We start from the raw sequence: 72,089 nt of genomic DNA, 5'->3' as shown, positions 1-72,089 counted from the left end.
ATGCATCCATTTCTTCCAGGTTGTCAAATTTGTTGGCATAGAGTTGCTCATAGTATGTTCTTATAATTGTCTGTACTTCTTTGGTGTTCGTTGTGATCTCTCCTCTTTCATTCATGATTTTATTTATTTGGGTCCTTTCTCTTTTCTTTTTGATAATTCTGGCCAGGGGTTTATCAATCTTATTAATGAAGAATTTTCAATTAACTTTACATTTACTACTCAAAGGTCATTTCAGTGATTTATTTTTATTGAAAAATCTTAAACGAAAATGCTTAAGTAACCCTAAAACAAAACAGTTTCATTTCCTACTTACTTTTTCTTAATCCCTGGGAAGATTTATTTTTCTTTTTTTTTTAATTAAAAAAATTTTTTTTATTAACATATAATGTATTATTAGCCCCAGGGTTACAGGTCTGTGAATTGCCAGGTTTACACATTTCACAGCACTCACCATAGCACATACCTTCCCCAATGTCCATAACGCAACCACCCTCTCTCTACCCCCCTCCCCCCATCAACCCTCAGTTTGTTTTGTGAGATTAAGAGTCTCTTATGGTTTGTCTCCCTCCCGATTCCATCTTGTTTCATTTATTCCTTTCCTACCCCCCAAACCCCCCACGTTGCCTCTCAAATTCCTCATATCAGGGAGATCATATGATAATTGTCTTTCTCTGATTTACTTGTTTCGCTCAGCATACTACCCTCTAGTTCCATCCACGTCATCGCAAATGGCAAGATTTCATTTCTTTTGATGGCTGCTTATTATTCCATTGTATATATATACCACATCTTCTTTATCCAAGATTTAGTTTTCTTATATGTTGTCTTGATCCAGAAGATTTGGAAAGTATTCATTAAGGAGTGAAATTCATTAAGTAGGTCAGTGGCACTCAGTGGGGGTGAAGGACCATTCCATGGAGTACTCCCTTTGTCTACAGCTATAATCAAAAAGCAGAAAGTTGGGGCGCCTGGGTGGCTCAGTGGGTTAAGCCGCTGCCTTCGGCTCAGGTCATGATCTCAGGGTCCTGGGATCGAGTCCCGCATCGGGCTCTCTGCTCAGCAGGGAGCCTGCTTCTCTCTCTCTCTCTCTCTGCCTGCCTCTCTGTCTACTTGTGATCTCTCTGTCAAATAAACAAATAAAATCTTTAAAAAAAAAAAAAAAAAAAAAAAAAAAAAAAAGCAGAAAGTAAGGACCTCATCATGAAACAATTTGAATTACAAGGAACCTTAAAACATACCTAATGTAACTACCATATCTGAAACCTGAACATGAGAAAGAACTTTTAACAGCAACATCATATTGGGAGGTGAAAAATTAGAGCCTTCCCGTTAGCAAAACAGTAACTCCTGTTAGCACTATAGCTTTGCTCTAGAGTTATCTAGCCAATGCTAGAAATGTAGCAATGTAGAAAGACTACAAAAGGAAATAACTGGTATAAATATATTGGAAAGTTAGAACAAAATGATCTTTTGTTTGTATATTTGTCCACATAGAAATAATAGATGCAATTAAAATATAGTATTAGAGGGACGCCTGGGTGGCTCAGTTGGTTAAGCAGCTGCCTTCGGCTCAGGTCATGATCCCAGCGTCCTGGGATCGAGTCCCACATCGGGCTCCTTGCTCATCAGGGAGCCTGCTTCTCCCTCTGCTTCTGCCTGCCATTCTGTCTGCCTGTGCTTCCTCTCTCTCTCTCTGACAAATAAATAAATAAATAAAATCTTAAAAAATATATAGTATTAAAAAAATCTGTACCTTCAATAGGAAAAATGCCTCTGAGCAACAGGGAGATGTAAAAATCTATAAAATACTTAAGATTTAACTTACCAAAACTTGACCCACTGATGCTCGCATTCTAAATGAACAGTAAATACATGAAAAGAACCAAGATATTTTTGAAAAAGAAGAGGTTAACTAAAGTGAATTTAAATAAAACATTTTTAAAAAGAAAAAGTAAATGTAATTGTGGAGAAGAGAGATTGTTTGCCTTAGCAATAATTAAAGTATTATCTAAAGTCACAGTTAATACAAACAATGTGATTCTGGATCAGGGCTATACAAATGGATCAATGGAATGAAATAGTCAAGAAGGAGACTCCACAGACTCATATGTTTATGAATTTATTGTATGCTAAATTTAGCATTTCAAATCCAGAGCTTCAAAATTTATGAAGCAAAAACTGATAGAACTGATAAAACTGGAAAGATAGACAAGTCCACTATTGTGTTTGGAGATTTCACCATTCCTCTCTTAGTAGTTGGTAGAATAAGTAGACAGACAAATCAGTAAGGATATAAAAGATTTGAATAACATTATAAACCATTTTGACCCAATAGACATTTCTAGAACACTGCACCAAAGTACAGCAGAATACAAATTTTTCACGTGTATATGGGACATTCACCAAGAGTGATTATACTTTGGGTCATAAAATAAGTCTCAATATAATTCATAGGAATGGAACTATATAAGTATGTTTATGGAATTAACTAGAACTCAATAATATAAAGATATTTCTAAAATCCCCAAATATTTAGAAATTAAACAGCATACTTCTAAATAACTTGTAGCCAAAGGAAAAAAATCACAAGAGAAATTAGAAAATATTTTGAAATAAATGAAGATAAAAACATAATTCCTGGGATGCAGTGACAAAATATTTGGAAAGAGTCATGGGCTTAGTTGGGACTGTGCTGAATTTGTCATGCTTATGGGACCTCCAAGTGCCTCTATAAGCCTGGGATGAAGACCTAGATCTGGAGGAATATTTGCCTTGAAGTCAGTGCTTGAAAATATGGAGTGGATAAGCTCCCCCACAAAGAAGGTGAGATGGAGGCCAAGGGCAGAGTCCCGGAGAATGTCAACATTCATTCCTACCTTGACTGCCCTTCATGGGTCAGCCTAAAAGCCACCTCTTTCATGAAGCCCATGCAGCCTCCTAATACTTATCTTTCCTTCCTCTGACTCCTTCATCAGCACTTCTCAAACTCTTTGGTGAAGGACCCATTTTATTTACAAACAGATGGATCCCAAAACCCAAAACACCCATCAGATATTTATTGGAAAATGTGGTGGGCTAATTTGAGGACAGCAGCTGAAGTTAGCTGACTGTCCACTTAAAAAGTGAGTAAGTCCAAGGAGGTAAAGCCTTGGTAAAGCCTACAAGGGTTGGAACAATCTAGCTTTTATCTACTCTACTTTCATCTACTTTAAAAGCTGATGAGCTCAGACTCCTTTCTGGAACGATGTTCCACACTGAGGAGAAACTGCAGAATCAAAATTGAGCAAAACAGGTGAAGAAAGGAGAAGGTCCATGTAGAAGTGAACAAGGGAAGCAGAAGCAGAAAACTTTGGAAGGTGAGTTTGGTGAAGTTACCAGAGCTACCTGAACAAACTGCTTAAAAGTTCAGGGAAATTAAATTCGCATAAAAATAACTAAAAGAAAAGTATCATGATTAAACCCCATATGAGCTACTACAAGGGGGAAGAAAATGCTAGCAAACTCAATAGTATCCCTACAGACAATGAAGTTACACCAGACATGATCAAAAAACAGATCAAAACTGTAACCTAATATTTCAAGATTATTTAAAGACATTAGGAAAATCACATAAGATACGCAAGCTACAAAAGTCAGTATGGGAAGAATTCAAAGTGCTATGACAAATTGAGAATTAGAGACAAAAGTTTTGAAAATGGAGACTAAGTTAGAAAGAACCCAGTAAATAAATACAATAACTAATGCCTTGGTAAGAAATAGGTTTCAGAGAAGGAACATTTTCAATACAAAATGAAGAAAGGAAACAGCTTCAGAGCATGACAAATATCAATGATAGACAAAAAAGACTACCATACAGATAACAGAACTTTTAAAGAAGAAAACCAAAGAAAGGGTACAGGGCAAACACAATATAATTTAAGAAAATACTCTTAAAATTTAAAAAAAATTAAAATTATGTATTGGAATACTACAGTACATACCTGAGACTATCAGATGAGCTTGACCAATACCAAGGAATGTTTTAGTAAAATTAGTGGAGTTTGAAGAAAAGAAAATCCTTTGGGCGTCTATGCAAAAAAAATATGAAGAAAATGAAATTAGGTTACCATCCATCTTTTTGACAGTAACATTTTATGACAGGAAAAATAGAGTAATTTAAGATTTTCAAGGAAAAAAATGTAAGCCAAGGATTTTATAGCTAATAAAACCTTGATGTATAAAGGGTGTAAATTAATGTCAACATGGAAGAAAGAATTGTTTCCAAGTGAGCTTTCTGGAGACCCTACTAAAAAACACACTTTAAATACCCAAAATACTTAGAGAGTCATATATATATATATATATATATATATATATATATATATATTTATATTACATATATAATTATTCATATTACATATATAATTAGCATATATGTATATATGTAATATGAATTATATACATTTAATGCTAACAAATGTATGGATATATGTGTTTTAAAATATAAAAGTTAAAAAAAGGAGAAATTATAGTATACAAATGTCTACTTTACCTAAGAATATAGAATATAATCTTTTAAAATTGGGAGAGAATAGTATAATATAGGTGTAAAAAGGCAAAATATGCTTAAATGTTTTTGGTAATAATTGGTAGAGTAGTATTGAATTGTTATTTTGAAACTATTATAATGTTGGGTAAAGCAAATGAGTAATTATGGAATATTTGAATTCAATCATCCTTTGCATCCTTGTGAATGAGGACTCTCATTGTGGAAGAAAAAAGATACAGGTGTAATACTGGCTACATACTGTAATTATATGGTTTAGTAAAAACAATATAATTCTCACTTGGAAATGACAATATGATCTAAGAAACTGTTTAGATAATGGATAGATAGATGATTCATTGGTAGATAGATAGGGATTGGTAGGTAGACAGATGATAGGTACATAGATAGATAGATAGATAGAGATGATGGATAGATGCTCTGTCAACTTAAATGGCCTACAAACAGTGACCAACAAGTAAAAATGAACATCACTAGTGCCCAGATTTCATTTTCTAAATCTTGCAGGAATTTGAAAGTGACATAAAGACATTTTCAAACACAATAAAACTGAGAGAGTTTGCCTCAAGCAGAATACCCTAAAGGAAATTCTAAAAGTGAAAATGGCAGAAAATGATCTCAGATTAATGATGGCATGAAGAGCAGAGAATGGGTTAAATATTTTGTTGAGTTTAAAATACATATACTGAATTTAAATACATTATAACACAAACATATTGTTCAGGAGTGGTGTAGATAAATTTAATATGTTCTAAGGTCTTTACATTATTCAAGATAAGGGTAAATTTACTAGTCAATGTTAGATTTTGATAACTTTAAAATGCTTTTTATAATTTCTATTATAGCTACTAAAAGAATAGGTAAAGAGTATGTAATCTCCAAACTAAGAAAAACTAACAATGGGAAAGACAGAAAGAAAAAAAAAGAATAAAGAAAGTTGCAAGAAAGAGAAAGAAGGAAAGAAAAAGGAAGGAAGGAAGAAAAAAGGAAAGAAATGCAGAGGGTGGTGCAAATAAAAAGCATGTAAGAGAATAGTTTGAAGCCCAAAGATATCAGTTATTACAATAAGTGGTAAGTCAATCAAATGCTTAAGATCAATGATGGAAAACATCGAGAGACAAATCTAAAACACAAGGATATGAAAAGGTTGAAAACAAAGGGCTTAAAAGATGATGCAGGGGCGCCTGGGTGGCCCAGTGGTTAAAGCCTCTGCCTTCAGCTCAGGTCATGATCTTAGGGTCCTGGGATCGAGTCCCGCATCGGGCTCTCTGCTCAGCAGGGAGCCTGCCTCCTCTTCCTCTCTCTCTCTCTGCCTGCCTCTCTGCCTACTCATGATCTGTCTGTCAAAAAAAAAAAAAAAAAAAAAATCTTAAAAAAAAAAAAAAAAAAAAAAGATGAGGGGCGCCTGGGTGGCTCAGTGAGTTAAGCCGCTGCCTTCGGCTCGGGTCATGATCTCGGAGTCCTGGGATCGAGCCCCGCATCGGGTTCTCTGCTCTCTCGGGGAGCCTGCTTCCTCCTCTCTCTCTGCCTGCCTCTCTGCCTGCTTGTGATCTCTCTGTCAAATTAAAAAAAAAAAAAAAAAAAGATGATGCAAACACCAGTCAAAAGAAAGTTGGTGTAGTATATTACTTTTAGACAGCATGGAATTCCGGTAAAAGGCATTACTAGAGAGGTTCACTGGTAGTATATGACCATTCTAAATTTGCATACACCTAATAGCAGGACCTTAAAATATATAAAGCATAAATACAAAACAAAGCATATATGTAAATTAAAAATTCTACTTGTAGACTTGTAGTTTTTGTTCTCTCAGACTTCTGATCAATTTCTTGGGGGTTCAGAATGATTTGATAACTATTTAGCTGTGTTTGAGGGATGAGACACGCTCAGGGTCCCCCCTACTCCTCTGCCATTTTAACTCCTCTCTCTAAAAATTGAAAATTCTATATTACATCTATATTACAAATAATAGATGGAGATTTTAACCAATCTCTCTTAGTAATTAATAGACCAAGTGAACAAGAATCATTCAAACTGTAAGGAGAAAACAGCCCTCTAATCCAAAGAGAGAGGCCTCAGAAGAAATTGACACTCCCAGCACCTTGTTCTTGGACTTTAGCCTCAGGAATTGTGAGAAAATAGATTTCTGTTGTTTAAGCAAAAACAAAAACAAAAAAAAACAGATTATAGAAGAACATGACATAGCCAACTGACCAAAGAACATATACAGTAGCTGCATATAACTACTGCAGAATATAATTTTTTTCAAGCCCTTATGACCCATATAATATGCTCCCACCATACCTTGGAACATAACATAAGTTCCAATTTATTCCAAAATGCATATTGAAATCATATGCATTTTCTAAACCAAGTGCAATTATGCTAGAAATTAGTAACAGAATGAGGACTGGAAAAGTCCCATTTACTTGAATTTTAAATGTATTTTCAAATAAAAGAACAAAAGAATAATCATAATCAAAATTAACTTTTAAATTGATAATGAAAATATTATGTTGAGAAACTTTTGTGAGACATCTAAATCAGTATTTAGAGGAGAATTTATAGCCTTAAATACATATAAAGAAAAGACAAGACATCATTTTTATTAATAACCAAGACGTGAAAACAACCGAGTGGATGAATACATAACGAAGATGAGATACACACACACACGTGAGCACACGCGCGTACACACACACATGCACACACACACACACACACACACAAATACTATACAAACACAAAAAATGACATCTTGCTATTTGTGGCAACATGGATGGACATTCAGGGCATTATGCTAAGTGAAATAAATCAGACTGGAAAGATTAATATTGTATGATCTCATCTGTATGTGGAACTTAAACAAATCCAAACGCATAGATCTAGAAAACAGATTGGTGGCTGTTAGGGGAAGGGTTAGGGGTGGGCTAAATAGGTAAAGGATGTCAAAAGGTACAATCTTTCCATTATAAAATAAGTTTGGGGGATGTAATGTACAGCATGGTGACTGGAGTTAAAAATACTGTGTTACATATTTGAAAATTGCTAAAGCAGTAGACCTTAAAAGTCCTAATCACAAGAAAAAAAATTTTGTAACTATGTGTGATGATGGACATTAACTGAACTTATTGTGATCATTCGGCAGTGCATACGATTCCTGAATCATTATACTGTATATCTGAAACTACTACACTCTTTTATATCAGTTATATACCTCACTTTAAAAAAAAACTGAAAAAAAGAGAGCAAGAGAATATTATGAATAACTTTATGCCAATAAATTTGAAATGGACAGATTCCTGGAACAGCATTAAAACCAACACAATTGAAATGGAAAACTTGCAATAGGTCTAAAATTTCAAGGAAACAAATTCATAATTAAAAACATTCCACAATAAAAAGTTCAAGCCTAGGTGGCCTCACTGTCAAGTTCTCCAAAATAATGAAGTAGAAATGATTTCAGTCTTATACAATTATATGAGAGAAAAAGAATTAGGTTGGCATAATAACATTCATACCAAAACCCCAAAAGGAAACTGAGAACATGACAGGTCAATTTCATTTATGAGTATGTAGGCATGTAACATTAAAGCTGTAACAACTTGAATCCAGAGATAAAATGTAACTTTGGTAAACTGTAATTATTACTCTCGTGATATTTTTTTAAAGATTTTATTTATTTATTTATTTGACAGAGATAGCACAAGCAGGAGGAGTGGCAGAGGAAGGGGAGAAGCAGGCTCCCCTCAGAGCAGGGAGCCTGATGTGGGGCTTGATCCCAGAACCCTGGGATCATGATCTGAGCTGAAGGCGGACACTTAACTGACTGAGACACCTAGGCGCCCCAGTCATAATATTAAACATACACAACTCAAAGATTTTACTTAACTCATCAATCAGTGAGGGAACCCATAGCTGTTTTACAGGAAACCTCCAAAGAGCAACACATCAATGCTGAAATTTACAAACAGTTAATAAACTGACTTTTACTTGGAAGAAGGACCAATTGCATCTCCACTTGGCAGAATTAACTTGTATGTCTACAAGTTAGAATTATTTGCATTGCTGTTAGTTAGGTACAGAGTTGTAAAATATCTCAAAGACTATAAAAAGTATAGTTCCCATAAAAACAGAATACCTAAAATTAGAAATTTTCCAGTTTTCCTTTGAGAACATCAAGTAATCCTTTTGATTCATTTCAGGGCCTTTCACAATTTTTCCTGGCAATATAAAAATGGTAATATATCATAATCAAGTGGGGTTTACTCTAGGAATGCCATATTGATTTAACATTGTAAAACCAATAAATCTAATTCATCACACTAATGGATTAAAGAAAATCCTATGGACAGCTCAATAGATGCAGAAGAAAAATTCTGATGAAATCTGATATCCATTCTTGATTTTGAAAAAGAAAAGAAAATACTTAGCCAGTTAGGAATAGAGGAGAATTGCCGTAATCTGGGAGCAGATGGCTACAGCAAACTTAGGTCATTCATTTATTTAATAGTAAATATGATTCCCCCCTATAAATCAAGTATTGTCTTGGACTCATCTTCTTTAAAGCATGGGGGAGTGGAACTGGGGTCCACCACACAACAAGGCTTGGATATTCACCCCAAGGAAGTGACAGTATCTTCTTACGCAAAAGATCATGACTTCCTCATTGCCTATGGTCCTTAAAGTTCTTTTTCAGATACGGCGGGGAGAGGGTTTGGTTCATTACAGCCCATAGAGTACCTTTAAAATTCTCTGCCTGTGTCCTTTCTCCTCTCAATCACCACTAAGACGTTAGCAACCCAGAACAAGTCCTCTGAAAAACCCAACTATGAAGATACTTCAGGCCAAACAGAAGAGCTTGTGTTAGCAGTATTTTGTTCTCCAGGAAAATACATCTCCCCAAGAACACAGTATTCTAGTGTTAAAGTGCTTATTCCCAGGGAATTCTGCCTATACAGAGCAGGAAACGAAGTGGAACATGAAAGCCATTTGCAACCAAGGGCCAAATCGAAGAGGCAGGCACAATATTCCAGAGTCAGAGGGTTACCAGTCCCACAAAACAAAATGGTGTGTGCCTCCCTTAGCGACTGCGCAAGCTGGAGGGCCAGTGAGAATGGGGGCATGGTGGGGCCTACCTAGGATGCTGGGACTGGCGTGCTTTGGGGAGCCATTTATTTTTATGAGAGTTCTAATGACCTCTTGGGGGAGATAATGTTTGTGCCCTGGCACTGAACGCTGCCTCTAGGGAGAAGTCATACTCTTCCTGCCAGGGCATTTGGGCACAATGGCCAACCCCTGACTTCTCGGGTCAGGTTCTGTGGGGGGAGAGTCGTCCAGGAGGTAAAGACGCTGCCAAGGCTCTTGACAGAGCCAAGGACCATGAATAAGGGATTTGTTAGTGAGGCCTGGTTCTGAGCAGAGGGTGGGGGCTTCTGTTTCCTCTGGCTCTGGTCCGTCAGGGAAAGGATGTCAAGTTGAGAGCAGGTAGATGGAACGATGCACTGGAAAGGGGAGTCAGAATTGTGTGGTAAGAACAGTCTGGGAATACACTATTGTTGGGGTTCACTGTGATGATGAGGCCTGGATGGGACTGTACCTACCTGTAGCCAGGTGGATGTCCTCCCCAGGAACCAGGATGTGGGGAGCCAGGGCCTGGGTGGGAGGGAGGGGAAGGAGGAACTTCCAGAACACCTGGTGGCTGCTGGGAGGCAGGCTGGGATGCCCTAAAACACTCTGTGGGCAGAGGGGCTGGGGAGGCCGGTTTCACTGAGGCCTTTGCTCCCGGGACTACACAAAAAGAGACTTCCAGCATTTTCTCATCTCTCTGCTCACACGCTCCCTGGGGGCCAGCACCCTGATACACAGCCATCCCTGCCAGTGTGCCTCTCCTGGCTTTTCCAGCCCTTCCTGGCCTCACACTGTGCTGGGGGCGGGGAACCATGTCCTGTTAGTCACAGTCTTCTCCAGCCAAATGTGGGGACAGTTAGGAGCACCAGGTGCAGGTGCAGGAAGCGTCATTATGGGCTCTTGTCACTCTTGTCACTTTGGACACACACTCATGGCGAGTGTGTCGCCATGACAGCAAACTTCTCCTTGGGCAGTTAGGGACCGAGGGCTTTCCTGGGAGCTCTTCCAAGGCTTGCTTGGGTTCGCTTCTGTTCTGAGACATGATTAACCAGCAAGAAGCCTAAGTGTCCTCAGGAAAAGTTAGATGAATGGAGAGTGAGGGAACAGGGAAGTTGTGAGCAAAGAAATATGGGAGGGGCGCCTGCATGGCTCAGTGTGTTAAGCATCTGCCTTTGGCTCAGGTCACCATCCCAGGCTCTTGGGATCGATCCCTGCGTTGGGCTCCCCACTCTGCGGAGAGTTTGCTTGTTCCTCTACCAAACCCTCTTCCCAGATAAATAAAACCTTTAAAAAAAAAATAAAAGAAGTTTGAGAAGCCCTGCATTCCACAGGCCCCTTCTGGAGTTCCGTAGAGCATATCAGCACGCTCTCATCTGCGGCCCGGAGGGAAGTTTGGATGTAAACATGCCCTCTCTCTATCTCAGCCTCTGGTAAGAAATTATGGCTGGAGGACAAAGGATGGGGGAATTAAGTATCTGAACACAGTAACAAACTTGGTGTTGTCTCTTTAGTGGATCAATAGAAATTCCATTAGGTTGATGAGACTTCATCCTCAACAACAAGGTGAGCTCCTGAGTTCCATATTCCTGGATTGCTGGCATATCTGACAATGTTTTTTAGCCGTGTGTGACATTTTGGCTCCGTATAAAATGCATGTGCCGCTCTTCTCTCACTCGGAGGGCTTTTTTTTTTTTTTAATTTAATTTTATTTTTTCAGTGTTCCAAGAGTCATTGTTTATGTACCACACCCAGTGCTCCATGCAGTCCGTGCCCTCCTTAATACTCACCACCAGGCTCACCCAATCCCACACCCCCTCCCCCTCCCCCTCTAAACCCTCAGTTTGTTTCTCAGAGTCCACATTCTCTCATGGTTCATCTCCCCTGTTGATTTCCCCCAATTCACTTTTCCCTTCCTTCTCCCAGTATCCTCTGTGTTACTCCTTATGTTCCACAAGTAAGTGAAACCATATAATAGTTGACTCTCTGCTTGACTTATTTCACTCAGCATAATCTCTTCCAGTCCCATCCATGTTGATACAAAAGTTAGGTATTCATTGTTTCTGATAGAGGCATAATACTCCATAGTGTATATGGACCACATCTGCTTTATCCATTCGTCCGTTGAAGGGCATTTCGATTCTCTCCACAGTTTGGCGACTGTGGCCATTGCTGCTATGAACATTGGGGTGCAGATGGCTCCTCTTTTTGCTAGGGTTTTGTAGACATCACTTCACTCACTTAGCATTGGATGTTGTTAGGGACTAATCATACTGTTTTGAAAGCCCTGATTCTCACAGGAGTACTGAGCACATGTCATTGTTTGGTTTAACTTCTTCATGGCCAAAACAGCAGGAAGAAGATGAGGGAACAAGAATGTTTCCCCCAGCACTGCCAACTCACTTTTAAACTTTTCTTGCCCCATTAACTTTTTGTGGGGCTCCTCTTTCTCCTTCAGTTCCTGTTCTGTGAAGCAATAGTTGTCCTCTAGTGACTATTAGCTTCCTGCTCTTTGTTTCCTGCCTTCTGGTATTTTTGACCAGCTTCCCTGGTCATTCCTCTCCCCTTGGAGAGGGTGTGGTGCTGGTGCTGAGTCAGGGCTGAGGGCTGAGGGCTGGGTCAGCTGGCATCTGGGACTTTGCTCTGTCATCTCTAAAGGCTCTAAAGGTTTTCTCAGCGACGCTGTCCTCTACACATGTCCCTGCTGCTCAGCTCCAAGTGCTTTGTAGGTTTGGGTGAGTGAAGGAAGGCAAATACCTTGTTTTTCTCATTTTCCTCATGTTTTGGTGAAGCAACCTGCCACCCATGCTCTTTTGCTCTTAGAGAAACCAAGTGCCACTGTAGGGCCAAGAATAAACAGCTTAAGTCTTGTCACAGAGGGCCCTCAGGACTTTTCCTTTTTGGGGTAATGAAAAGCGACACATTGAATTTTCATTCTGCTGTGCCCGCTGGAGTTGCTAAGTTAACATCTGACAGGCCAAATGGCACCTTCCGCTGTGTTCTCTCCCAGGCCACTTTTCAAGAGAGGCAACCCAGTCATAAAGTACGATCACCGTTTGGACTCCTGTTGTTTGTGTAAGGCATTGGGGGAAATCTCGGTGAAGCTAATTCCTCTGAATGTTGGCATTCCTGTTCTGCCTAGGAGCTTCAGCTGAGATCAGATAAACCAAGATTACTGGTTAAAAATAAGCCACTGTGGATGTCAGCCTCAGGATTCTGTTTGCCATGTGTGGAACGGCGCAAATATTCACAGCCCCTTGGCCCGTGTGTCTCAGGCGCTCATGATAAAAGGCGGGTCTGTTCATTCTGGAACCTGACCGCTGACAACTCACGCACTGAGAACAATCTGGAACAAGAAACCAAAGGGACCAGGGAGAACAGAGAGAGAAAGTGATAATCCTTGAGTCAAAATAGGAGCTCACCTGTGCATGTGGGTCCCCATGACAACACTGTCGTTGGGTGTGAGGGGCTTGCCACATGTGGCCCGGCTTGTGTGTACCTTGGCCTCACTGTTGTAGCCTTGTACGCCGGGCCCTCTTCCGTGGGTGCGGTTAGTACGTGGGACCTCCTGCAGAGGAAGTGGGATCATGGCATTCCCTTAAGAAGCAGTGGCTGCTCATCCTTTCACAGACATTAAGAATCTGAGGTGCCTTCAGGGTGATGACTTGCCCTGGGCCTGAAACATCTCCACCCACGGAGGACGCATGCCAAGCTTGTGTTCCAGGCTGCAGAGAAGGAAGGTTGTGGGCTACAGGCTGGGCATGACCAAAAGCAGGGCTTGCTTTTGGCTGTCTCTTTCTTGGTCATACACTAGTTATCCCCTTACCCGACTACCTTCTCGGGCGCAGAGCCCAGCCCCGGGCTGGGTCCAGAGCCGCCACACCTCTGATCACCCCGGTGAATTTCACCTTACAGAAATCCACCCTCCCAAGAAAGAAAAAGAAAAACAGACCACAGTTTTGAAAGGTTAGGGTTGGGGTGATGATTTCACTACTTACCTCTAGATTACCTTGGTATAATATATCTCTAACTTTGCCATAGTCTGCTTGTGTTGTCAATGCTTGATGTATTTTCTGGCCTCCAGAAACATTAGAGAAGTCAACGAGTCAAGTAAATAAATGTTAGAAGAATGGGCAGCGGAGCGAGTTCGTCCTGACTCTCAGTATTAGTCGAATGCTAATTCTTTATGTGACCTTCAGGGAGAGTGGCGCCAGCCTCCTTGGAGTGTGAGGTCTGTGCTTTCCTGCACAACAAGTCACTGCACAGCACAGAGACTCCCCCCATCACCCCATCTGAAACTCAGGTCACAGTGACTCCTCAGAGAGACAGAGACAGAGACATTGAGAGAGGAGAGGAGAGAGAGAGACAGGAGAGGTGGAGAAAGAGAGACAGAGATAGAGACAGACATAGGGGAGGGGAGAGAGAGAGACAGAGGAGGGGAGAGAGACAGAGACAGAGAGCGAGAGAGGGAGAGACAGAGAGGGAGCGAGAGATGGGGTGGGAGAGGGAGGTTCCCTGGTCCTTGTTTGGAGCTGGGGACTCCTATGCAGCTGGTCACTCCTTCTCTCCACCTGGCGCTCCCCAGGGCCTCCCCTGGTGGGGCCAAGTGCTCCCCCAGGAACCGGGATGACAGAGGCTGAGGGCAACACAGGTGTGTGTGTGTATGAGAATTAAAATTCTCTTGCTGGAGCCATTTCCTGCTTGGCTTCAGGACTGAAAGTGAGCCTTGCACTGGGGAGAAACCCTGGACTCCTGCGCTTCCCATGCCCCTGTCATTCACCTGCCCACGGAGCCCGGAGCCCAGCACCTGTGCTTTGGCTCAGGGGGCTTCTATGGCCCTGACACAGGCAGTGGGACTGGGCCCCCGTTCTCATCCTGCAGGCCACTCCTCCCTCTCTCTAGTCAGGACTGACCCACAGCCGCAGGCAGCTGCCCAAGGCAGGGAAGCATGCAGGGGAGCTCTGAGAGAGCGGAATGGGCACTACTAAGGAGGGAGGGAAGTCACTGGCTCAGGCCTCATGAGATCCTTTCTAGCCACCTTTAAATGGGCTTCCTGACACTAAGCCCTGTCCCACCTCTGTCATGCCCCATGACCCTCCCCCCCCACCAGCATGTCCACACACAATAGCCATTGTGCGTGTCCCTCCTGGAGAGTCCGTCTCTAAAGGACACCTCTGATAAGGTTACTCGGCTCAAAAGCCAGGCATGGCTCTCTGACCGGTCCCCAGGAAGTAGAAACCAGGAAGCTGAGAAGTCTTCTCCACCGGCACCTCCTGAGGAAGGAAACCGATGGAGAGCAGCCCTCACAGCTAGGTCTGGAAGGGAGGGGAGCCGGTGAACAAAGTCTCCTTTGAGGGCAATGGGTTGGCCGCCAGCACAGACAGGCCCCACTCGCCCTGGGTCCAGGCACAGAGTCGGGGCGAGGCTGCAGAGTTTCAGGCCAGGAATAGCTGCCCACGGGCCTTCCAGCTTCGGAGGCCATCGCTGAAGCCAAAGAATCTCCAGAAACCAAGGCCTGAGCTCTCCTAATGGATCGTTAACTTCGCACTGCGACAGCTGCAGCAGGCCAATAGCTCCAAGGGCTTGGAGAAAGTTCCAGCCTGTGGGGAGTCGTGAACTCACGAGGGAGGCCTCTCAACCCGGAGGGTCTCAATGGAGGTTGTTCCTGCATTTCAGGGGTCAGGGTGGGACGTCCCCTCCCAGGCCCCCTCGTGGAGCCGAGCACACTGCTGGCACTCAGCAGATCATAAATCACCCCTCCTTCAGGTGCCTGCAGCTGGGCTAACTCCACAGCTGGAAGAATTTTCTGTTTTCCCCCAAAACTTAACACATCATAAAACACAGCCATTTGGGGAATGAGAACAACCAGGAGGCAGTTTCACCTCCAAGGCTGGGTTCTGGGAAAGGTTGGACGGTGAGGTTTGGAGTCTGGTACATCTCCACACCCGACCAGCCACACTGACAAGCACCGAGCATGGCCATTTCTTCGGGTCCCCAAGCCACTCCTGGCCGGGTGGCCTAGTGGCTGTGGCCCTGCGCTAGCAGGACTGAGTCAGGCCAATGCTGGAAAAGGCCATGGTCCCTTCCCCAGGGCCACCTAGGATCTGTGGCATGTGGGCTTAGAGTGAGCAAGGGTCAGTTTGTCCTAGAAGTCAGCACAGAATCTTCTCATCCCTTTCTGAGTCTGTCTGCACCTGCATCCATCTAGGCCAGGTGTGCCTAGTCCACATCTTGTCCAGGACCCTGCAGGTGTCTGATACCTGCTCCTGAGCCTAAGTGAGAACACCTACCAGCGGCTTCTTCCCCAGGCAGAACCTCCACGTTCAGGGCGGCCAGTAAGTGGCCTCCAAGGACAGCCCCCTCTAACCCTCCTCTCCCTATAAAGTGCTCTATTATGAGAGTGCTGTCAATCCTTGGCACCTTGCCTTGGGGCCGGATCTGTCACTTGCGTTGACCAACAAGATGCAGACAAAGGGATCCTTTTAAGGCAGTTCTGAGTCTTGTCCTTAAGAAGATTGGTGGTTTCTGCTGCTGCTGGGGAGGGCTGCGCCATGCTATGATGATGCTGGGGCTAGACTTCTTGCTGACAGTTCATGCAAAGAGCAGGGCCATGCGGAGGAGCTCCCAGTGGGCAAACCCCTTGAGAATATCTAGCTAAGGAGGCTGCTGTCAAGATGGATAGAGTGCTTAGCCTAGAGCCAGGCACCTGGTAGCTTCGAGGCCAGTGCCCACTCCCTGCCTCTGAGCGCCCATCTCCTTCCCCATCTGCTTCCAGAGGTGCCATCTTGATTCTGGTGGCCTGAGGGCCAAGAGGATAAATACGGATGAGTAACATTTTGTCGCTGCGGGAAATGTCACTCTGGCATGATGAACAACACAATTGTTGGCTCGGAGCCAACCGCTTCCAATCCAGGTTGCCTTGGTGGCACACATGACATTGTGACTGTCACCTTCTGACTCTTCAACAAAAGCCCTTCCTCAGCTATCCAACTGTAAGCATGTCCAAGAAGGTGACCTGGAAGGCTTGAGGAAGACTTGTCCAAGGCAGCTGAGGGAAACCCAGACTGGGGTCTGCGAAAGAGAGATCGCACCAGACATTTGTTAAAAACGAGACAGATTTTATTTGAATACCTATAGTAGGGATGATAAACTTCACTGCAGACCGGAGCCCAACTCCAAACAGAGCCAAGGAAGCAAGGAATGTGTCTGTCACCAAAGGGCAGAGTGAGAGGTCATGAGAGGTCAGTGGATGGGAAATTTCTGAGAGGAATTGGTTAGACATCAAAAGTGGGGTGGGATGAGTCTCGGTGAACTGGGCCCAGCACACAGAAGTCTGCTCAGGGACGATCTTTGCCAAGCCACAACTTCTGTTCTCCTATATTGGTTTTATAAACTTTGCTTTCACTCATGCATTCATCCATTCAATTAGTCTCTTTTTTTTTTCCTTTCGGTCCTTATTTGGTAAGTGTTGTTGAGCCTATCCTAAGCATCAGGGACAACCTCCTAAGCAGAAGTAGATATGGTGCTGTTCACATGGTTCTTTAAGACTCGTCTGGAAGATTAAAATGTACACATTTAGGGCACCTGGGTGGCTCCGTCGGCTAAGCGCCTGCCTTCCGCTCAGGTCATGATTCCAGGGTCCTGGGATCGAGTCCCATGTCGGGCTCCCTGCTTGGCGGGGACCTGCTTCTCCCTCTCCCTCTGCCTGCTGCTCCCCCTTGTGCGCTCTCTCTCTCTCTGTGTCAAATGAATAAATAAAATCTTTTTAAAAAAATGTACACGTTTACAAAATCTCACAGTGACTGTTGAGAGAGGAGAAGCACGAAAGCGACAATGCTGTCAGGACATAACGCAGAGGAAGCTCCCTGTGCTCAGAGGTTCAGGGTCAGGGCTGGACGGCAGGATCCGGAGGGCTCCTTCTCTCGTGGCACATAGGCCCCCGACAGGGGAGGCGGCGCCCCCTGCAGGCAGCCCGGGGTACGGAACTGGCCCGCGGGACTGAAGGAAGCCCAGGAGAGATCCCCCAGGAAGTGGGGCAGGGTCATCGCCTGCCTGGGGCCCAGGGGTGTGGACAGTGGGAGATTTCAGGAGGACAGAAGTTCGAAGCAGTCATTTTGGAGGGCAGGACTGCAAACTGAAAAGAAAAACGCGGTGGGTATGACAGGTAAGACATTTGAGATGTTTCATAATGGCTCCGTAGGCAAATCCACGTGACCTGTTGTGCTCTCTTTGTCCACTTTGGTTCTTTTTCCCCTGTAAGTATATACGCCTACACATATATAACCTAATACAGATGGGTCTCAAGCCCATGGATATCTGGCTTATGTTTCTATGCACATATATGGTTATATATGTGAGGCTTTGCGTGGACTAGAGATATACTTGACTGTGACCTTCGGCTGCAGTCAGTAGTGTGGGAACAGGCATGTCCCCCAGCAGCATGTGCTTTCAGGAAACCACAAGCTCATTCGCTTGCCTGGAGCCAGTGTAAGGGGACAGAGCTGGCTTAGCCTCTGTGCCTGAGGGTGGCCAAGGAAAAGGAGCAGATGGGACATATTAGCTTTTCTGGACAAAGGTCACCTTAATTGGGGCCCAGGGATAATTGCATACCATGAAACAGGTGACAGTGCAGCTGATGTGACCTGTGGGGGACCCGTCCGCACGTGCATGGCCCCAAGCCTCCTGAGAGCATCTCTCTTAGACTAAAGTGGTGTTTTTCAAAACCACCAGTCCCATGAGCCCGAGAGAAAAAATAAAGGAAGTTGAGAAAGTAAAAAAAGCTGCAAACTCCCCCTTTGCTTTTATTAGAGTCTCCTTAGTATGGAGAGTGGTGAGAAGCATTGCAGTTCAACAAAACCGGAGCTCTGCTTCACCCGGAGTCAAGCTTGCTTGTTTTTTATAACACCCTCCAGGGAAGATTGTGTTCCCTGGAGCATAGTATGAGAAACACTCGCTAAAGATACCCTTTCTGCTCTCCTTTAAATGTTGCCAGGGAGTGACACACTGGCACATTAACACACACACATTTCTCGGGACGGATGCAACAGAGTTCAATCTCAGAGCACCTGTGTGTAGCAGAGAGCCCACTCCCCCGATCCCATGCCCATGGTCCTGGGAGGAGGCTCACACACTGTCGGGGCTGGGGGCCAGGGTGCACATGACCTACAGCTGGCCGAGGCGGGGGTGGCAGTCCCTGTAAAGGGCAGCTGGGCCCAGCCTGGGAGAGGGTGACCAAGATAGTTTCCAGGACACAGCATGTTCATGGGAGCCTTGAACGAGAGTGGCCTTCTGGCAGGTGCAACTGGGGGAGACAGGGCTCTGGGGCAGGGCGGGGGCCAGCAGAAGGGTAGAACTCCAGGGGCACAGGGGGCGTGAGCCTAGGGATACCGGTTTGGAAGGGAGGTGTGAGGTTTGTGAAGTCAGCCTAAGCGGACGAGGTGGGGTGGCAGTTCTCAAGTTTCCTTTCCCCACACACCTGGGGCTGTGGCACACGCATCAGCAATGTGCTCACTGAGGCAGTCCTTCGTACCTGGGGCACTAGGAAGAGGGTGAGGGTGGAGTGTTATGTACTTTTTGGAAGTCTCTTCAGGGACTCTGACAGACTGCATCATGTTTTTGTTTTCGGTGTTCTGATGCTTTGACATCGGGGGCCCTGCTGCCCCTCCCAGGGCTAGCCCAAATTCCTGAAGGTAGTCAGCCACTCCCTTAAGAGTGCACTTTTCAAACGTAAACCTACCCATCCAGAGCCCACTCCCCAAGACACATCCTTCATTGTCTCTCTGGGTCTCTGTTCATCTTCCCCCATTACCTCAGGTCCAGGTACCACACAACGTGGACATCCCTGCCCCAGAACCTGCTGAAATTATTCAAACTAGCCAAACCTGAGCCAGCTTACCCTGCCTCATCTAATCTTTCCCATGGAAAGCACAATAAACTTTCCTGCTGCCATTCTCCCCTCTCCATCTGCCTCCTGACCCTGGTCCTTTCTCGTGTGGTCCAGCATGGTGGGCTCTGCCCCTGTTGCTGGGCACTGCGAGGGGAACAAACTTCTTCCTTCATGACCATCCTTTCTGGGTCCGTATGCCTCTGATCATTTTCTTTTTCTTTTTTTTAAAGATTTTATTTATTTGATAGAACAAGTGGGCAGAGTGGCAGACAGAGGGCAGGCAGAGGGAGAGGAGGAAGCAGGCTCCCCGCTGAGCAGAGAGCCCGATGTGGGGCTCTATCCCAGGACCCTGGGATCATGACCCCAGCTAGAGGCAGAGGCTTTAACCCACTGAGCCACCCAGGCACCCCGGATGATAAACTTTAAAGAGCTTTGCCTCCGAGTTGAGAATCACAGGTGAAATGTAGCAAGAGGGCTGGGTTAAAGGCAGAATTCCAGATGGTCCCAGGAAGCAGATGGAGGATTGATGTGAGGGAGGGGGAGAGAGCCCGGGCTCGTCACATCAGAGAAACTGCAATGGTCGGTCATAAGTTACATGGGGAAGACAGAGGGAAGGAGAAGCAGGACGGCACCACGCTGACTGGTCTGCAGTGGGTGTGGGCGGCTGGGACCCTGCCTGTGGGCAGAGGGTGAAGGGAGGGCAAGGTGGGACGTGGTGATCAGGGTGATCTCACGGTGAGCTATTCAGCTTCATGTCATGCATGGAATCAGCTGGGGGGGGGCGGGGATCAGAGAGGCATCAAGGCTGAGGGAGTTTCATTTTCAGTGAGTAAACTGAGTTTTCAGAGTTATGTGGAGAAGAGAATTTACAAGACAGAAGACTCTGAGAAAGGACAGTCTCTTCAACAAATGGTGCTGGGAAAGCTGGACAGCACCTGCGGGAGAGTGAAACCGGACTCCTACCTTACCCCATACACAGAAATTAACTCAAAATGGATTAAAGACTTGAATGTAAGACCTGAAACTCCTCAAAGAGAACATGGTGGGGAGGCGGGGTGGGGACAACGTCTTCACATTGTTCCTGGCAATGATTTACTGGGTTTGACACCAGTAGTACAGGCAACAAAACCAAAGGCAGACAACTGGAACTGTATCAAATTAAAAAGGAAAGGAAAGAGCAAACCATAAATTGGGTGAAAGGCATCCTATGGAGGGGGAGGAAATATTTGCAAACCATTTATATGATATGGGATTAATATCTAAAACATTAAAAAATACAAGATCTACAACACAATAGCCAAAAAAAAAAAAAAATAGCCCAATTAGAAAATGGGCAAAAGAGGGGAGAGGAGTCAAGATGGCGGAGAAGTAGCAGGCTGAGACTACTTCGGGTAGTGGGAGATCAGCTAAATAGCTTATCTAAAGATTGCAAACACCTACAAATCCAACGGGAGATTGAAGAGAAGAAGAACAGCAATTCTAGAAACAGAAAATCAACCACTATCTGAAAGGTAGGACTGGCGGAGAAGTGAATCCAAAGCGATAGGAAGATAGATCGCGGGGGGAGGGGCCGGCTCCCGGCGAGCGGCGGAGCAAGGGAGCACAAAATCGGGACTTTTAAAAGTCTGTTCCACTGAGGGACATCGCTCCAGAGGCTTAACTGGGGTGAAGCCCAGGCGGGGACAGCGCGGCCTCAGGTCCCGAAGGGTCGCAGAAGGATCGGGGTTATCTGAGTGTCGCAGAACTTTCCGGTATTAGAACGGGGAAGCCGGCTACAGAGACAGAGCCGAGGAGTGACTCTCAGCTCGGGGTTGCCTTGAACCGGTCGCAGGCTTGGTCAGCTCGGAGCGCGGCCAGAGGCCAGGGTGACGGGAGTCATTGGGCGCTGTTCTCTGAGGGCACACTGAGGAGTGGGGCCCCGGGCTCTCGGCTCCTCCGGGCCGGAGACCGGGAGGCCGCCATCTTCATTCCCGTCCTCCGGACTCTACGGAAAGCGCTCAGGGAACAAAAGCTCCCGAAAGCAAACCCAGCAAACCCGAGCGGATTACTCAGCCCGGCCCCGGGTAAGGGCGGTGCAACTCCGCCTGGGGCAAAGACGCTTGAGAATCACTACAATAGGCCCCTCCCCCAGAAGATCAACGGGAAACCCAGCCAGGACCAAGTTCACCTACCAAGGAGTGCAGTTTCAATACCAAGGAGAGCGACGGAATTCCAGAGGAGAAGAAAGCAAAGCACGGAACTCATGCCTTTCTCCCCATGATTTTTTAGCCTTGCAGTTAATTTAATTATTTTTCTTTTTCAATTTTTTTTCTTTTTCTTTTCTTCTGCTAAATTTTTTTAACTTTTACCGTTTTCTTTTTTAACGTTTTTTAAATAGTTTATCTAATATATATATATATTTTTCCTCTTTTTATATTTTTTCTTTATCGGCTTTCTTTTTTTAATAGTTTCTTTTTCTTTTTCTTTCTGAACCCCTTTTTATCCCCTTTCTCCCCCCTCACAATTTGGGATCTCTTCTGATCTGGCTAAAGCATATTTTCCTGGGGTTGTTGCCACCCTTTTAGTATTTTACTTGCTCCTTCATAAACTCTTATCTGGACAAAATGACAAGGTGGAAAAATTCACAACAAAAAAAAAGAACAAGAGGCAGTACCAAAGGCTAGGGACCTAATCAATACAGACATTGGTAATATGTCAGATCTAGAGTTCAGAATGACGATTCTCAAGGTTCTAGCCGGGCTTGAAAAAGGCATGGAAGATATTAAAGCAACCATCTCGGGAGATATAAAAGCCCTTTCTGGAGAAATAAAAGAACTAAAATCTAACCAAGTTGAAATCAAAAAAGCTATTAATGAGGTGCAATAAAAAATGGAGGCTCTCACTGCTAGGATAAATGAGGCAGAAGAAAGAATTAGCGATATAGAAGACGAAATGACAGAGAATAAAGAAGCTGAGCAAAAGAGGGACAAACAGCTACTGGACCACGAGGGGAGAATTCGAGAGATAAGTGACACCATAAGACGAAACAACATTAGAATAATTGGGATTCCAGAAGAAGAGGAAACAGGGGAGCAGAAGGTATATTGGAGAGAATTATTGGAGAGAATTTCCCCAATATGGCAAAGGGAACAAGCATCAAAGTCCAGGAGGTTCAGAGAACCCCCCTCAAAATCAATAAGAATAGGTCCACACCCCATCACCTAATAGTAAAATTGACAAGTCTTAGTGACAAAGAAAAGATCCTGAAAGCAGCCCGGGAAAAGAAGTCTGTAACGTACAATGGTAAAAATATTCGATTGGCAGCAGACTTATCCACAGAGACCTGGCAGGCCAGAAAGAGCTGGCATGATATATTCAGAGTACTAAATGAGAAAAACATGCAGCCAAGAATACTATATCCAGCTAGGCTATCATTGAAAATAGACGGAGAGATTAAAAGCTTCCAGGACAAACAAAAACTGAAAGAATTTGCAAATACCAAACCAGCTCTACAGGAAATATTGAAAGGGGTCCTCTAAGCAAAGAGAGACCCTAAAAGTAGTAGATCAGAAAGAAACAGAGACAATATACAATAACAGTCACCTTACAGGCAATACAATGGCACTAAATTCATACCTCTCAATAGTTACCCTGAATGTTAATGGGCTAAATGCCCCAATCAAAAGACACAGGGTATCAGAATGGATAAAAAAACAAAACCCATCTATATGTTGCCTACAAGAAACTCATCTTAAACCCGAAGACAACTCCAGGTTTAAAGTGAGGGGGTGGAAAAGAATTTACCATGCTAATGGACATCAGAAGAAAGCAGGAGTGGCAATCCTTATATCAGATCAAGTAGATTTTAAGCCAAAGACTATAATAAGAGATGAGGAAGGACACTCTATCATACTCAAAGGAACTGTCCAACAAGAAGATCTAACAATTTTAAATATCTATGCCCCTAACGTGGGAGCAGCCAACTATATAAACCAATTAATAACAAAATCAAAGAAACACATCGACAAGAATACAATAATAGTAGAGGATTTTAACACTCCCCTCACTGAAATGGACAGATCATCCAAGCAAAAGATCAACAAGGAGATCAAGGCCTTAAATGACACACTGGACCAGATGGACATCACAGATATATTCAGACCATTTCATCCCAAAGCAACAGAATACACATTCTTCTCTAGTGCACATGGAACATTCTCCAGAATAGATCACATTCTTGGTCCTAAATCAAGTCTCAACTGGTATCAAAAGATTGGGATCATTCCCTGCATATTTTCAGACCACAATGCTCTGAAGCTAGAACTCAATCACAAGAGGAAATTTGGAAAGAACCCAAATACATGGAGACTAAACAGCATCCTTCTAAAGAATGAATGGGTCAACCAGGAAATTAAAGAAGAATTGAAAAAATTCATGGAAACAAAAGATAATGAAAACACAACGGTTCAGAATCTGTGGGACACAACAAAGGCAGTCCTGAGAGGAAAATATATAGCGGTACAAGCCTTTCTCAAGAAACAAGAAAGGTCTCAGGTACACAACCTAACCCTACACCTAAAGGAGCTGGAGAAAGAACAAGAAAGAAACCCTAAACCCAGCAGGAGAAGAGAAATCATAAAGATCAGAGCAGAAATCAATGAAATAGAAACCAAAAAAACAATAGAACAAATCAACGAAACTAGGAGCTGGTTCTTTGAAAGAATTAATAAGATTGATAAACCCCTGGCCAGACTTATCAAAAAGAAAAGAGAAAGGACCCAAATAAATAAAATCATGAATGAAAGAGGAGAGATCACAACTAACACCAAAGAAATACAGACAATTATAAGAACATACTATGAGCAACTCTATGCCAACAAATTTGACAATCTGGAAGAAATGGATGCATTCCTAGAGACATATAAACTACCACAACTGAACCAGGAAGAAATAGAAAGCCTGAACAGACCCATAACCAGTAAGGAGATTGAAACAATCATCGAAAATCTCCAAACAAACAAAAGCCCAGGGCCAGATGGCTTCCCGGGGGAATTCTACCAAACATTTAAAGAAGAACTAATTCCTATTCTCCTGAAACTGTTCCAAAAAATAGCAATAGAAGGAAAACTTCCAAACTCATTTTATGAGGCCAGCATCACCTTGATCCCAAAACCAGACAAGGATCCCATCAAAAAAGAGAACTACAGACCAATATCCTTGATGAACACAGATGCAAAAATTCTCGCCAAAATACTAGCCAATAGGATTCAACAGTACATTAAAAGGATTATTCACCACGACCAAGTGGGATTTATTCCAGGGCTGCAAGGTTGGTTCAACATCTGCAAATCAATCAATGTGATACAACACATTAATAAAAGAAAGAACAAGAACCATATGATACTCTCCATAGATGCTGAAAAAGCATTTGACAAAGTACAGCATCCCTTCCTGATCAAAACTCTTCAAAGTGTAGGGATAGAGGGCACATACCTCAATATTATCAAAGCCATCTATGAAAAACCCACCGCAAATATCATTCTCAATGGAGAAAAACTGAAAGCTTTTCCGCTAAGGTCAGGAACATGGCAGGGATGTCCATTATCACCACTGCTATTCAACATAGTACTAGAAGTCCTAGCCTCTGCAATCAGACAACAAAAGGAAATTAAAGGCATCCAAATCGGCCAAGAAGAAGTCAAACTATCACTCTTTGCAGATGATATGATACTATATGTGGAAAACCCAAAAGACTCCACTCCAAAACTGCTAGAACTTGTACAGGAATTCAGTAAAGTGTCAGGATATAAAATCAATGCACAGAAATCAGTTGCATTTCTCTACACCAACAACAAGACAGAAGAAAGAGAAATTAAGGAGTCCATCCCATTTACAATTGCACCCAAAACTATATGGGGCGCCTGGGTGGCTCAGTGGGTTAAGCCACTGCCTTCGGCTCAGGTCATGATCTCAGGGTCCTGGGATCGAGCCCCGCATCGGGCTCTCTGCTCAGCAGGGAGCCTGCTTCCTCCTCTCTCTCTGCCTGCCTCTCTGCCTGCTTGTGATCTCTCTCTGTCAAATAAATGAATAAAAAAAAAAAACTATAAGATACCTAGGAATAAACCTAACCAAAGAGACTAAGAATCTATACTCAGAAAAGTATAAAGTACTCATGAAAGAAATTGAGGAAGACACAAAGAAATGGAAAAATGTTCCATGCTCCTGGATTGGAAGAATAAATATTGTGAAAATGTCTATGCTACCTAAAGCATCTACACATTTAATGCAATTCCTATCAAAGTACCATCCATTTTTTTCAAAGAAATGGAACAAAGAATCCTAAAATTTATATGGAACCAGAAAAGACCTCGAATAGCCAAAGCAATATTGAAAAAGAAAGCCAAAGTTGGTGGCATCACAATTCCGGACTTCAAGCTCTATTACAAAGCTGTCATCATCCAGACAGCATGGTACTGGCACAAAAACAGACACATAGATCAATGGAACAGAATAGAGAGCCCAGAAATAGACCCTCAACTCTATGGTCAACTCATCTTCGACAAAGCAGGAAAGAATGTCCAATGGAACAAAGACAGCCTCTTCAATAAATGGTGTTGGGAAAATTGGACAGCCACATGCAGAAAAATGAAATTGGATCATTTCCTTACACCACACACGAAAATAGACTCAAAATGGATGAAGGATCTCAATGTGAGAAAGGAACCCATCAAAATCCTTGAGGAGAACACAGGCAGCAACCTCTTTGACCTCAGCCGCAGCAACATCTTCCTGGGAACATCGCCAAAGGCAAGGGAAGCAAGGGCAAAAATGAACTTTTGGGATTTTATCAAGATCAAAAGCTTTTGTACAGCAAAGGAAACAGTTAACAAAAGCAAAAGACAACTGACAGAATGGGAGAAGATATTTGCAAATGACATATCAGATAAAGGGCTAGTGTCCAAAATCTATAAAGAACTTAGCAATCTCAACACCCAAAGAACAAATAATCCAATCAAGAAATGGGCAGAGGACATGAACAGACATTTCTGCAAAGAAGACATCCAGATAGCCAACAGACACATGAAAAAGTGCTCCATATCACTCGGCATCAGGGAAATACAAATCAAAACCACCATGAGATATCACCTCACACCAGTCAGAATGGCTAAAATTAACAAGTCAGGAAATGACAGATGCTGGCGAGGATGCGGAGAAAGGGGAACCCTCCTACACTGTTGGTGGGAATGCAAGTTGGTGCAACCACTCTGGAAAACAGCATGGAGGTTCCTCAAAATGTTGAAAATAGAACTACCCTATGACCCTGCAATTGCACTGCTGGGTATTTACCCTAAAGATACAAACGTAGTGATCCGAAGGGGCACGTGCACCCGAATGTTTATAGCAGCCATGTCTACAATAGCCAAACTATGGAAAGAACCTAGATGTCCATCTACAGACGAATGGATAAAGAAGATGTGGTATATATACACAATGGAATACTATGCAGCCATCAAAAGAAATGAAATCTTGCCATTTGCGACGACGTGGATGGAACTAGAGGGTATCATGCTTAGCGAAATAAGTCAATCGGAGAAAGACAACTATCATATGATCTCCCTGATATGAGGGAGAGGAGATGCAACATGGGGGGTTGAGGGGGTAGGAGAAGAGTAAATGAAACAAGATGGGATTGGGAGGGAGACAAACCATAAGTGACTCTTAATCTCACAAAACAAACTGAGGTTTGATGGGGGGAGGGGGTTGGGAGAGGGGGGTGGGGTTATGGATATTGGGGAGAGTATGTGCTATGGTGAGTGCTGTGAAGTGTGTAAACCTGGCGATTCACGACCCGTACCCCTGGGGATAAAAATATATGTTTATAAAAAAAATAAAAAAATTATTAAAAAAAGGAAAATGGGCAAAAGACTTAAATAGACATTTTCTCAAGGACGATAAATACATAGTCACCAGGTATATGAAACTGTGGTCAACATCACTAAGTATCAGGGAAATGAAAATCTACATCACAGTGAGTTATCCCCTCACACTTGTTGGGTTGGCTATTATAGAGGAAACAAAGGAAAATGCACCTTGGCAATGATGTGGAGAGATTGGAACTCTTATACACTGTTGGTGGGAAGGTAGAAAGGGCAGCTGTATGAAACACAGCATGGAGGTTCCTCAAAAAACTAAAAATGTGACTACCATGTGATCTGGCAATTCCACTTCTGAATATGTATTCAAAAGGGTTGAAATCAGGATCTCAAAGAAATATCTGCACCCTAGTGTTCATTGTAACACTATTTACAACAGCCAAGATGTGGAAACCATCCAAATGTCCATCAGAGTTGAGTGGGTAGAGAAATGTGGTGTATATACACAGTGGAATATTATTCAGTCTTACAGAAGAAGAAAATCCTGCCATTTGTGACAACATGGATGGACTTAGAGGACATTGTGCTAAGTGGAAAAAGCCAGTCACAGGACAAATACTGTATGATTCCCACTTACATGAGCTGTCTAAGATAGTCAGACTCATAGAAGTAGAGAATAGGGGCACCTGGGAGGCTCAGTTTGTTAGATGTTTGCCTCCATTCAGGTCATGATCCTGGAGTTCTGGGATTGAGCCCCACATCAGGCTCCCTGCTCTGAGGGGGGCCTGCTTCTCCCTCTCCCTCTGCCTGCAGCTCCCTTTGCTTGTGCTCTCTCTCTCTCTCAAAAAGAAGAAGACGAAGAAGAAGAAGAAGAAGAAGAAGAAGAAGAAGAAGAAGAAGAAGAAGAAGAAGAAGAAGAAGCAGAGAATAGAATAGTTGTTGCCAGGGGTTGGGGTGGTGGTGTGGAGAGTTGTTTTTCAATGGGTACAGTGTCCATTAGGCAAGACGAATAAGTTCTAGAAATTTGTTATACAACAAAATATGTACAAGTTCACAGTCTGGTCTTTTACTCCTTGAAATACATTGAGAGGATAGATCTCATGTTAAGTGTTCTTACCAAAAAATGAACATTAAAAAATAACACAAGGAAAATGTTTTGGAATTGATGCCTATTTTTAGTGCCTTGGTGACTTGGTAGTGGTTATGGTAACCCAGGTGTGCACCTATGCCCAAATGCATCAAGGTATTTAAATGTGTGCATGATTTACCAATTATTTCTTAATAGAGCTAAAAAAATTTAAAAAGAAGCTCTAAGAAAAATGGAAAAAAATCGGGAAGAAATCAGGAAGGCGAGGGATCCAGAATCCAGTGGGAAAAGTTTGTCTTGAAAAGAGGAAGGCTATTTCTCAAGCGAGACCCACTGGGGAAAGACAGAGACACTCTGAGGAAAGGGGGAGAGAAGGTGAGAATGTCATTATCAGATGAAATTCTCAATAAATTATGAAGCGCATTCATCTCATATGAGTTCAGGAAATGGGGGTGGGTCTATGGACATGGGGATGGGGGAAGATTGGGAACAGCTGCTAGGGGAATCTGTTGGAACATCAGCAAGGGATGCAGGATGGGGTCGTGTAGCAGCCTTGAGGGGCCGGTGGAGTTAGCAAGGACCGGCTTGTCAAGGAGCCAAGGCACACACCTACATGGCTCTCCTCCACCTCAGGCTGCATGGGCCTGGAGGGGAGAGAGGAACCCAGGTGGTGGCTTATCACAGTGCTAGTGCCTGTCAAGGCAGCAGTGGAAAAATGTAGGCAGGCCAGGGATTTGGAGCTGTATGTGAGGATAGAGTTCGAAATGATTTCAAGAGGCCCTTATGGGCTGAAAAAAATGGGTGGTATTTATGCAGATAAAAAAACAGGTGAACAAGAACTGGGGAAAGTTTGAAAGGCAGGCAGATGGTCAACGAGGGCCATATGAGAGGGCATGGTCTTGGAGCCAGAGCTGGAATGATTCTTAAGGGAGAAGAGACCTAAGGTGAGGACATGTCTGTGCGTCACTGAAAAGAGTCGAATCAAAGTCCACCAGAGGCCTGGGAAGTAGAGTTCCAGAAGAATCATCTGTGTGGAGGTTCCTGTCAGATCTTCAACATAGCCTAGACATTGATGGTGGGGGCAGAGTCAAGAGGAGCACCTAGGGCTCTCATCCTCTGAGAAGACAGGGAGTTTCAGGAGAGTTGGGGATGGCAGGAAGATGGGTGGGGAGATGTTGCTATTGGGAGGACATTATTCTCCAATAATACAGTGAAAATACCACTGTAGGGTGGATACCACAGTGGGGCTGTAGCAAGGGTGGGGGTTTCTAAAGTGGAAGGTCAACTCCGTTTTCTCTATGAGTGTTCCAAGACTTGATGCCAAGTCACAGAACAATCTGTGTGATGAGATAAAGTGAATATGAGTAATGGGGTCAGTTGTTAATAAAGTTATTGGTATTCCTAAGATGGGGAGATGGGAAAGTGTTGGATTTGAGAATATTAAGCTCCAACATGATGGGGAAAAGATTTTTAATGTTCAGGGTGGATAGAAAAGTCTCAAGAGTTGTGTCTGAAGGAGAGCGGAGAAATAGGGGTTCTGGTTGAAAGACAAGGGGCAGGGAGTTGCTGGATGACTGTGCAGGTATCAACAAAGTGGGGATGCTAAGGCATCAGGGATGGGTCTGAAGCTTGAGGGGAGGTCAGGGCTACGTCTATAAAAATAGGCACTGTCGACCTCAAGGAGTGAGGAAGAGCCATGAGATTACACCCGGAATAGAGTAGACAGGAAAAAAAAAAAAAAAAAAAAGAGTTCAAAACCAAAGACTTATCACCTAAGAGTTGTGGAGATGAGAAAGCTCCAGAAAAGAAGACAAAGAAGGGCTGCCCTTGAGGAGGCAGGAAAGCCAGACGTCATCAGGGGACTGTGATTTGGGAGCTAGGAAGAGGACAGTGGTGCCAGATGCTTCTGAGAAACAGAAGAAGGTGAAGCCTGGGAACCGACCATTGGAATAGAAAACAGATGGAAAAGAAAGACAAAGCCCGCAGCATCCGGAAAGTGGAGGACCCCATTAAAGGCCTAACGTTTGTGCCCTCAGAATCCCAGAAGAGGCAAAGAAGGTGGAGCTGAGAATGTATTCCAAGAAAGAGTGGCTGAAAACTATCGAAATGTGGAAAGTGACACAAACATACAGATTCAGAAGCCAAACAAACCCCCAAGAGGGAAAACTGAAAGAAATCCCTGAGAAGACCCATCACAGTAACAACTCTGACAACTAACAAGAAAGAAAACTCTTTGGAAGCAGCAGGAAATGGCACAGTGCACGTAGGGGAGAAGCAGTCAGAGTGGCCTCAGATCGCTCCCCTGAAACTCCAGAGGCAGGCAGAAGTGGAACAACCATGTTTTTGGTGCTGACAGAAAGGAACCGGGAAGCCTATGTCCAGGGGAGACATCCTTCAGAAATGAAGGGGAAGTCGAACATAGCCACATATTTGACACAGGACCCCTCTCTAGAGTATACAAAGATCTTTCCCAACTCCACTGTTAAAAACAAGCTAGTCAGAAAATGGGCAAAAGACACGAAGAGAGGGTTCACCAAACAGGATAGATGCATGGTGAGTGGTCGCTGTGAAGACGTCCAACACTGCTGGCCGCCAGCCACGGGGCGCTGCTGCTTCAGACCCTGGTGAGCGGGGTCCTGAGTGAAAGAAGCCAATATCAAGGTTATGGACTGCCTGACATCATGTATAAAACATCGTCTAAATGACTATGTTTTAGGGATGGAGAACTGAGGAATGGGTGTTCGGAGTTAGGGATAGGGGTGTGTGGGCGGGAGCCTGCAGTGTGGGCGGGGGAGATCTCTGTGGCTGGGTTGTGGGCGTGGTTATGCAAATCTACTCAAGTGTTAAAATGACATCCAGCCATTGTGTACACGTTGTGTGAGTCTCAGATCCTAGCTTTGATGGACTGTGGGTCTGTAACATGAAACCATTGAGGAGACAGGGTGAAAGGTATGTGGGAGCTCTCCCTACTATTTGCTACGGCTGGCAATTAGATGGCTATTTCAAAGTAAAGGGTAGGGGCAACTGGATGGTTCAGTCAGTTAACTGTCTGCCTTTGGCTTAGGTCATGATCCCAGGAGCCTGGGATCAAGTCCTACATCAGGCTCCATGCTCAGTGTGGAGCCTGCTTCTCTCTCTCTCTCTCTCAAATAAATAAGCAAAATCTTAAAAAAATAAAAGTAAAGAGTAAAAGCAATCAATCGATCAAGTAAGAGCCAAATGTAAGAGAGGAAAAGATTACTTTCAAAGGAATGACCGGGTGACGATAGACTTTCCACCAGCACCCAGAGATGCCAGGAGTAAATGGAGTATCAATTTCAAAATGCTAGTGGAAAATAATGATGATTTGATCTTCAAATCAGGCTGCACTGAAAAATGAAGTAAGAATACAAAGATATACAAAGTCTACAAAATGAAGTAAGAACACCAGGATATACAAAGTCTATAAAAGTCACATCCATCAGATAATCCGGGAAAGAGCTCAATTACAGAGCTATTGTTTTGCACAGCAGTTGGGACTAGAGAGATAACCGTGCAGCTGAAATAATGAAGACCGTCTTCATAACCAGTGCAACCAAATTACGATTGCTCAGTGACCTTTAAAAACTTTTGTCAAGTCATTAAATAATGCTCCCTTGCTGCTTGACATAAATATATAGGAAAAGGAAAAACCTAGTAGAACTAATACATATTTACTACACTCTAATTGAAAATATGAGAAACATGGGGAATTAAAGTGGCTTCATTTCCTTAAAGGACACTTGCAAAGAGCAGCTGAACAGTGCTTGCCGCATCAAAGTCTGTGTAGTGTCTGATCACATTTTGTTTCTTTGTTGCATTTTATCCTTTTTTTTTTTTACCCAAATACCACCTTGTGATGATCAGATTAGTTTGTTTAGTCATTTTTACAATCACTTATTTTACAATCCTTTTCATAAATCCATTTTTGAAAAATATCATTGGGCCATGAGGAGATAGGACAACTGTACGCTTTGCTGTCAGGACGGGAACTGAGTAATAACCGATCGCTAACAGACCTTGAAGGATGTCCTGTTACGGTTCACGGATCATGATTGCTAGACTGAAGGGCTAGCTCCCAAAGCTGTAGTTTTTGCAAATGCAGTTAATAAACCTCAGTAACTTCATTTGGACCGCATTGTTGGGACACTGGTGCTATTTTGCACCCAAGAAATCCACAAGAAGACGCAGCATAGTCAAAATCTGAAAACCAAAGACCAAGGAGAAATCTTGGGAGCAGGGTGACTGCTATTCACACACATCAGGATTGTGCAAAGGGAGAGTCCCGTTCGCATTCCTGGGACAAAACTGGCCTGAGTCCCACTGGGAATGGGCAACCACAATTCACTTTTAATTATAAAAATTAAAAGTCACATTTTATAGTTAAAGATAAGAGGGACAACCGACGTTGGACAGAAATAACAAATGGAGGACAAGGGTGTGTGGTAGGCAGGTTGTTAAGTCTGGCAAGTCCTCATTGTACCTGTGATGGGGACGACACATAATGCAGACTTGCTCAGAGAAAAAGGTCAAGTTAGGTATGGAGGCTGGGAAAGTGAGGGTAACAAAGACAGAAAAAGAATAACCTCAAAACCACAAAAGAAGCAAAAATTGGGGGAGCCTGGTTGGCTCTGTTGGTTAAGTGTCCTACTCTTGATTTCAGCTCAGGTCATGGTCTCAGGGTCCTGGGTTTGAGACCCACATGTGGCTCCATGCCCAGTGGGGAGTCTGCTTGGAATTCTCTTTCCCTCTCTCTGTCCCTCCCCAACCCCCCGGCTCTCACTCTTCCTCTCTAAAATAAATAAATCCTTAAGAAAAAAGGGGGGAGAATTGACTATGCAGGAAAAATGGAGATAAAAAGAGAAGCAAAATGGCAACAGACTATGACGAACAGAGCCAAGTTCAGCTATGTCAGCATTCACAGAACAGTGAGCAGATTAACTTGCCTCATGAAGTGGTAGACATCATCAGACTGAAAATGTAAAAATCCATCCATATGCTGCTTACACGTGATACAACTCAACGCAACCAGGCAGAAAAATCAAGGGATAGAAAAAAATGAACCATACTAGGCATGCCCAAACCTAAATCAGGACAGTGAAGCAGTGTTAACAACAGATAAAACCAGATGATAGCATGTGGCATTGGGGAGATAACGTGGGATAAGGCATTATCCTAAAAGAAACAGTCTGCAATGAGGAGCTGTGTGCACTTGACGTAGCCCGGGAACATCAAAACACTACACGCATAAAGCAAAGCCCAAAAGAACTGCAAGAAATTGCAGAACTGTCATCCTAACGGGTAATTTGAATTTACTTGTATATAGACTGAAAAGATAAACATAGATAAGACAAACAGGAAGGACATGGAGAATCCAAACCTCATTCTCCTGTCTGATTTGCTAAGTGAATACACAGCCTTGCAATCGCGAGTTTCAGTGATAACAGAGGGCCAAACTCCCTGTCCTTAAGAACCTGAGCAGCGATGGCAATGACATCAAGGAAGTTGAAACCCCCTGTGAGGAGGCACCCTACGTGGCATATCCTGTGTTAGTGCTCTGAATCTCAGCATTCCCATCTGGAGGATGGGCCCGGGGACTGCTGTGTGGTCGGCTTCCCAGGAACATGGCCAGGCGGGGCAGGAGGTAGAGGGGCTTTGAGCGCATTAAGCACCATCTGGGCCCCAGCAAGAGGGTTTGTTCTTCTGACTGTGTCCTTGTGGATTCGGACCAGAATAATGATGGGGTCAGAGGAGGTAAGAGATGAGGGAAGGCTGTGCTTAGACAGAGAACAGATTAAATCAGATTAAAACAGATTAAATCAGGAGTTTGGGACTGGTCCTTCTGGAAGAAAGTCTGTTTGAACAGGGAACTATTATTGTCCTGAAGTGAGGGAATTGGGAGTGCCCAGGTCACCAGAGTCCAGCTAATTAAGATTGGTCTTAGTCACCCTAGCAGGAAATCTGGTAGCCTGATCACTGGAGGCCAGCGAGCTTGATGCTACCATCCTCTGGATCCTGAGACCCGGACACCCAGCTTGTCCACAATGGCTCTGTGAGGCCACCGAGGTTTGTTTGGTGACACATAGGCATCTCATCCTAGGCCAGCACTTGGACCTGCGGATGGGTGGAACTACTTACACCCCACGGGCCCTGGCAGGCTGTAGACCCCCTCCCCAGACATTGCTTGAAGCCCTACCTGTCACCACATTTGCAATGAAGAAAGGAAGGATCCTTCCAACAAAGGAAGAGTCTGGCAGGAAAGGGGCTGGTGTCCCATAAATTTTCCATTACTGTATAATGAGTTAGAGATTGAGCAACTTAAAACAGCAGCCAGGGATCATCTCATAGTTCTGCAGGTCACAGATGTAGGTGGGCTCCTTCAGGCTCTCTGCCTGGGGACCCACGAGACTGAAATCAAGGGGCCAGGATTTTAGCTTGAGGCTCTGGGGGTAAATCTGCCTCTAAGCTCCCTTAGGTGGTTTGTAGGATTCAGGTCCTGGTGGTTCAGGACTGAGGTCCCCACTTTCTTGCTGGCTGATATCAGGGGACCTCTTCAGCACCCAATGACCACCCTCAGGTCCTGGCCTCTGCCCCTCCATCTCAGTGTAGGAGACCCCCACTACTTGCCCAAGCCCCGTCACACTTCAAATCTCTCCGATTACCTCATCTCCCACCAGCCAGAGAAAACTGCTGTTAAAGGTCTCATGGGATGGGGCTGGGCCCATCAGAAAATTCTCCCTACCTTAAAGTCACCTGATTAGTAGCCTTAGTGCCATCTGCCAAGTCCCTGTGCAGTATGAGTAACCTCGTGTTGGGGGCGACTTGGTATTCACAAGTCTTACCCACACTAAGACAGAGGGACGAAGAACTGAGACGGTACAGGACAGGGGCCTGTAGGGGCCATCTTAGCCCATGGGTGGTCATCTTGGTGAAATGCAGTGAGACTGTGCCTGAAGGGAATTTCCTGGCCCTGGGGAGATGGGGTGTGACTTGGGGAGTATCTTCAAGGCTGACCCTGGTGAGCTCCCTGGCAATGAGGGGCTCAGGAGCCCATCAGGCTGGACTTGGAAGTCAGCTGAACTGAACTCACCACTTCCTCCTGTATCAGTCACTCCAAGAAATTCCAAACCAACTGGCTTAAAGCCCAATGCTTATTTAGCTCGGGAAACTGCAGGGGGCGGTGGGGTAGGATCTGGAGGGAAAGGCTTGTGGGCTGTACCTGGTGCCAGTGGAGGCAGCCCCACTAGGGCCGAGGGTCGGCTTCTGACCTGCCTCACTTGGTGCTCAGAGAGCTGTTGCTGGCTGGTGGCAGGGAGTTTAGCTGGAGCAGAAGGCCAGAGCCTTGGGTCTTTCCTCTCCATGGGAGCCCCCCATACAGGCCTTCTCCTAGAAGGGTGAGTGAGTTTCAAGAGCAAAGTCCTGAGAGACAGGAAGTGGATGCTGCCCATTGTCCCCAGCCTGCCCCCAAACTGGCTCAGTGGCACTTGGTTCTTGGCCTAGGGTCCCGGATCCAGATTCAGAGACAGAGAGGGCACAAACCCCACCTCTCCGTGGAAGAAGTGTTGAGGAATTTCGGGATCCGAAAGTCCCGCTGTTTAAGAACTGCCATATGACCTTGCCAAAGACTCTGAACCTTGGGGTTTGACTTTCTAGAAAGGACGACAAAGAGTGCTTTGCTCTCCCCTGGCCCTTCACCCTGATCGATATCTGTGAGGGAAGATAAAGCAAAAAGAAACTCCTTTTGGAGCTTGGCCTGCTCAGGGGTCTCTGAGCTGAGTCCTCTGTGCTTTATAGGGTCAGGGCCAGTGCAGCTGACCTGAGGGACGGCAGAATAAGAGGGGCTTGGACAGCATCACCCAGATGTGACCCAGCGGTCCACCCTGAATACTGTTTCCGGGGTTCATCCTGGGATCCCCCCACTGAGACTACAGATGTGCCTGCTGGTGGCCTGGCTTGGATGGCCGCAGGGGAGGAGACTGAGGGGGCTGAGGGGGCTGCTGCCACTCTTTAGCCAGAGGGACGGACAGAGGGACTTGGGGCAGCAGGAGCTGGGCAGGTGCATCTCCCCACAGCTGTGGGTGTTGGTGGGATTATTATAAAGGCAGAATCCGGTTGCCACTGGGGCTGTCCACACCTGGTCCAGAGAACACCCATGGACCACCTGGGTGCTAGAGCTCTTGCTCCGTCCTGGTCCTGGAGAGCTTCCTGTTCCCTCCACGGAGGGTAGAAGTCAAAGAGCTTCTGTGACTGGCAGTGATCACCCTTCCTTCACTCCGAAATGGAGGGAGCCCCAAGCTGATACGGTCAGATGTACCTTCCAGCCCAGTGCTTGGTCTTGATGTCCCAGAGGCAGCCGTGCCAGTCACGGGCTGGGAAGGGATGGACCCTCCATTAACCTCCAGCCTGACTCAGGGTCTCCCATTCCACCATGCTGTTTGGGAGAGCAGCATACCCAGCCTGCCTTTCAGGGTGGAAAGGAGAAAGGAGCTACTTGTCAAGTCTTAAGGGCCGGGTACTGTGGTAAGCATGCCCTCAGGGAAACTGGGCCCCAGAAAGGCAAGGAGAAGACTACATAACAAATTCCTCTAAATTTGGTGGCTTAAAACAACATTTATCAAAATTTAAACAAAAACGATTTTTCGTTCCCAGGCTCTGTGGGTCAGGAATCTGGGCATGGCTTTGCTGCTGGGTCCCCTGACCTAGGCTGCCTGCAGGTGTTGGCTGGAGCCGTGGTCTCATCTGAAGCCTCGGCTGGGAAGGGTCTACTTCCCAGCTCACACAGTGCTGGTTGCTGCCATTCCGTCGCTTGCTGCTTGTTTCTGGAAGTTTAGTTCATGAGTTTCCTTGCCACATCAGCCTTTCTCCAGGCAGCCCACAGCATGGCAGCTGGCTTCCAGCAGAGCCAGTGAGACAGAACCCAGAGTCATCTTTGTAACCTCATTTTGAAAGAGACATCACATCACTTTTGCCACATTTTATTCATTAGAAGCAAGTCACTAGCGGCAGCCCACACTCAAGGCGTGGGCTTAAGTCAGAGCACAACCACTGGGTAGTGAGGGCACACCCAGGACACCGGGGAGGAGGGAGGGGGCGGACAGGACTGGGATTTGATCCTGCCTCTCCCTCAATGCAGCATCTGTGCCACAAACCCCAACTACCATACACACACGCAGCCTCACATACATGCCACGCACATATGCACACACATACATAGATACACACATATACAAACATACACATACACATGAATTCATACACACACACCACATCCATACATCACATATACACATACGCCACACACCACACAGACCCTCCACACACCACAGACATGCACTTGCACACACACACACACACACACACACACACTCCATTGCTGGGAGGAGGCTGAGGACAGTGTAGATAAGACAATGATTACTAGGAATTGGGGTTCTGGTGTCACTTAGAAAATCATCTTGGGACCAAAAATAGAATTATGGGCCAAGTTGGATCTGTTTCAAATGAAATCCTAGTTCAAGGATCCATTGCGACCATTTTTAAAACTGGAATACTTTGTGGAGTTTGGAGGAAGGAAAGTATCGATTGTGAAGCCTGGGGTTTGGAGTCACTTGCTGGCTGGTTGGGCTTGGGTAAGTCATCCTTTCTTTCTTTTTTTTTTTTTTTTAAATTTTTTTATTTTTTCAGCATAACAGTATTCATTATTTTTGCACCACACCCAGTGCTCCATGCAATCCGTGCCCTCTACAATACCCACCACCTGGTGCCCCCAACTTCCCACCCCCCACCCCTTCAAAATTCTCAGATCGTTTTTCAGAGTCCATAGTCTCTCATGGTTCACCTCCCCTTCCAATTTCCCTCAACTCCCTTCTCCTCTCCATCTCCCCTTGTCCTCCATGCTATTTGTTATGCTCCACAAATAAGTGAAACCATATGATAATTGTAAGTCATCCTTTCTGTGTCACAGGGACACCTACCTCATGGCTGGAAGCTAGCAGGTACTAGACCTTAAGCAACTGTGACCTCACCCCATTTCCTTTTCAGACAATTTGGCTGGCCTCAAGTAGTCACCAAATCAGCTTTTGGAAGGAGAAAGGAAGCATTGCTTTATGGCTGCTGAGGGCAAGCTCCAAGATGGGATGCCACGGGGAGGGGGCTGGGGAACATTTGTGTGCAGGTGCAAGCGTCAGTAAGGGCCTGTGGTATGCATTCACAGCAGAGTGCCTGTTGGAGAAACAGAGAGAGACAGAAACAGAGACAGAGAAGGGGTAAGAGAGACCCGCCCCATGGAGCAGCATCTTGATTCCCGGTCTTGATTCCCGGTCTAATCACGTCCACTAGGTGGCGCTGCCTGCCTGTGCCGCTGCTACAGCAGTACGAGGGCTTGGGTCCTGGGCGGCAGAGTCCCCATCTGCCACGTACCCACGGTCCGCAGCTGAACCTGTGTCCCTTGCTCTGTTCTGGGTCAGAAGATTGTGGCCAACAGAGAAGGCTCAGCTGGAAACTCCTGCCATCAGACCTGCCAGCCTATTGGAGCATAGGCTTCGTGTTACCTTTCCCAGGGCTGTACTTGTTAATATCGGGAAGGAAGGGAAGCCTTCATTTGCACCCTGCAAAGCATTTACACACATCGTTGCTTTGGATCTTCACAACCACTTGTCAAGTGAGGTTCAGGGAGGTTCAGCAACTGCCCAGGGTCACACAGCCTGGAGGTTGAGGAAGCCGGGCCTATCTCCAGAACCTACTCTCTTTGTGTGCTGTCAACAGGCCCCTGACCCAGGCTTGGTGGAGGAGGCGGTGCTGGGCCCGGGGCATCAGGGACCATGTACCCAGGGAAGACTGAGGCCAGATGGGGGCTATAACTGGGGGCATTGCTTCTCCTCTGTCTGCTGGGGCAGGGATGGCTAGAGGGCTTGTGAGCCCAGAGCAGTGTGAGCAGGAGCGGGCCAGCTACAGGACCCTGTCTACATGAGACTGCAGCCTGGTGGCCCATAGATGCCCTGTTAGCGGCTGCCCCCTTCTTAGAGAGCTCCTGCTTCTTGGGCAGCCAGAGCCCACGTCAGACCCCTAGCTCAGTTCTTTACCGCTCCTGCCTGGCCCTCTAGGGAACGTGAGTCTGTGGCCTCCTACAGACAGGCTGGAGCTTTGGCTCCGGGCTCCCCTGTGCCGAATCCCTGTGACTGGTCATGGGTAAGAGAAGTCTGGCTGAGTGGAGGTGTGTGAGTCCCCTCCCCACCCCAGCCCCAAGCTTGCCAAGGAGGGTCGTGGAGGTCTGTCTTCCTCTCTGCAGTTCAGAAGGGCAGGATGTGGAAAGAGGTGCCCGACGCTCACATAGCACCTTTCACAGCACAGAGGCAGAGGACAGGGAAGGTGTACGCTGTTTTCTGGGACCAGAGCTGGACTGTCCCCTGCAAGGAATCATGGGACCCCAAGGCCACTTCACTGTGCCCATTCCCACACAGCCCTGCAGGGTAGCCTGTGCAGTAGAAATGCTCCTGGGCTCTGGCCGCACCAGCCTTGGGCTTGACCCCAGCTCCACCACCTGCCACGTGAGCCTGGGGTGCCACCTCATCTCAGAGCCTCAGTTTCTCTTTCTGTAAATGATGAGTGTAATGATTACGTGGGATTGGATGTGTAGGCAGGTCTTACCCAGTGCATGCCAGCTCTTGCTCCCTCTTACTCCTTACCTTTGGGCCCAGCCCCCCTGACCCACTTCTCCTCTTAGGGCCCTTATGCTCCTTATCATCTGGACACATGCCAGACGCCTGGCTGGCTGCCAGAGAGACAAGACCCCACTTCCTCTAATCCTCCCCCCGCCACACACAGGGGTGGGCATTAATGACCTCTTTCTTTAAGGAGAAGGGAACTGGAGCTACAGGCAGTCATGGGGCTTGTCTGGGGCTGCCCAGCCAATCCCACAGCTGCTGGCCCCCCACCCCACCCCCTTTTACTAACAGTTTTGGAGCCCCGAGCAGAGTTAGGAGCCTTCCCAACGAGGTACATCTGGGCAGACCTGGGATGCAGAGGTGTTGGAGCTGGAAAGGCAGCCCTCGGGAAGTTGGATGGGGGTGAAGAGGTGGAAGGCCAGGCCCACCCCTCTGTACTGCTGGAAGGTTCCTCAGTCCCCCATCAGGAAATCTAAGTCTTCTGGTGTTTCCTGAGGCTCAGTGAGGAGGGATGACCAGGACCCACCCCTGACTGGTGGGCAGCAGTGAGGCAGGGGAGGGGGAAGGAGGGAGCATGCCTACCTCCGGACTAAGTTCTTCGGGCAGCTTGCCAGGCCAAGTCTTGCAAAACCTGCTGATGGAGCTATCTTCGCCCCCATGAGGAACAGCACAGGCAGGGCAGTGATGGTGCCACCCAGGCTCACAGGGCCAACAGGGGAGGGGACTCCCAGCCCATATGTCTGCGCTCAGGGCTTCCGGAAGGGTCCTCCATCCGGGCATGACCTGGGCCACACCTGCTGAGTCTCCCTATTCCCAACTCTCAGCCGTCTGTGGTGAGGCGGCCACTGCTTCCCTTTCTCCTGCCCTTCTGTCTGCCTACTGATGCTCACGCAGCTCTGAGACAGTTGCCTGCCTGCTGGCCTCCCCCCTCCTCACCCCCCAGCCAGCTGGTCTCCCGGCTTCGCCTGGCTGGATGTCTGAAACATGTGAAGTCACTTCCCTCTGCTCCTCACTGCTTTGCCCGAAAGGGGTGAAGTCTCCCCACAGTCAGTGTCCTGCTTCTAGGCCATCTGCCGCCCATGCCACCAATCCAGTCCCACTCAAGAAATAGTTGGTGAGCAATATTCAGAGACACCCAGAGTGAGCAGAGCTGAGAGGTCCTTCCTGGTGGGAGGACAGTGCAGGCGTTGACCTAGGCCTCAGGGGCCTGACACCCCCAGACCTCTTGCCCTGAGCCCGCCGTGAGGCATCCTTGGCTGGACTCCTTACCCACAGCCCATTGCTCCCGAGCATGTGTGTTTGCTCCCGAGGGCTACTGGAACAAAGCACCCCACACTACGGGGTTTAAACACGAGACATAATTTCCTACATTTCTGCAGGCTGGAAGACCATGACCAAGGTAACAGGAGGGTTGGTTTCTTCCGAAGCTCCTTGTTTGGCTGCCGGATGGCTGTCCTTTCCCTGTGTGTGTGTGCTTGTCTGTGCCCAGAGTTCCTCCTCTTATAAGGACACCAGTCATTAGATTAAGGCCCACTCAGAAGACCTTGTTTTAACCTAATTGCCTCTTTACAGATCCTATTTCTAAGTACAGTCACATTCTGAGCCACTGGGGTTTAGGACTTCAACATATGAACTTGGGGAGCAACACAATTCAGCCCATAATAGCATCACAAGAGAGAAATGGATCTCAGGGACCCAGGGAGGATTCTCTCTATACAGAAAGGCTGGGATTCTTCCCCCCAACCCCCCTTCAGCCTAAAAAAGAAGGTGCTATGACTATAGGGTGACCATCAGCTCTCCTCTGGATAAGCTCCTGATTACCACAGAGGGGCCAATGTTAAGGTCAACTGAAGAATGGGATAACAGATGCTATTCCAGTTGGTTCTACTCAGATCAGAGCGGACCAGCCTGGGGCTCAAGCCTTATGAAAGCTGAAGCAGAGGGGCTGTGGTGGCCAGTGTGGTGGCCAATGTGGTTGTACCAGGCACTGGGGTCTTCTTTATACTGATCTTGAGTCTGGAACGCATAGAGTCTCTACTATCACTACTCAGTGCATTCCCTGCCACAGTACTTTCTCTAGCATTTTCTGGATCTTTCACGTTCAGTTTTCCATTCTCAAAACTCCTTCCATGAGAAGGGCTATGCTGTGTGCCATTGAGAGCTAAGATGCTTGCTGGCTTTTGTCTGCTGAGCTCGGCAGTGGCTTAGGAACAGGACATGGTAGCAGGAATCGAGGCTATTGGAAAATCACAAAAACCTGTGTTTTGCTGGTGCGGTAAGCTCTTCAGTCTCCAAAGAAATCCAAATGAGGTAACAGGAATGCTGTCAGAGATCCCAGGTCTGGACGCTCTGATTCCCACCTATGTGCCTAGGAAAGATACTGACTCCTCGAGGCATGCGGCAAGACCCCAATCATGGAGAGTAATTCAGATGGGTCCTCTGGACCATGGTAAGAGCACAATGCAGTTTTGTCTCTTTTAACTTATTCAGAAATTCCACCTAATCTTAATCATGTGCATGAGACATGATCAACAGAGTCCTCATAGTTGACGGCAACATCGTGTGTGGCGGTGTCAAAATTTCAGGTTTGAGAACCACTGCCCCGTGTTGTGCTCGGTGCTGGGGATGGAGGACAAAGTAGCCCACTTATAAGGGGGTTCCAGGGAAATAAAACATGTTGAGAGAGCAGGAGGGAAAGGCAGAGGGGTGGAGAAGCAGGCGTGGTCCAGGCTAGGAAGCCTGTTTTCTTTTTTTGAAACTTAAAGAAAACTATCGACATGTTAAAACTGAAATCATGTTGGCCATTTAGAAAGATTGTCTCAAGAATTATGTTGAGGGTGGGTTGGAAGGGAGCCAGATTAGGACTAGACCAGTTATGAGCAGGTGCAAATCCAGGCCAAAGAAGATGAGAGTCTGAGTCATGGGAAGGATGGTGAAAGGGAGGGAGGATGGCTGGACTGGGGCGACGCGGAGTAAATGCAGCCCACGGTGCTAACTCATCGGTGGGGGTCCACATCTCAAATGATTCCCAGGTTTCTGGAGTGGGGACTGGGTGGGTGTGATGTCATTCTTGGGAGCAGGGAACAGGAGTGAGTGGAGAGAAGACAATAATGAGTTCAGTTAGGGACATGGTGAGTTTGACCTGCTGTAGAACTTTCAGATGGAAATACACATCTGGTGCCAGAAGGGGTGGGGCTGGCGACTCTGAGGGAGATGGGAGGGCTCTCCAGGGAGAAGAGCGGTGATGGTGGGGGACCCAGGCTGGTCCTTATGGAGGCCCAGCCCCTGAGATCATTGTGCTTCACCGAATCAACTCTGGCTTGAGTCCAGTGATGTGAACGAACCAGAGACATCGTGTGCGGAGGTCAGGGAGTAAAGCCCTGTTACTCTGGTTGGGTGGGGCAAGGGGAAGGCAGCCGCTCAGCATGAGTCAGCATGGCCCTACCCATGCTCCCTTCATCCAGAGAGGTTAGACCACCTACACAAGGGCAAGAGGCCTCCTCAGGGCTGCTCAGAGCCCATGAGGGTGGTGCCTTGCAAAGAAACTGAGGCGGAAAGAGAGGGGCCTGTGATCTGTCCAGTGGTGGTCGTTGAGGGATTGTCCTGCCTGCCGAGCAGTGGTGAAGGGAGCGGGTGCATTTATTTCCTGGTGGTTCTTCATCTGAGTGGTTCCATAGCTCTTAAGAAAGAGAGAGAGGAGGGAGTCTACCAAGACTTAGAAGGGGCTTTCTGACTTTAGAGCTGTTGCTCATCCCAGAAGGCACTCCAGGGGTGGTTTGGGGAAGCTGGACTCCATTTTGGAGCTAATGTAGAAGGAACCCTTCCCATAGGAGCTGAGCCCAAGGGAACTCAGAGGTCCCTTCAGCACTGAGATGAGCTGATTCCAAGACTCATTGTCCTGGTGGCTATACTGGGAATCAACTGCTGAGGTGGGCAGGCCCTCACCAGATGTATCTCCGCTGAGTGGGTACCTGGAGACAGCCTTCTCTGGACGGCGGGTGGAGGCAGTTTCAGACTTGACGCTTTTCCTTTCATTCATCTGCCTTTGCGGTCGTGTTCTGCTCCATGGGAGGAAGTCACAAAATGGCAGATGGGGCATCCCATCCTGAGGATGAACAAGGTGGCAATGCCAAAGTCACTCATACAGCTTTGAGGCGAATGTGCTAACCAATAAGTGACAGCACGTGACACCAGGACACACCAGGAAAGTCAAACGCCTCCCGGTGGCCCTGAGGGCAGGTGCTGTGTTGACTTTGGCACAGATGGGACAGATGGCTCCTTGTAGCAGCAGGTGGAAAGCAGGGGTTGGGGTTGGTGCAGTGGATGGCCTGGGGTGGGGACAGAAAATCAGTGCAGGACCCAAGGCCGCCCTCTGAATGCTATCTGCTAGTTGACGCATGAAAAGGGAGGGAAGAATGGGGGCGCGAATGGAGTGAAACCATGGAGGTGGCAGGGTCCCAGGCTGGCTGAGGGGTTTCCAGCGGTTCATCATGACTAGAGTAGCAAAGGGGAGGCTAGGAATGGTGGGCTATCAGACTGGGGGTAAGCAAGGGCCAAGCCAAGGGATGTGGTGTTCTGAGGGGGCTTCGCTTTGCTTGGTAGGAGACAAGAGCCCTCCAATGACCGCAGGCAGGAAGGGATGCCATCTGCCTTCCAGCACAACTGTTCCTACAGCAGTGGCCTGGGTGGCATGTCATGGGTACACCCAGTCAGCAGGAAGGGCTTGGGAGAGAAGGGGATGGAGGGAGAGAGAGAGTTATGATGCAGGGCCACTAGAACTCCGGAGCTGAGTGGGGAAGCGTTCTCTCATGGGAATAAACTGGTTTGTGGTATTAGAGACCTTTACTCCCTCAGTGGTAAAGGTGAGCCCTGGGGCTCCGGGTCCTGGGTATGGCTCTGAGGCAGGCTGTAGCCAGGGAGTGACTCGCCCCAGATCCCAGAGCTGCTGGTAACAGAGCTGCTGCTCCAACCTGGCTCTCCTTGACCCCACGAACTGTGATGTTTTCCACCTACTCCACAGTCCTACCGTATTCTACTTCTCGAGTTCAGCTACACACGCGCACGCACGTGCACATGCACAGCTGTGTCTAATACAGTCAGAATCAGTGACGGTCTTGCTTAAGGGGACAGCCATGACCAGCATCACCCAGCACAGACCTGTCCTGCCTGTGCCACCCCAGGGTGGGAAAGTTTCCCCAGGAAGGGAAAGGGGTGGGGCAGGGTCATCCTTTCACACTTTAAGGCAGGACATGTTTGAGTTTCTCTGGGCAAGGGATCATGCGTCTATCTCCATTGTCCCAGCTACACAGTGGACGAGGAAGCTGGGGATGCAGATCTCATAAAGCCGAGGGTGTGAGCCGGGCAGAATCAGGTCATCTGGCGGGCACAGGCCCGGCTGTGGCAGGTTCTCCAGAAGCAGCAGGGTTCGTCGGCATCGGCACCACCAGCCGGCACCTAAGGTCATGGTCACGGTGGTCCGCACCCTTCCTGTCATTAACCCCCCTGCCCTCTTGTTTGTCCAGCCTGGCCAGGCCGCCTGGGCAAACCTGGGGATGGTGAGTGGGGAGAGCAGTAATGAATACAGATCGCTCCCCGTGCACCTTGGGGGCTGTGGCTGGCGTCTCGGCTAACCAGCAGCACTAACCGTCCTTACTGCTCCCCGAGCAGCTGCCGTCAGGCTCCCGGAAGACGGGACTTGATGAAGACAGATGACGGCCTGCGCCTGGGGCAGCGCCGAGCTGCGGGGGTGCTAAGCACTCAGCCAGGGCGCTCCTCTCCGCCAGAGCCCGGTAATTGGAGGCAGGTGCTAAGTGCAATTTAAATAAAATGTTGAGTTAATAAGGACACTCGACAAGGATGTTACAAGTCCCCTGTCCAAGATTTCAACAGAAATCTGAAGACACTTGGGGGCCTGAGGAAAGTGTGACTTAATTTCTCAAGGTTTTCTTCAAAACCAAGTCAAATTATTTTTTTAAAAACTTATTGATCGGGCGCCTGGGTGGCTCAGTGGGTTAAGCCTCCGCCTTCAGCTCGGGTCATGACCTCAGGATCCTGGGATCGAGCCCCGCATCGGGCTCTCTGCTCAGCGGGGAGCCTGCTTTCCCCCTCTCTCTCTACCTGCCTCTCTGTCTACTTGTGGTCTCTGTCTGTCAAATAAATAAATAAAATCTTTAAAAAAAAAAGCTTATTGATCTTCACCTTGGTGATTTAAACATGAGTCAGAAGTCCAACAGACATGTCTCCCTGATATGATAGGTGACATACGCTTCAGTATGTGACATGCTAGGCAGGAGGCTGTCATGCTCACCTTTTGAGGGATCATCCCTGGGTGAACAGAGATACCTGACCTTGAACAGCAAAATCAGGGTCCATGCCCGACTTTTCCCCAGTAGCCCATGCCCGGAAGGTGTGACCAGGAACAAGAGGACAGAGGTAAGGTAAGGTCCACACAGGTCCTGTGCACATATTCTCAGGCTCAGAAACTTCAACTTCAGGTACTTAAAAGATAATCTGAGACCCCAAGACTCCTGTCAGACTGGCAGGTTGGGGCAGCCCCACTAGGGTGCAGGGGAAGGGCACTGCGCCAGTAGCCACTACTCTGCCCAGGCCTCTCTTAGCCCCCTGCTCCCATGACTCCAGCCCTGTGGCCTCATCCCTGCTTGTCAGGAAGTCACCACAGGTTGGCTCTCTCCTTTCCTTGACTCGGCCTCAGGCCCCCCAATGCCTCGGTCCCCCCCAACACCATCTCCTCTGGCCTGGAACCTGTGGGTAAGGCTGCCCATCTTCCCTTTAACTGGCACTTTCCAAGCCCACCCCTCCCTTCCCTACTATTCTACTGGATTAAAAACTCCACTTCCATTTCTGGAAACCACTTGATAGTCCAGGAATTTGAATGTGTTTCCCAAGAAGGCAGGCATCCATTCAAGAGGCTCTCTGGGGGGGCTGAGCTGTCGCCAGTGGGGCCCTTGCTGTGGGGAGGGTCCGGGCAGTTTGATGCTGCACCTGGGTGGTGGGAGATTACTGAGGTTTTAGAACAAGTGTTGTCACTCCCTGAGTGGCAGCGGGGACTGGCAGGAAAGACACATGTCTGTTTGGTCCAACAGACCTGAGGATGAGTCCCAGATCTGCCTTCTACTATTTGTATCACTTTGGATGAACCCTCTAATCTCTTCAAGCTCTGTTTCTGCACAGACCTGAGTCAAACTCTGTAGAAACTGAATTTATTGGAAGAGACCAGGCGACTGACAGAGAAGCTTGGTGCACAGGCTTGGGGGACAGGCAGGAATTGAGGTGGGTGCCACTACCAAGGTCATCTTGAAGGATGGGGGCCCAGACCGCTGCTGCTACCACACCAGCACAATTGCCCTGGGCTGCCAACTCTGCCCTTGAACCCTGGGGGAGCTCCTTGCTGGATGGTAGAGTTTAGGAGATGTGGCCAGGAGGGTTCAGTGGGGCAGAAAGAAAGATGCACCTCACCTACCTTGCTTAGTTTCTGTACTGGTGGCTGTACCCTGTGTCCCCCAGATACACCAAGGTCAGTTCTCTGACCATGAGCAGGTCAGCCTTGAATACCCCATCTCCTACAGGGATCCTGAGGGAGTTCTGGAGAGTGTCCTGGGCCACTGGATGATGGCTGGCCACAGGGACACATTGAGCTGGACCCTACAGTCTTGGGCCATTATTGACCATCACTCCAAACTGGTTGGCAGCTGGGGGTCCTGACCAGAGGACAGTGGGTGATGCAGGGGCTCTGAGCAGACCCCTTGCAGTGCTGCCTGGTCCTGGCAACAGCCATGCTAACTCAGGTAAGGTTGTACTCATGCAACCTCTTTCCTGGTCCGCGGGACATTTGGAGAATGTTCCTGAGCGTGAGCGTATGAACTCTCGCGGTCCAGGAACTCGTGTCAAGCTCTTTTGCCTAGGCAGAAATGACCAGATCTTGAACTTAGTGCCTTTACTTTTACAACCTTTGCTTTAGAGTCAACAGTAGGAAGCTCCAGCCCATCTGTCTGGGGCCGGGGCTGGACGAAGGCTGGGGAGGAGGGCTAAGAGCTGGGGGCAAGGGCCAGGAGCTGGGGTGAGGCTGAGGCAAGGTCTCTGGGCTCGCATGAACTTGAGTGGGTGTGGAAGTGGAGGACCTGACTGCTACCCTTGCATGTGGGGGTTTATCCCACCCCACATGCAAGGGTATAATCTCAGTCACTGAGATGGTCCCAGGCCCCTACCTTGCACCTGCCTTGTTGGGGACAGGAGAAGAGCGGGGTCCAACGATATTGCTGACGCCTTCAAGGGACCCACAGTCTAGAGGCCCCAGAGTCTGAGAAACAGAGAACAGTAGTAGAAGCTGTTCAGGGTTACACTGTATGTTCCCTTCTATGTTTTGCCATTTTCCTGATTCAGAATCATCCTTGAATTTTAATCTGTTTCTTGTTTGTTTGTTTGTTTTTTGAATGGCAGAATGGCGGAGATGTAGGGCCTCTGAAGTGTCCTAAGTGTTTTAGTGAGTCATAATTGTGTCTCAGACCATACGAGAATATTCCCCCTGGGCCGCTCCTTCCCTCCTGCATGAAAGCAGCAGGCCACTGAGGACGGAGGGCTGTCATGGGGGTTCCCAGCCAGTGGCCAGCCTCCAGCAGCTACACCTTCCGTGACCCAGACACTGGGGCCGGATAGGAGCAGCTCCCTTCAGCACTTGTTTAAGCAAGACCTGTCATCTTTCCTGAGGTACAGCAGACTGTATCATCCTTTTATCGTGCTCTCACGGGTCTTGGCAATGTGGGCTTCCTCAGCCTACAGCCCTAGCTGTGCTTTTTGACATCCCATTAGCAGAGGACAGAGAATGGAGGAAGTCTGGTCCCCTCCCTGAATCTTGGCCCCAGAGTCTTCAATTAGCGCATGACACCAGTGGTCCATGATTTCCGCCAAGTCCCACTTTGATTTCCCCAGCACAAACAGGGCTTGGGGAGCCCTGATAAGGGGGCACCAGGGATGGGGCGGAGAGTCCAGCAGTTCTGGAGTACGAGGCCAAGGAGGTGCGTGGTCGATGTTGCTAATCCCTTAATGAGGGCCTGGTGGCTGCTGAGGGCAGGGGCCAAGGATGTGAGGGATGGAGGAGCGCGGACCAGGCTGCCCAGAAACCCCAGGAATGCCTTACATTAACAAACCTCACCCGCCGGGCAGCTCCTCCCACCTCTTCGAGATGCTTATGGAAATTTGCACTAATTATAGACAGAGCAACGTGGCTCTGGAAAGGAAGTGCTTTTTGAAATCTCATGGCCTCCAATGATAATATTTTAGAGCTGTGACATTAACATAAACAGTGCAGGGGAGGTGGGCAGGAGGAGAATGTGCGGGCCCACATGGCCTCCACGCCCACAACCCCTTGCTGCGGCTGGAGCTTAAAGGTCACCGTTTCATCAGCTCTCAATACAATCCTGCAAGACACGTGTCACTGCCCCCATGTGACAGATGAGGAAGCCTTGTCTTGGGCCTGTAAAAAACACGCCAAAGGCTATGGAGCTGACAGTGGCAGAAGTGGGATCCGAATCTAAGATCATCTGGTTCCCAAAGTGGAAGGACCACTTCTGAGACCCGAGAGCTGTGCTCGCCTGAGCGGAGGCACCAGGTTGGCTGGGCCCCACCTTGGGATGGCATTGCTCTGGTCTGCTCTGCGGTCCACGGGTGCTGGCCTCAGTTGCCCGCAGGCCCCGGCTCCTTGGCCAGGCCCCTCGCTGGGGCTGGGAGCTTGTGCTGCCTGTTGGCTTGCAGTGTGAGCCTTTCCTGGGCTACATGAAGCTGTCCCCAGCCTTCCTTGGGGCTGTGTCCATTCCCCAGTCCTGCTTCATAGCCGCCCTGGCAACTCCTTCATTCACGCCCGGCATGGATGGAAATGTGGGCTGCCCCTCCTCTCTACACACCCTCCTTCCCGCTGCTCTACCCCTTCAGAGGGTAGGTGCTGCTCAGACCTGAGTCCGCTTGGCCCCCCTGGACTCTGTATGGGGGCCGCACCCACTCTTCCCAGGCCTGGGGAGCTTCCTCGGTGTCGTGTACAAGGCTGGGGAGATGGAGCCGTGCTTCAGGTTCTGCCCTGAGCTCTCGGAACGCCCTCGCCTGGACTGATGGAAGCTCGGCCCCGTGGCTGGGGTTCCATGGGACAGAACTATGCACAGAGCAGAAAAACAGAACTTGGGAAAGACTTAGGACTCATCTCTCCATTTGCTTAGCCTGCTTCTGTTTTCTCATTACCCTTTATGTGTGTGTGCCTACGTGAGTATATACTCTCTTTCTTCACTCTCCATTGTAAGTGCCATGAGAATGGGGACTCTGCTTACTGCTCTATCACCAAGCCCTAGGACTGTGTCCCTGGCCTGGTGCATGCTTGCTCCTCAGCACAGAGCTGTGGAGGAAGGTGAGGGAAGAGCGACTGCCCTCAAAGGCGGATGGCCTGCACGTTGTCATTTAGGGTTTGGTGTAGAGTCCTACAGATGGGGCCGAAGTCCTGACTTGGGGACACTCACCCAAGATCACACAGCTTCCAAGTGGGGAGGTGGGATTCAACTCCAGTTCTAGCCATTTTTTTTTTTTTTTATTCCCTTCGTTGCCCCAAAGTTTCTAGTGACAAGCTTCTGTCTCCTCGGTGAGGGCCCTGACCTCTAGGCTGGGCTGGGGCCCATAGAGAGCTATGGGTTGGAAGGCAAAAAGGGCCAGGGCAGTCCCTTGCTGCTTGACCCAGAGACCTTGCTCCCAAGGCGGACCCCGCCCCTGGCGTGGTGGGACATCACCTGACCCTCACTCGGGGGGTGTGCATGTAGTTTTCACAGGTCCTGGGGGCTTCTGATGAGCCGGGGGGACCCCGCCAAGGTGCATCTGAGTGTGTTCAGTGTTCCCTGGGGGACGATGGGCCCTCACTGCAATGCTTGGCTCCTGGGGGTTGTAGGTGCTTCTGAGGGGCCCAGCACAGCCTAGAGGTCGGAGGCGTCCCTGAGGAGACAGGCCAGGGAGGTGATGTAAATTTATTAACTTGACCAATCCTTTGAAGCCCTTATGCTGTTTGAAGCTCTGGGAATAAAGTCCTGTAGACAACAGACGTGAATCCCAGCCCCTGGCTAAATGACATTTTAGAAACACTGTGGCCCAGCAGTTAAGTGCTCAGATCCAGGTCTGAACCCTTGTTCTGCGGATCATCAGTTGGTCACTTGGGGCAAAACTCTCAGCATCTCTGGGCCTGTGTTTTCCCCATCTGTAAAAGGGGGATCTTAGTCATTCCTGCCTCACGGGATATGATGCAGATGGATCAGCGTGTGGAAGGAACTCAGAGCAGAGTGTGGGCCACAGATGGTACATGGCTACACGTACCTTGTAGTGGACAGAGGACCTGCGGATGGTGGGAGGTGCCAGGGAAGAAAGCGCAGAGCGGTGGAGGGCTGTGGGGAGTGTGTCTGTGTGTGTGTGTGGCGGGGGTGGAGGGGAGTCAAGGAGGGTCTCATATTTGAATGAGGAGAGGGACAAGGACGTTCTAGAAATGTGGAAGGCACACATACATGTTCCTTCAGCTTCCGCTTTATGGGACCTTGTCTGTAGGACTGAGCTGTATCCTTTTCCTTCTTCTTCTCCGGTTAAAAAAAAAAAAAATGAAGCTCACACTCCCGTCCTGCATCCCACAATCATTTTATGTCCCCTCCATGAAGACCTCTGTGTGGGAAGAAGGGTCCCTCTCCTTGCAGGTCACCAGTGAGGCTCAGCTAAGGAGTCACCTCCTCTTGGGACACTCTGAGCTCCTTGGGGTCAGGGACTCTGTCACTGACTGCAGGACCAATGTCTCATCACCCTCTCAGAGGGTCAGCCCACTGTCCTGTAAGTTCCCAGGAGTGCGGGACCACAGGGCCCAGTGGGAGAGGGGCCCTCCTGCCCTGGCATTGCCACGAGCACAGGCAAGGCACCTCGAAGGTCCCAGTCACCGCTGGCCTTCCGAGACCCCTCTCTGTTTCATCCCAGAGCCTGTGGCAGTCGGCAGTTTCCGCCACCTCTGCTCAGCCCTGGGAATTAGCAACAGGTGCTTCGAGCAGACCCCCTGAGCCCATCACCAGCATCCCATGGAAAAGAAGGAAAATAATTTGTTTCCCTTTCCAAAAAATGCGAGTAAAGAAAAATAGGCCTCATCTTCGATGTGAGCCAACTCTCCTCAATTTGATCTGTCTCAAAAGAAGTGAGAAAGTGCAGGGCTTTCCTCCTGGGTAGGAGTGAAGCATGACAAGAGCCTGGAAACTTGGCAGGAATGCCCAGGACCGCAGCTCTGGCGTCGGGCCCACTTGGCAGAGGATCTAGGAGAAGATTTCCCATTGTCCTGACACAATTCCCTCGGCCCAGAGGAGCAGGCGCACATGTGGGCGCCGCGCATGCCGGGGAGACTCGACTCCCCCATTCGACCTCAAGTCCACGGACACTCTCCAGGATTTACCGAGCACTGCGTGTGCAGGGCACTCTTGGGGGCACTTTGTAGTGACATGTGACTCCAGAGGAGCAAAACCCTGATCCTGCGCAGTCACGCCTGCATCTCGGAAACAGATCCAGACGGGCACGCTCACCTGCGAAGTGACCACCAACGCTGTAGTGGCTGCTGGGACCCTTCTCTCTTCAGAATCCCAGGTCCTCATGTGGAAGGCAGAGCTTCCTGGTGCCCGACAGCTGGACATGAGGGATCATCTGAGCCATGGGCGGCACGTTCACTGTTTGCCTCGGATGCCTGTCCTCAGGGGAAGGTCCCACAGAGGTCACTCTACCCTGTTCAAAGAAAACTGAGCTGTCATGTTGAATCTTTTTCATACTCCTGAGGAAATTGGAAGAGATACACTGGGCTCCATGTCCAGGGCTGGGGTTTCCTGAGCTTTTTGTTGGGAGGGGGTGAGTGTGGGGGTGGGGTCAGGGTCCTAGAGCTGCCAGTAGGCCATCTTCTGGCCATGGGCCCCTGGCAGAACTCGCCATAACTGGGGTGGTGAGAGTGAGACCCTGAGCCCCCAGTCTGCCTGATGGAGAGTAGATCCAGAGAAAGAGGGAAGATAGCAAGCAAGCAAGGTTTGGGGCAGTGATGAGTGTGGACCCGGAGCGGGGAAGGGGGGTCTTGGTACATGGCACAGAATGCCTGGGCCAAGTACGCCCTGCCCGTGATCCTAGGGGAGCTTGGGCATCACTGGCAATAGTAGCTGCCCCTGGGCATCCTGTTAACGAGAACATGACCTTGAGAAGCCTCCTTCCACTCTGTTCTGAGAGGAGGGGGCTATCAGGGTCTTGGTGCCCTGAGTCAGGGTCCAGATTGAAGCTGCTGATCCAGGTCCAGGAGGGAGCACCAATGAGTAGGGCTGAGCAGATCTGTTGCGGCTATGGGGCACTCCCCTCATCTGAGTTGAGGTCAGGGTCATGGCCCGTTCTGATGCCTCACGGTGGCTTCTAGCTCTCCTTCATGAGCCTGAGCTACAGAGTGACATGTCTGTGGAAAACTGGTCCGCCTCCTCACTTGGGGGCTGGGCAGTGGTGGGCGGGGAGGTTCTGGACACCCCAGTTTAGATGGGACTTTGATCTCCTGGAGTATATCCCCCGGGGCAGGCATGGGAGCTCAGGGGCCTGGGGAGGTCTGAGAGGTGGGGAGGAGGAGAGGATGCTGTAGACTGTCATGGAAGGTAGAGCCTTGTTGCTATGGGTGGTACAGGGCTCTCACCCCCCCCCCCCCCCATTCAGAATGCCTGACCACTAATCTGGCATGTCTTCCCTGAGAGGTGGGTGACCCTTGTCCTTTACCCAGGACATGCTCCTGGCCTTGGCCTCTTGTTAGCCCCAGAAAGTCATAGAGTACACAGAATCTTGGAGAGAGCAGGAACCCCATTTTAGTGTCCCCCTGGGGACCATCTTCTGCTGCCTTTCTGGGCCCTGCCTGGCACTTTGGTTGTGCTGACCTATGTGTTTTTGCTCCATATACTGGGAGATAGCCACCAGTAGACATGTCACAGCATGGCACGGGACTCCTTCTAGAATCTGCTCAGATCTTAGTCGCATGCTTGCCTTGTTCTTCTCTTATTCCCACTGCTTTCTCCCTGGGGCCTTTCCACACCCCTGCCCCTGCCCTGGCCTGTGGCTATCTAGTGGATAAGCTTTGTTTACCATGAGGAGGGGGTGGAAGGTGGGTCTTCCCAGAGCTGAGATCCCATGACAACTAAGAATAGTCGTAAAGGAGGAGGGATCAAGGAGTCAGAAGTGAGGACAGGGTCTTAACAGGATGGCCCCAAAGCAGGGAGGAGCCTAGCCATTGTCTTTACCTTCAGTGGCGGTGCAAGAAGGTGAGGCCGATTCCGAGGTCCTGAGAATCTGCCTCACTCCGTGCATACATGTACCTACCCACCTGTGTGTCCAAGCCGGATGGGAGGGACCCTTCAGAGATAACATCCAGCTCTTGACACCTCTGTCCTTAGGCTTCTAGCCGTGGAAGGACCACAGCAGTCATGGTCTGCAAATGGCAGGGCCTCCGTGTGGCCTTGGGCTCAGGGAGCAAGAGTGGGGTTGGTCAGGTTCTAGCATGAGTAGGGAACAAAGGGAGGCCACAGATGGAAGGACAGGGGAGTCCCTCTAAAGAGGCCTGGGGGTCAAGAAGCCCGGGTTGCTGGGAGGGTCTCTGTGTCCTCTCTCAAAGAGCATTACAGAAGACACCCATGGGTTTCACAGCACCCACCCCTTCTACCCTCCACCAAAAAGGCCCTGCTGAGGCCACTTGTCCCTACCAAAGGGCTAGGTATAAGAAAGTAAGTCCCAGGGGCTCAGAGGAACAGAGAGGGCTGGAAGTCCTAGGTGGCCTGGTGGGGTTGGGAGAATGGAGCTGAGAGGAGGGACTCAGAGGGTCACCTGGGCCAGTAGCTGGGGGAGGGGTCAGCACAAATCAGAATATCCTTCGGGAGAAGCAGAGGGCTAGCACCCGAGCCTGCCGGCCAAGGGGAGCTGGCCATTGGGCTGAGAGGGGAATGTACCTTGTTGTCCCCTCCACCCCAGCCAGAATGGGGTTCCCCAGTGGAAAGGGGAGTGATCAGCCCCCCATGTCTGGGGGAGGTCTCTGAGCCCCAAGGAAGCTCAAATTTGGGGCAAACAGCCTTGTGGATGGCAGTGCAGGAGAATGTTAGAAGGGACTTGCTGGTACCAGGTACTAAAGAGTTTTCTCTCTTCTTCTCCATGTGGGCCCTGCAAGCTTGTTTCGGCATGAAGGCATGAGGAAACAAGGCAAGGAAAGTTCCTGTCACAGCCTGGGTCACACAGTGTCTTGGAAGGGGCCCAGTGACATAGATGTAGCTCTGTGGGTCCCCAAGCCCCATGCAGGCTGAGGCAGCTCTGGATAGTGGAAGGAGGTGGTCTGGGGTCCACAGGACTCCTTACAAAGGGTCACTGCCAGCCAGGAGCCTGGCCGGTCTACTGGACAACTCCCCCCAACCCACTGCCCTCCCCTTGGGCCTCCCCTGTGCTCTGGGCCTAGACACGGTGCCAAACAAGGCAGGCAGGGGGCAGGGGTCGTTGCTGTGGATGCAGGAGAGCTTGGGCGCAGTGTCCCAGCTGGAAGGCCATGTGGGAAATTTCTGCTTGATAAGAGCTACTCAAATGGACCACTGGGCCCCTGGGTACAAGGCCTTGTTTTCCTCTGCTTCCACAAATGGAGAAGGGGCTCTGGGATAGGGCCTGCCTGGCCCCAGCAGCTCAAACATGAACAACGGGCCTGTTGGCTGCCCTGTCTCACCCTGGGACATGCAGGCCTGGTGGCTGGCCACTGTCCTCCCGGATGTTTGGGAGCAGACAGTGGAAGTGTGGAGTGTGGGGCCATGTGTGACCATGGGTGGGTGCAGCAGATGTCAGGGACCCAGCTGGGCCCTGGGGAGATTGTTCTGGTGGGGCCCTGAAGATCTGGGCCAGGGCCCTGCAAGGGGGTAAAGGGCTAGGGCCCGTTCCCCGGGGTGGGGGAAGGTCTGTGGATGGTGCTGGTGAGCAGAGGGAGTCCTCAGGAGAAGGGTCAGTGTGTGCGTGCATGTGAGTGCATGTGCGTGCATGTGTGTGTGCGCACCCACGCCTCCGAGTTCCCCTCCATCCCTCTCTGCCGCAGGGGGCGCAGGTTAGTGACGCTGCATTATGAGCACGACCAGCAGGGGGCGCTGTGCTGCCGAGTGACTTGCGCCCCTCCTCCCTCAGCCCCCTTAGGACAGCTGGAATACATATTTTTACATTTTTGAGTGTGTGCCCATCTCTGGCATTACTTAGATAGTCATCTAGTCTCAGTCCTCGCTGACAAACTGTCTTCACCTCATCACCTCCTGTGCTAATAACACCGCAGGAAATCACACCCGGGGCAGCCTGGAGCTCCTGGACCCCTCAGCCTGACTCAGCCCTGAGGATGGCACACACAGTCCCTGAGAGGAAGACATCTGGTGCCTGGTGTAAAAATGAAGCCAAAGAAAGGGACGGTGTCCCAGTCCATACAGAACCAGCCGAGTGTAACACAGAAGACAGGGGCTTCCCCAAGGGGCTTCTCCCGACCCAGAGTGGGATAGGCAGCATAGGCTGTGTCCTCTGTCCTCACAGGCTCTGTGGCCCTGGGTTTCCCAGAAGCATGTGCTTTGCTTGAGAGGGGGAATAGCAGCCTAGGGTGGCAACTGAGGTGGGGAATGGGGGCCCTTGGAAGAGTTGCCAGGGCCCTCACGTCAAACGGTTTCCCCAGAGGGGGCCCGCCTTGCTCAGTTACGTCACTCACTGTACTGTGAACTCATACTGCAGGAAGGGTGCTCTATCAAGACAAAGATGGCTGCTGGAGAGGCCCAGAGGAGGGGTTCAGCCCAGCCTAAAGGGGTGAGGGTTGCCAGGCACAGCTTCCAGTAGAGGGTATGTCTGGACTAGGTTCTGAGGGATGTGTAGGAGTTGGTTGGGCCAAGCTCAGTGTTACACACACACTTTCTAGGCCTGTGTAACACAGGCAGGAGGTGGGACCCAGGCATGTGGAGGCCGGTGACGGGAACCTACAGGTCCTCAAGAGCTGAGGCGGCTCAGCCCCCATGGGGTACTCAGCCAGCTGTACCCACACACAGTGGACTCCAGGGCCAATGGCAGACTCGGCGGGAGGGGGTTAACTCTGGGGCAAGAGAGCTGGAGGAGCTCACAGTTGGTATTTGCAGCCAGCTGGGGAAGCCCTAAGTCCAACCCTGGTGCTTTTAGACTTGATGTTCAGAAAAACCAAACTCTCAAATCTGGGCTTTTCCAGGAACAGCTCCACTTCACTGGAACTGAGAATTCCATTTGTAAAGTGGAATGGACGTGGTGGGGCAGAGGGGGTGATGATAACCACCCCTGTCCCCGCAGGACAGTTGTGAGGGCATTTAAGGAAGTTACCTCATTTTGTCCCCTTTTCTCTAGCATGAAGTAATTCATGTTCCTATTTTAGGGGAGAAGTGGCAGGTCAGCTGCGTAGTCACTTGTCCAGACCGCACAGCTAGAGCCCTGTGAAGCTGGGGACTGTCCCACGTGTGCCTGCCTCTTGCCGCTTGAGGGGCAACCCCGTGCTGGGCTGGCTGTGTGCAGGCAGGAACCTCCTTGGGGGCCGTGGGCCTTGGCCACTGGCAGGGAGCTATGACCTGCTTGCCTGAGTGGGGACAGAAAGTAGCTCTGTTTAAGCCTAGGGAAAGAGACCCAAGCAGGTGTGTCAGCCACAGCGGGCCCTCTTGGGGTTCCCCATGGCTTGTACCGCTTTACTGCCTCAGCTCTGTTTGTGATGGGCCATGCAGTGTCAGAGACAGGGAAGGTGACCCACGAGCATGCAGGGCAGGGGAAGGTGAGCAGCCAGGAGCAGACAGTGGCTGGCCTCTGCAAAGGGACCTTCCGAGTACCTCGATGGCTCTGGGGGTGGGGGCCAGGGCCCATGACCTAGGCAGGGGTGTAGGTCCTATGAGGAGCCCCCTGCTGTCCTTCTCAGCATGGTCAGAAGGTTGGGGGTGGGCGTTAGCACACAGGCTGTAAGAGGTGATATGCAGGCCGGAGATGTTCCGACAATGTATTTTATTTGGCCTACAGAGTGTTTCTCAAAACATGTTTCATGATGTCCCAACATTTTCATATAAAAATCCAGATGTGCGGTTTCTCTTGATGAATTGGAGGGTCTGGCCTCACTGTGTTAAAGGAGAGTGGTTGTCCTGCCTAGCTGCTGAAAGTGTTACCGCAGGCCCCACCGCTCTCTGTAGTGTTCCCCGTCACTGTTTATGTTCCCTGCCTGGATCTCTCCGGGCAACTCTGTTAACACAGCCCCCCACTAGTGACAGAGATGACCTCCATGAGCCCTTGGCCCCTTGCCCCTGGCTCTCAATCTGGCTGTGGTCCTATGTGCCCTAGAGAGGAGCATGGGGGATGTGAGAGACACCCAAGGTCCTTGGTCTAGCAGACTGGTAGCAATCAGGAGTGAGGGTGGTCGCCAGGGAGAGAGGGATTCCCCCATCCTCAGAGCCAGCAAGTTAGAGGGTTTGGGCTGGGAAGCTGGTGTGAGCAGCCACCGCGGGACCCAGGGGGCTGCAGGCAGCTTGGCGCCTGGCTTCTGTCTTGCGGGCAGAGAGAGACCAGAGCTGATTTGCCTCAGCCACAACACAGACACAGGAAAACTCTTTCCGCTCTGAAGAAGACAATACAAAGGGTAAAATGAGGCTCCTGAACTCTCCACAATCTTCCAGACAGACACCAACAGACATCTGGACATCTGAGCCACTGTAGGGGGAGGCAGGAATGTGGGAAGGGGGCAGGGAGTGAGCACACACTCGGGGAGGAGGAGGGATGGCTCTGGGGTGTCAGGTCACAGCCCAGAGGTGGGGCAGGATGAGGTCAGCCCTGGGCAGGCACAGCTGAGCAATGTCGTGAGCCCTGCCCTGGCAGGCCCCCCATGGCCTTGGGCACAGAGCAACAGCTGCCAGGGGACAATGAGCTTGAGGTGATGGGGCGGGGTGGAGAGGGGGCAGAGAGACAGATGCAGAGGGAGACAGACACTGTTAGAGACAGAGACTCCGAGACAAAGCCAGCAACAGAGAGGAAAAACAGAGAAAAAGAGACAGGGACAGAGATAAAGAGAGACACACAGAAAAAACAAAGAGAGACACAGTCAGAGGGACAGATTGAGAGACAGGAAGGGAAGCAAGCTGGATGGCTGTGATGGGTGCAGCTGGGCATCCTGGACCCCTGGGCTCCATCCGGCCTTGGGGCCAGTCGGGTGCCCACCCCGCTCCACTTCCCGGCAGAACTGTCATCCCTGCCCCTCCCCAGCCGGCCTCTGCGGGCTCCTGGCCAGGGCAGGGAGGGTCCTGTGCTGACAATGCGGCAGGTACCGGGTGCTCGAGAACTTGAGTCAGGGCTGCTGCCAGGAGGTCCTGGTGTGCCAGGGAAAGCCCGCGGACTCCGCCCTCCCGGGAATGTGCTGGGAGAGGACCACTGATGCTGGGTGGGCTGCTTGCTACAGATGGCCAGTAAGGAGGGCGTGAGGCCAGAACCTTTCTCTCGGCAACAGGATCCTGCAGGAAGGCCCAGCCGCTTCTGTGAGCTCAGCCCACTGGGAGCAGTCTGTCCCTGAGGACCCAGAGACCTGGGCTGTGAGATGTGTCGACGATAAAATCAAAACCATATTTTTCTGTTGGAAGACGGAGCCGTGATAAATTTGGAAAGTAATACATATCAGGGCCCTGCAGACCACTTCCCGGCATCTCCCAGCAGACGGGCTTCCTGCAGCCAGAGCGGCGCACCCCCAAGGGCGTGCGGCCTGGACTGGGGGTTGCTGCAGTCCGTGAGGGTGGGGCTGTGGTTGGGGACACCGAGTGCATTTGATTAGAGGCTGGGGATGGGGGGCTTCCAAGTGGATGGTGGAGGAGCCCATCAACAAGCTGTGTGGAGGGAAAATGCCCCCGAGGGAGCTATGACCAAAGCCAAACTAGGGTTCTTCCCAGTGTGGTTTTCCAGTTGCTTCCAGATCTGCCTTCACCAGCTGGGATTCAGAGTAAGGTATGCCTCCCCCACAGATCTCAGTTTCCCAACTTCTCCAAGATGGCGGTCACTCTTCTCTGGCTCTGACATTCTTGTGAGAAAGCTCGAAGGCCGTGCCCACAGAAAACCTCTGTGTCCGGGGGTTCCTTCACATCATGACTCGGCCTGAGGAACGTGAGGGACCAGACTGAAAAGGATCCAGATAGGCTGTAGTTCACCTCTTTTCTGTGGCCTCTGCTGGCCAGAGAGACACATAGAAACCTCCTGTGAGGGAAGCTTCAGTAGGGAAGAACAGAGTATGTGGGTGCAGAGTCTCTGGGAGGGTGGGGACTCTGGGCCACCCTATGTTTAGACTGAGCCCACCTTGTACTCCTGACCCAAGGCCCTTTGCACAGGGCTATGTCTCTAGTTTGACCTCCTGGTGTTTTGGTTTTTTTCTCTCAGCACAGCGCTGCCCTGAGCATTGTGTCTGCTCGGAGGTGCTGGCCCTGCTCAGGGCTCGAGTCACACACCAGCCCCCTGGGTAAATCAGGCTCTTTGGGGCTCCTCTCCCCTTCCCATCTTTGTTTAAAAAAGGATGCCTGCGCATGATGCTTACTTTATTCTTTCCATAACCCCAGCCTTATCTCAAAAGAGACTCCAGGAGACCAGAGAAAGCCGTTTGATGTCAGGATGAAGGACACAGACCTGTCCAACCTACAGTACAGTCGTGTCGGTCACACTGGATGGGGCAGACCCCACGTCCTCCCTGTGTGGTTCTCGTGGCCCACCATCCAGGCAGATGTGCTCACGGGACAGACTGGGGCCCTCAGAGAGCTGTCTCTCAGCTCCCGCTCCTCATGACACAGAAAGGTAAGGAGAGAGAGGTTCATTTGCACAGGCTCTCACTATTTTTCTGCCCCTCTCCGGCTCTCTCCAAGCCCCAAAGGACTCCCCGGTCAGAGGATGGGCATTTCCAGGTTATGACTTCCTAGACACCCCGGTCCGTGCAGTTCCACTGCTCTTGTGGAAGTAGAACCAAGGGTCGTGCCTGGTGATCCTGAGAGGCTGCCCAAGACGGCTCACCCATCCAGGGGAAGAGCTGCCCCCATGTTAGAATGCAAGGAACCTTGCAAAGGGCTGCTCCAAGTTTACCAGCGCTACTGAGTCGAAGCGGCCTTCTCCGGGGATCCTGGAGAAAGGAGGTGGATGGGACCCATGTCTCTATCTGTTGAAACCAATTATTTTATTTTATTTTATTTTAATTTCTCTTTGAAGCCAGTTAAAGAAAGACTGAGGAGTACTAAGATACTCCTGTGGGAGCAGGTGTGTAAGCACCTAGTGTCTGATTTCCCTTCACACTGGTTCATGTAAAAATGCATTTTACTCTGAGTATCAAAGTCATCTGTGTTCATTAGACACACACACACACACACACACACACACAGATAAGTACATAAAGAAAATAACAGTCAGAGATTGTACCACTCAGCATTTTCACAAGGATTCTGATGAAGTTCTCCAAGTTCTAGCTACCTCGTGGCAGACCCATGACGGAGGGATTTTTTTCCGACCACTGCTGATGTCGTATCATCGTTGTGCCATGTGAACACCATGGGAACTTCATTTTGCTTACATACGTGTCTACATTTCTAATAATTTCTAGTCATAGATTCCTGGAAGGGGAAATCACGGGGCCGAAGGGTATGAGCACATTGAATATTTATTGCCAACTTGTCTTCCAGAAAGTTTGAGTCTCTTTCTTTGCTCTGCAGGAGCGTGACAGTGCCCACCACTGGTCTTTTAAAAAGACTCGGGGCTGGAAACAACCCAAAAGTCAATCTTTTGGGTGCCTCGATCTCCAGTGACTACGTGCCCGTCCAGTCCCCACTTGAGGAGGCCTCCCCCAGCAGGGTCTCCTCTGCTGACAGGGCGGGCACAGAGAGCTCTCGCCCTTGCTGCAGGGGAGGCTCGGCTTCTGCAGGCCCTTGGCCATGAGGCCTCCTCCCACCTGTGGCTGAGTGAGGGAGAGGAAGTTGTATATCACAGGCAAGCCTGTGTCCATCCCTCCATCACCAGAGTCAGTTCTGGAAGATCTCGATTCTAACATCCTTTAGTCATCTTGGGGGACTTCTTTAGGAATAAGAACACAAGTGGTTCAGTTGGTTAAGCATCTGCCTTTGGCTCAGGTCATGATCCTGGGGTCCTGGGATTGAGCCCCGCATGGGTCTCCCTGCTCAGCAGGGAGTCTACTTCTCCCTCTCCCTCTGCCCCTCCCCCGTTTGTGCTTTCTCTTGTCTTCTCTCTCTCTGTCAAATAAATAAATAAAATCTTTAAAAAAGTAATAACACAAAAGCATTAATATAAAATTATCAACGAATCAAAGGGGATTATTTTAAATGAGACAAAAATCACAATAAATTATAAATTTTTTAAAAAGCTGATAAATAACATAAACATCACAAAATTCTTCAAAAACACAATTTTTACTAAATTCTGGACTACTTCTATAATACTTTCCATACATTTTTGGCCAAGTACTCCTTATTGTCTTCGTATGACAATGATCTTTTCTAGTCATAATAAAAAGATAATTCAGTCTGTCTTCAGGGCACGAGGGACCAAAAACATTAAAATTTTTTTTTTTGCTAATTTAGACAAATTGCTTTCAACTTCATAACCCATTGAAAATGGCATAAATTATAGTATTAACAGATTTGGGGAACACCTGTGTTATGCTCTGTTGTACCTGAGCTGCAAGATTTTAGGGCATTTCCAGTTTTCCACATGGTTATTAATCTTATATATTCTCTGAATGATAATGGTCATATTAATGCTTGTGTTCTATTGGCACTTAGGAAATTTTTTATGTATTTTCTTTCAGTTTTGGTCAATTCAGGAGGAAATTTCAATATCTTACCAATCTCACAGAACTTACCCTTTTAGTGAAATTATTAAACCCTCCAAGATCCTATTTTTATTAGCAATTTATCTCTTCCTCTTCATAGTAAAATCAAACCATTTACAAATTTAATGTTATTAACAATCATTTCTATTGATTCTATGGCTTGTCTTGATAACTTGTTTTCTATTCTTAATTTTTATCTGATTTTTTTCTCAGTTCTTAATTAAAAATTTAGGTAGGACAAAATCACATTTCCATATGGGAAAAATGTAACTTCATTAGTTTTATTGTAACATTTAAAAACATCTCCCCAAGTAATATGTTAAATCATATATTCCCAAATGAACTCCTCCTTAGCTGGATCCTCAAATGCCTGATGTCCCTTCAGCCAGATCTCCAACCTAGGGGCCCCTATAAATTGGGGTCTGTCCCAGAAGTGTCATTAACTTGAAGGTAAATTTACCTCTGGCATCTGTCCCACATTGCCTCACCTCCACCAATACCCAGTGGAATCTCTATCCAAAGGACTTTTGGCCTCTGTACTCCAAAGCCTTAGCCTGGACACTGGCCAGCCCGGGAGATGGGTGACTGGTTTAGCAAGGTGGGACAGGCTCTCCCACATTGACAGTTTCGCTTCACTGGCACACTTGAGAAGATACCCCTGTAACTCACGACAAACTTTCTCTCTCAGGTTGAGGAGTTCCTAGGCATCTATGACTGTGTGCAGGTTCAAGGTCCTGGATCTAACTTGCGGGTGATACCAACTCTTTAAAACAGCGTCAGATTTATTTCTGTCCCTAAGAATCGATATAATTCAGGAGCATCTCCCTACTTGTTCTATGGGATGTTGTCCAATGCATGCATTGCTTAACAAAGGAATTCCATCTTCAAAAAAGAAATCAATATAATTCAAGAAAATGAGAAGACAAGCCACGGACTAAGGAAAAATATTTACAAAAGACATATCTGATAAAGGACATATGTAAAATATGTATAAGACTCTTGAAACTCAACAATAAGTAAATGAACAACCTGATTAAAAATGGGTAAAAAATTGTACATAATGTACATAATGTAGAATCCTAACCATATGACTTCACGGAAAAGGCAAAACTATGAAGACCATAGAGAGATCAGTGGTTGCCAGCCATCTTCTGGGAAAGAAGAATGAATAAGAAGAACACAGAAGCTTCTTAGGGCAGTGAAACTACTCTCTATGACACCATATAATGGGGGAGCCATGTCCTTATACATGTGTCCAAACCCACAGAATGGACATCACCAAGAGCGAACTCTAATGTCAACTCCAGATAAAATAATGTGTCAACGTAGGTTCATCAGTGACAAAAAGCGTCCCTCTCTGGTGGGAGATGTTGATAAATGGGGGGAGGTTTTGGAGGGGGGGTCAGGGAGAATATGGAAATACTCTATAGTCAGCTCAATTTTGTTGTGAACCAGAAACATCTCCAAAAAACAGCCTATTAAAAAAATCAATATATTCAGCAGTGCCTGGGTGGCTCAGTGGGTTAAAGCCTCTGCCTTTGGTTCAGGTCATGATCCCAGGGTCCTGGGATCGAGTCCCACATCGGGCTGTCTGCTCAACGGGGAGCCTGCTTCCCCCTCCCTCTCTGCCTGCCTCTCTGCCTACTTGTGATCCCTGTCTGTCAAATAAATAAAATCTTTTAAAAAATCAACATATTCAGTATTCTTGTAATTTATTTTAATAACCACTTCCAAGTAATCCGTTCAATGGATATTTACTAATCTTACTATATGCTGTACTGAGCAAGGCCCTTTGACACAGTTGAGAAACAGGCAGGATTGGCTGGTACGTTCATGGTGCCATCGTCCTACAGGACGTTAGTCTCCCAGAAGGACAGATAACAAAAGTATAATCACATTAAGTTCTTTGTCCCGTAAGTTAGAGGAGTAACAGGTAGGGGAACTCAAGCTAGTCTCCAGCAGGAAGCGACATCTGAGCCTGGACGGGCTTTCAGTGAAGGAGTGAGATGATAGGATCGCTGTGTCCAAAATATTATTCTGGCTAGAGCACAGAACAGACTAGATGGAGTCAGGAGTGGAAATGGGCGAGTAGTTAAGAGGCCGTCCGTCACAGACCCCAGCGGAAAGTGTGATGGCCTGTGCGGAGGAAGGAAGACAGGCCTCTTCTCAGTCTGAGGCCAGGGACAGGGTGATGTGGTGTCAGGGAGACTGTGATAGAGGACGCTGGAGGAGAAGCAGACCTGGGAAGGAGGATGAGGTGGTCACTGGGGAACCACGAGTGCTAGAAACCTCTGATCCACTGAGCTAGATGAGCCCGGGTGGCGTGCGTCCGCAGCCATGCACACAGTCTGGGCTAGAGACATAAATCTGAGTAGATAGATGGTAATTGGAGCCATGTGGCGGATGAAATCATCTAAGGGGAACGTGTGGGCTGAGAAGAGCAGGGAATAGGGCCACGATTGCCGCCACATCTGTGGCCGCGGGGAGAGAGAGCCAGGAGAATTCACGGGGATTATTAGCCACATGACAGACAACGAAATCTTGAGGCCAAGATGTGCTCGATGCTCTCTCGGGGACAAGGGCCTCCTCCCCGACAATGTCCCTGTGACTCCTGACCCAGCCCTGTGAGGTGAACATGCTTTATCAACTGAGACTTGCAGCATGGAGAAAGCAGAGCCCCGCCGGAGTCCCAGAGACGGAGGCTTAGATTCACAGGGTCATCATTTCACCCCAAGGGCTGTGGAGATACAAAGACACGGTGCATTTACAAGGCACCAGATACCGCGCCTGGAACATGGCTGAGGGGTTTTTGAGAGACTCACAAATAACACCCCATCATCCTCCTCTCCTGCTCACATCCAACCGAGCAACGAGACGCAGGAGACAAGTTTCAGCAGGACAAGCAAGAGAGGAGGTGTTGGTGGCTCTAGTGATGGGCAGTAGGCCGTAGTTGTGAGGTCCCCTGGGGTTTTGGCCTTCCCACACCCTCCTGCCATCCTCCCCACCCCGCTGTGGGGCAGCCATCTGGAGAGAACAAGTGGGCCGGCAGTCAGGTTTATCCAGAGCACAGAGAGCAGACCAGGAGGGAATGAATGAGTTTTGAGGGGGTTGCTTTTTGGTGGCTCCCTGCAGCCCCGATCCAAATTACAACTGGGGACAGTGCTGTCACCCACCACCACCAGGGGCAGGGGGCAGGACACAGGGAATGAATGTCACTCTGGTGGGGTGTGTCCACGAGGCATCCTAGAACCTGATGGTAGGGGGTTCATCCTCAGAATAATTGTCACAAGCAATTACAATAAGCAACTGTGGAAACGGATTGCCTCTCCCTCATTTAACAAGTCAAGTCATGGAGGTCTTTACTCATTGGAGAGATGTGGATTAAAAAGTCTGAAATGTGCTGACTTGGCCCATTTACTCTTTCCTTGTTGTTTCTTTGATAGCTTTTTAAAATAAAATTTATGTTTATAAAAGTCCTACATGTACATAGTTTTAAAAGTCAAATGGTTCTGCAAGGTTCCTAATGAAAACCAGCATCTCTCTTCCCCGCTCCTGATTCTTCCTCCCCAGAGGCCATCACTTTTGAATTCTCACTGATTCTTCTGGTGCTTTCCTCCTTACTTTTAAATAACATGCTTATTCTGCAATTTCTTGATTTTCCAGGCTCAATGTGATTTAATGAATTCCTACCTCGGCAGAGGAGGACGAAGCTCGGGTAAGCTGCCCTCCCCCTCCCCAGGCACATGTGTGCTCCTCTCCCCTCAAGCCGGACATGGTACTTAGAGTGTCATTTTTGGCCACATCAATATTCAGTATTTACATAGTTGTGACAACGTTCCTATTATTCACAGCCTAACCATGTAGTGCACGTTTCCCGTTTTGTACAATCTTTTGTTTTGCTTGGAATGAGGGACTGCCAAGCTTTTCCTCTGGTGTCTGATGACCGTCCATTCCCAGACTTTGGGCTGAAGGGGTCTCTCCTTCCACTTTGTGCAAATTCGTGTGTGGAGGCTCAGCTTCCTTCTCTGCTGACACCCCTTTCCTACCCCCACTCCTGTAGCGTGTGCACTGGCCGCTCTCTGTGCAGCTGACCCTGCTGCGGTCTCGGGGGTCTGGGGACCCTCTGACTTCCCTGCATTGAGTCCCTGTGTGCCCATCCAATGGCCTGCCTTGGTTTTCTCCTTTGTTGGGGTGAAGCACCTTCTCCAGCAGCTGTCTGAGAAACGTTCGGTATTAAGTGTTTTGAGAGTGTGTTCGTGCAAAAATTCACTCTCATTCTCACATTGGATTGGCAGCTTGGCTGGAAATTCTTGCTCCTCGGACTGTGAAGTCCTCGCCCACTGCCTCAGGCTCACAGAGTGGCTGCGAGAAGTCAGATGTAGTCTCACCTCCTTTCTTTGCACTAGGCCACTTTTGCCTCCGAAATCATTCATAATTTTTTTTTCAGCCTTGGGGTGCACTGGTGTGGGTCTCTCTTCATATGGGGTTCCTCAGTGAGTCCTTTCAAACTGGAGGCTCGCTATTGTTGTTCATCATCTGCTACATTTTCTTGTATTATTTTCTACCCTCCTCCCCCTCCCCCAAGTATATTTTCTGTTCCCTTTTTTTTAGACCTTCCTGTTTTTCAAATGGACTTCCTGGGCTGATTCTCAAATTTTTCTGGTGTTTTCTCTTCTTTCCCATCTTCTTTGTGTTCTGTCTTTTGGAAGGTGCCTCTTAAACTTTCTATCGAAACTTTTTTTATGCAATTCTTTTGGATATCTGCCAATTTAATTTCCCAGAATACTTTTAAAATTCTGAATGATCCTTTTAAAACTTACTTTGTGGTTATGTCTTAAGCAACAAGTTTTCATTTCATGGATGAATGTTAATATCTTATTACCTGGAGACAACCCTTATAACTTAATATATTATAGTATGCTATATTATATTATGTTATAATTTTTCCCCCTGCTCCATGAGTTGTCTGTTTCCTCTAAGCTCTTTTTTTTTTTTTTAGTCTTTGATACTTTTCATCTCTGACTTTATGTGAAGACTAAGACTCTACACAGAGTAAGTTCTGTGTGTCTGGGTGGGGCTTTGTTGGAGAAAGACTGACCTTGACCACTTTACTGGAGGTTCCAAACAACCAGTGTCTGCATATATTCTAGTGGGGTGGCCAATATCCCCAGAGAGGAATCATCCAAAATTCTGCACAGGGATTATAAGCTTGGCTGCTAGTTCTCAGAGTGAGAGAGGGGTAGGGTATAGGTTTCAGCAATTGGTGGGTCAACTTTCCCTTCATCCTCATTGTCAGCCCAATGCCCTCACTTGCATCTGTGCCCATGCTTCCTGAGTCCAGAGCTCCCTGGCTCCCTCTCGCTGGAGAATAGAGTCCTGTCTTCTGCCAGGATGCTGGGGAGGTTTTGTTTGTTTGTTTGTTTGTTTTGTTTTTATTTTTGTTTTTTTACCTGCACAGAGTGGGGCAAGGGACCATGGGTCAAAATATTCTCATACTAATGTTTTTAAGTTTTGTTTTTTGGTTTTAGAGGGATAGTGTGGGTTTGTGTGTGTGCATGAGTGGGGGAGAGGCAGAGGGATAGGGAGAGAGAGAATCTTAAACAAGTTCCACAGCCAGTCCCAACCCCACATGGGGCTCCATCTCACACCCTTGAGACCATAACCTGAGCCAAAATCAAGAGTCAGATGCTTAACCAACAAAGCCATCCAGGCTCCCCTCTCACACTAATTTTTAACCAATCCTCCATTTTCAGTTGTACCCACACTGCTGATGCCAGAAATCCCTGTCCCCTTTCAGTGGCTCTGGCATCCTTCCTTTGCTTCTTGACTTCCTGGCTCCTGGTCAGACCTCAGGCTGCTCCGAGCCAACATTGCAACAGTGCATGCAGCCGCCTTCCGGGTTCCAAGAGTTTGTCACTGTTGCTTCCTCTCCACTTTCTTTGTCCATCGAAGTGGTTGCCTTATTTTCCCTCCTTTACTGTCATTTTGGAGGACTTTCAGGAGGGGATAGAGATAAACATACCAAGACTGCACAGGTGCTGGAGGCCTGCAGTCTTCCTTTCCTTGGTTCCCATCAGGAGACTTCTCTCATCCCGTCCTGCCCTGCTCCTGCCCAGCCCTGGACCAGATGCTCTGTCCCTGCCTCTCCCGTGGGTAGGAGGTATGTGATTAGATAATCCTTTCAGTGGATCCTGAAATAAGGGTCCAGAATTTAGCTCCTGGGGTTGGCACCTACTGTGTGGTTTTCGACCTTTGGAGTCTCTGAGTCTCTGCCCAAATCAAGACTGGGGGAGCCCTGCTTGAGCATCTAACATGCATTACCGCATTGTCCTCCTCTTTTTTCCTTTAATATTTTATTTATTTATTTGATAGAAAGAGAGAGTACATGCAGGGGGACACAGCAAGTGGGAGAGAGGGAGAAGCAGGCTCCCCTCAGAGCAGGGAGCCTGATGTGGGGCTCGATCCCAGGACCTGGGATCATGACCTGAGCCAAAGGCAGATGCTGTAACCACTGAGCCATCTAGGCTCCCTGCGTTGCCCTCGTATTAATGGGCCTTCAAATTTCTTACCCATTCTTTTAGTAGATTGGGGTGTGTGTGTGTGTGTGTGTGTGTGATTTGTAAGAGCTATTTTTTGGTTACTAATTTCTTTGCTTGTTAGAAAATGCCTCATCCTGTTTTGTTTTGTTTTGTTTTTTTTTAACTTTTTTGTGTGTTTTGATCTACGGAAGTTTTTAATTTTTATGGGATTAATCTGTCAGCTGTCTCCTTTATGGCTTCTGGGTATGGAATCTTCCTTCCTGTGGAAGGGAAGCCCCCACCCTCAAGTTGTAAAAATAAGCTCTTTTTTCCCTCTAAAACTTTTATGGTTTTTTTTTTTTTTTTTTTCATGTAGTTCTTCTGTTTCTGTCCAAAGCCTGGAAATCATCTCCGCAGGATGGCCCTTTCTCCGGAGGCCTGGCCGTTCCCCACAACCCAGCAACACTCTCTGGCGAGGTGAACCCCCGTTCCTGGGACAATGCTGAAGCACCTGCTGGTCTGTGGTGACTTATTCGGCGAGTCTTCCCCACAGAGCTGCGGACATCAGAACAGCCCTGGGCTGCTTCAGAAATAAGACCAGTGCTCTGGTTTCCTAAAGCCACTGTAACAAACCAGCACAAACTGGGTGACTCAAAACAACAGAACCTTATTCCCTCTCTGTGCGGGAGGCCAGAAGTCTAAAACCAAGGTATTGGCAGGCTGTGCTTGCTCTGAAGGGAGGACCCTTCCTCGCCTGTCTCCTTGCTCCTGATGCTGCTGGCAATCTTCGGTTTCCTTGGCTTGTAGTGGGGTCATCCTCATCTCTGTCTCTGTTGTCACCCGACATTCTGCCCACGTGTCTGTGTCTTTTCCTCTTCTTCTAAGGGCATCAGTCCCATCAGATTAAGGACCCCCCACCCCACCACCCCTTCACCAGTATGAGGTCACCTGAACTAATTATACCTCCGATGGCCATATTTCCAAATAAGACCATGTTCTAAAACTCCAGGAAGGACATGAATCTGGGGACACACTCTCCAGCTTGGCGAATCTGATGGGTCTCCCCCTTTGCCTTCAGCTATGGCTGGGATGATGTCTTTGCCTGGACTCTGTTGCTGCTGCTGTGGTGGATCCCTTTAGGCTCTCATCAGCTTCCTTGGAACAGCCAGTGCTCCCTAATTGGTGCCTTTTGATCTATCACAGAAAGTTGCAGCCAAGCAAGAAAAGGCTGAGGACTCTGGAGAGAAGAGATGCAGCCTTGCATTGGCAATGTGGAAGGGATGCTTCAGATCTAGGGTCCCCAGAAGCCAGCAGACCCTTGTTTCTTGCACATACTGCAGGATGGGTGTGGCTCCTGACTATTGGGATTGACCCTGAGGTCTCCACTGGGAACGAGGGGACATCATTTCCATGGGACCTTGGCACTGTTCCTCTCGTCCCTTGCTGAATGATGAAGTTTGAACTGTGACTTGTCTGCAGAGTAGGACGTACAGCCATCCCTGCTTTGCCAGCAGAGAGGTCTTGGGTATGTGATGCTGTGCATGGACGTATTTGAAATCCAGAGCACGTGGGCTGGACTGGTGAGAAGTGGGTCTCAGACAGGCTCTTCTCACACCTTGGGCTCAGTCATATCCTGGGACAATTGGCAAGGCCCAGCTTCTAAATTGACCCCATCACACTCTGCCATTGCCAGTGGGGGTGGGCTTGGCTGGGTTTCCCAGAAACAGAATAAATTGAAAAGCAATTGTACTGCAGGGGTGGGACAGTGAGGTGTGGGGGCGGTCAGAGCGCTTTGTCCAATTGGTTCCCAAGCACGTGAACTCTGCAGTAAGGCTGCTGGAGGGACAAAATCAAGGTCATGAAGATTGACCCCTGTGTTTTCTTCTAAGTGTTTTATATTTTAGCTCCTACATTGTGGTCTTGATGCATTTTTGGTGGGAGGAGATCTAATTGGCTTTATTCAACCATTCATAAACTGGGCAGCATCCCCTCTAGCAGGTAGAAGGGAACTCCCTGATGCATTTTGGTTTAAAAACCACAGATATGCTTTACAACAGTGAGATATTTGGCAGGAGTGTGTGGGACAATTTACCCAATGACACAATTTTTTAAAACAGATTTATCGACTTCGAAATTTCATTTCCTGTGTTTTTATTTATTTATACGCACACATTAATATGCACGGCAGTACAGTAGGAATAGCTCTTGTGGCCACACAGGCAATGGTGTGCTAATGTGGGCACATAGTAACTGGAAACATCAAGGACACGTAACAAGGGATTCTGCACTTTTTGAAACCAACCCGCTCTTAAGGATCAAAGAGTGTGGCCAGATTTTGGACTGACAGCATCAAAAAATCGGACAGAGAATACATGAATCGGGAGATGCATTTTCTCTCTAACTTTGGGAAACGTGGGACAAAGAGAGCCTGGACCAGCTTCCATGGGCTGAGGTTTGAGAGTGACCCTCTTGCAGAAGCACGGGACAC

The sequence above is a fragment of the Lutra lutra genome, chromosome 14 (genome assembly GCF_902655055.1).
Source record: "Lutra lutra chromosome 14, mLutLut1.2, whole genome shotgun sequence".
NCBI lineage: Eukaryota > Metazoa > Chordata > Mammalia > Carnivora > Mustelidae > Lutra > Lutra lutra.
This window is presented reverse-complemented; position numbering follows the sequence as displayed.